Raw genomic sequence first — 72089 nt, 5'->3', positions numbered from 1 at the left:
TGCCTAGGATGGAGGTATCCACGTTCATCCATTTTCTGGCCAATGACATTAATGAATTCTTCATGGGTAAAAAACACCCCTGTGTATACTTCTCACATTTTATGTATTCATGCATCTGTTGCCCGGAGCCTGTATGATGTCTGAGAGCTACATGCATAAAATCTTGGCATCTGCTGGGCTTACGCAAGAGATAGTTCCAGCTCAGTGAGCAGCAGATCTGAGGCACTGCCAGGGGCAGGGAAATTTCCTTCGGCAGCCTCCGAGACACACAGATTTGTGATTATTCTACAGCTTCTGGAAAATTTCTGGCCATGTTTGGTGAAATTCGACTTCTGGAAACATTCCTTCAGAGTGTCTGGATTCACCTTCTCAGAGAATTTTTTGTGTGCGCGAGGAATCGAACTCAGGACCTTGCATTTGCTAGGCAGGCGCTTATACCATTGTGTTATATCCTTGGCCCTTTGATTTACGTGCATACCTGTCAGTAGCCAGATTCCCATTGCTGTAAAGACTCTCATGACATCGACGTAGGACTCCACAAGGTCATCTGAAGTCGATCGTCTACACTGACTCCAGCTCCTACATTATCAACATGATGCATAAGCCGGATGCAAGCGTGTCACTGTACATCAACACATAAAGAGTTTGATAAGGATAGATACCAGGAGGCAGGGCGGTAGCTCTTCACAAAGGAGGAGAAAATCAGGAGACAGAGAGAGATTGGGGAGAGAGGAAGGGAAGAGATGCAAAAGGATTCAGATGTGTACACGCGTGTACAAATCCCACCGGCATGAATGCATCAGTGTGTGTCTTAAACATGCAAGTATTATGCATTTTAAACATCAGTACACACGACTATGTTCTGAGCTCCTGGAATTAAAGCCTTTGACATGCGTGCAGAGAGAGAACAGTTCACTCCATCACATTTGACAAAGTCTCTCTGTAAAACAAATTTGACAAAACAGGCCTTTGTGTAGGAAACAGCATGGGGCGGGGGTCGCTGGTCTCGGGGAACAGCGTTGGATTTTTCTGTCAAGGCAGACTGGGGACGTGGTACCTGCCCTGCAAGCCCCACATTGGTTCAAAACTTTAATCCAAGCATTTCTACAAAAAAGTATTTTAAATATACCAAAGCATAGAAATAAAACCCCACTGTGGCCCATTCTCTGCAATCAGCTGGGCTCTTTGCAAGCTGAGTGTGCTTTAGAATGTCAAGCCCTGACGTTTCTCTCGTTGTGATACAAAACTGTCCCATAAATGTTCCTACCAGGACTGTGATACTTCATCTCTGAAGGGACGATGGTCTCTTCCCATCTTTTATTGAATTATAGATGCATGAAGGGGAACTTGAGGATTTTAGAGCAATGTTCACTAACTTATCACTCATATATTTATCAAGACATTACCGATCTGCAACAGTTCTGCTGGGGTTTAGGAAAGGAATTTGGAGAGGAAAAGACCCCAGCATTTCCACCTGTGTCCCACATCTTATAAAATCTCTATGAACTTACTACAATGGATATAGGAAATATTGCCAAGTTACAACATCTATTAGCAGCCACCTGTGTACTTGAAAGAAACATTTGCAATTCAAAGAAGATGCAAAATTACTTTGGGTTATGATATACAAAGTCAAACTTTCATAAAAATCATCATTACTTAATACTCAGCCAGCTACAGGTAATCATTCTTTAGGCACTTGAAAAGAAATTTACGGCAAACATATTTGTGAAAATCTGTCTAAATACTGACTCAACAGAGAAAACGTAAATTACAAGACTCAACTCCATTTTATTGTAAAAATCAATTATTATGCACTTATTGTTTTAAAAAGGAAAGGTTCATTTTATAGTTATGTAATTTCTCTTTTTAATTTTATATACATTAGTTTTTGCACTGACACATAAAATTCATAGATATTTATACGATGTATGGAATATCTCCATACATGAATACGTTGTAGAATTTTGAAATCAGAGTAATCTTAGTTACTTCTTCACAAACTGACAATTTTTGGTTGCAAAAAGCTCAAAATCCTTTTTTCACAATTTTTACTAAACTTGTCACATATTATCATTGTCTTTATTCATATTTACCATTTTGTGCAGGAGAAGGATTTATTTCTCTGGTTGTATGTGAATACTAACAGACAATCTCCTCAAAATAATGTCCTTCAATCCAGGGTAACCTTTGTACCTCCAAACTAATATTCCCTACAATTGATTTAACATGGTGCATGATATTTTATGGGTGATTTTATAGCTTTTTCTCCATTTTTGCTAGGTAGAATTTTTTTACTTATTATATTGTATATTTTTATCATTGTATTTGAAGTGATTTATATTCACATGGCATATAATTCTTACTTTTTATCTATTGTGTCATGTCTAATATCTTTTGCTTTAATTGGTGAATCGAGGCCATTTGTTAATGTAATTACTAACATGGTGAGATTTCGATCTGTAATTTTATTATTAGTTTTTAGTTCTATCTTCTGTTTTCATGTTTTGTTTCAGGTTATTAGAATGTTTCCACATTCCATCTTAATTTTTCTTTCAGCTTTTTAAATCTACCTTGCAATAATTCTGGGTTGATTCATTTAAGTCTCTCTCTCAATATTTTTTATTTTATATAAAACGTAGGCATGCTTAACTCAAGCAATAAACCTTTTATCATACTAAACCTTTTTGCTGTATTTTTGTTGACTTATAGTCAATTATAGTCACACAGGAATATTTTCATGTGAGCAGTCTTACTCACTTTTGAGAATCTGAGGAGAAATTTATTCATCATATTAACTGAGAAACTAATTATTCTTGTTTTTCTTTATCTCTCAGGTTGCAGATTTTGCACTGTGCTATTTGCATTCTCTCTGAAGAATTTCCTTCAGTTCACAGTTTTCAAAATATGACTTTTGGTGCTGAGTCATTTTATTACTTCTTGAACTGGAAACATTTTTTAATTTGAATGTACTCCTTGATTGTGCAGATTTGATGGTGCCCTCCTCCAAATCTGTGGTCTCTGGCTGTAATGCCACTTTCCCCGGTTAATTTTCGACCTGTCTTTTTTTTTCCTTAACTTTGCACTGATCATCAATATTGTTGACAGAAATGCTTGTCTTTGAGTTTGTCTTCTTGAGGGTTCACTGACATCTTTGATGCATCCTTCCTGGTCACGTTATCTGGACAGTTCACAGCTACCGTTTCATTCTGTTTTTGTGCACCAACCTCTGGATCGTTTCCTTCTCTTCATGTGGACTCATAAATAAGGACTCTGACCTTGTTGGTCTTCTTAAACATTTGCATTCTCTCTTCTTTTACACCTCAATTTCTGTGTCACTTTGTGCCCGATAAATTACACTGCTGCGTATCTGCATGCAATGCTAATTTGACTTTACCCACATCCTGAAACTTCTATTTTAATTCTCCTGTGTTTTCCACCAGAATATTTTTCAAGTTTCCTTCTATGCTGCCTATAATTTTGTCCATTTATTTTAGTTACATGACATGAGATATCATCCTTGAAATTCAAGCTTTTGCCTGGCAATTGCAGCATCTGGACCATTTTACAGATAGTACGTGCTGATGGTCTCTTCCGTGAGCAGGTGTGGATATTATTCTGATTTTTACTGCCACGTGGTTTGGGGATTGAATATTCAGCATTTTAGCTTTGTGCTCTAAGGTGAGTTTGCTTCTATGAAAATATATCAGAGTTTTCTTAGTATCAGTTTTAGCAGGAAATTAGGATGTCTGGTTTCTGTTCAAGGCAGTCTAATGTTCCTTTATGAAATATGATTTCAACATACATCTAGCTTTGAGTTTTATACAGTGCTGTTTGCTTATCTGTACTGTCTGAGGGTTGGTGTGGTCCTAAGTGGTACCATACATTTACATGTGTTTTCATCAAATTTATTATATAATGCTTTTAATTTCATGTATAGAGAGTTCTAGAAAATTCCAGGGCATCTTAAACAATTCTTTACTTGAATTTCTTTCTCTCCTTGATGGCAATCACACGTTTAAGTTTTGGGGAGCATCTTTGGTGGTTCAAGACTTCACGATGACTAGTGTCATACTTTTAAGGATTTGATCACATTTAGCAAATTTAAGCATGAAAAGGATGGTTTTGAGTACTTGTTATTGACACCACTAGTTCGGCTACAGCTTTCCTCTGACAGTAGGAGAATAAGAAGGTCAGTGTGTTGATCAGTTTTGTATCACTGGGTGAAAATATCTGACACCCACACCTCAAAGAGGAAAGACTTAATTTGGCTCACAGCTGCAGAGGGTGCAGTCCATGGCCGGCTGCTCCAAGGCGGGAGCATCATGGTGGACGGTGTGGGGAGGAGAGACGCTCCCATCATGGTGGCCGGGAAGCAGGGAGAGAAGGGAGGAGCCGGGGACCAGAACACAGCTTAAAGAGGGGGTTCAGTGTGGCTCAGGGGTGCAGAGGGTGCAGTCCATGGCCGGCTGCTCCAGGGTGGGAGCATCATGGTGGACGGTGTGGGGAGGAGACAGACTCCCATCATGGTGGCCGGGAAGCAGGGAGAGAAGGGAGGAGCCGGGGACCAGTGCACAGCTTAAAGAGGGAGCTCAGTGTGGCTCAGGGGTGCAGAGGGTGCAGTCCATGGCCGACTGCTCCAAGGCAGGAGCATCATGGTGGACGGTATGGGGAGGAGACAGACTCCCATCATGGTGGCCGGGAAGCAGGGAGAGAAGGGAGGAGCCGGGGACCAGAACACAGCTTAAAGGGGGAGCTCAGTGTGGCTCAGGGGTGCAGAGGGTGCAGTCCATGGCCGGCTGCTCCAGGGCGGGAGCATCATGGTGGACGGTGTAGGGAGGAGAGACGCTCCCATCATGGTGGCCGGGAAGCAGGGAGAGAAGGGAGGAGCCGGGGACCAGAGCACAGCTTAAAGAGGGAGCTCAGTGTGGCTCAGGGGTGCAGGGGGTGCAGTCCATGGCCGGCTGCTCCAAGGCAGGAGCATCATGGTGGACGGTGTGGGGAGGAGAGACGCTCTCATCATGGTGGCCGGGAAGCAGGGAGAGAAGCAGGAGCCGGGGACCAGAGCACAGCTTAAAGAAGGAGCTCAGTGTGGCTCAGGGGTGCAGAGGGTGCAGTCCATGGCTGGCTGCTCCAAGGCAGGAGCATCATGGTGGATGGGCATCATGGAGGAAAGTGGTTCAATTCATTTATAGCTAAGAAGCAGAGGAAAAACAAACAAATTAGGAACAACAATCTACTCTTCAAGTTTGCATAACAATGACTGCCTGCAATCAGCCTTCATCTCCAAGCAACCCACTCAACCAGGAACTCAAGAATGGATCAATCTGCTGGTGAAGAAATGGCCATCATGCTTCCATTATCGTCCCAAAGTCTAAGGTCTTGAAACACAAGGCTCTGGGAAAACATTCTAGAACTTCACCATGAGAAGTTAAAAATGGATAAAATTAGATTCCAAAAGGTCTTATTTTCTGTACTTGAGGAAGAAAGTCTCCCTGTACTCTCCTTCCAAAATACTTACCTTCATTTTGGTTATAACCAGATATATAACTGTAGGAAAAATACGTATTTTTTAGCTAGCTTTGTGAACTTAAAATAATAAAACTATTTTTCTGATGCGGTATTAAGTGAGAGTATTTTCCAAGCAGAAGTCATTGGATAATGACTATTTAACGAAAAGCTTTTTTGGTAACGAAAAGCACCATGTTGCTTCTGCTTTGGAGGAGGAAACCATGGACTGATCCCTCTGAACCGTGAGCCACTTTAAACCTCTCCTCGCTTAAGTGGTATATATCAGGTAGTTTTTTTTTTTTCCCCAGGAACAAAAGTTCTAATTCAAGCATCTTGAGATTTTCCATTTTGTTGTTCTTAGGTTTTAAAACTGAAGCAAGCTTTAAACCCCTGACATAGACTTTACAGAAATTCACTTTTTATGTTACATTATTTCTAGTCGATTTTTACGCTTTCTGTCTTCTATGTTTTTAGCTTAGCAATAAAGTTTGTGTTGAAATCAAGATGGTTGACAAATCTTAATCATTCTTAATATTAAAGGAACCTCAAGACACAATTTTTACTTAATGAATGTCTGCACCTCTGAAGAAGTAAACTATGTTAGCAAAAAAACCTTCCGTGCCATTAATTATTCTGCAAACAACTGTCCCATCTGGACACCACTCCAGAAATCTCCTGTAACAACATTTTCTTTAATAGCTGAAAACCGGCAGATATCACAAATTTTCCCCCAGTAGGGCTGAACATATGCTGCATTCTCTTCCCCCTGAGTGCCCTGACAGCTCAATAATTCTAAAGCTTCAAAATTCACAGCAGCATGCTGATTCTGATGAGTACATTTCATTTCCTAAGGCAGAAATTGTGTTTTTACTGTCTTACGTCTTTAATCACCTCTTTAGTTTTTACTTTGAGAAAATAATTTGATTTGTGCACACACAATCAGGTTTACAATTTTTTTTTCTCTATCTGGGATTAATGTCACAGTTCAGTCTAGTTTTAAGGTTTAGCTCTCTCTAGTCCAACACTTGGGAATCATTTGAGAGAATTTTACAAAATGGTGACGTCTCTGGGTGCATCTCTGAGGTTTGGTAGTTATTTTGGGCTATTTTATTTTTTCCTTTTTGGCAAAGAGAGTGTTATACAGTTCTGCTTATAGATAATGTACAAACAGAGACCAAAAAAGCCAGTTGTCTGGTGTGTACTGTGAACCAACAACATGCCATTATGTGTGTCCTTCATCCAACTAGAAAGTAACATAAACACACGGTGTGATTTCGAGTGAATATGGTACACATTGCTTAATAAACTGTTGTTGCTTTTCATTATGCAAAATGTACTAATATGAAATCCTCACATTTATGCATACTATAAAATGCATAAATCTACTTCCATTTTTGGTCACATATTAAGCCACGTACTCATTGGAATTCTTGGAATACTGGTGACTACAATGGCGTAAAGGAAACTCATGATATTGCTCCTATATAGATCTCATCAAAACCTGTCTTGTGATAACTGGATAGGAAACAGAATCACGCAACGCTGTACACCTCCCAGTCGAGACCGAATATTTTGCTCAGTCTTTGGCAATTTTCCCGTCCAACCTACCGTCCCAGACTGCCTGGTGATTAGTTGTTCAGTCTACAGCTGTCACTCTATCCTGGTGATGAAGTACTTCAGCTGTCCAAGCACCACTTAACTCTTGCCCAGTCCACCTCTGATGAACTCTCTCCGTTCACGTGGGCTTCAATGTGCCTTATTGATCCCTTTTGAAGTTGCAAAACCTAATTTTCACAAGCCGTGTGCCAGTGAAGCATAAGCATCAACTTGATTGGCTTGCAGACACACGGAAGATTGACAGAGTGCCATCCTGTGTGGGTCTGTGATGGTCATGGAGGAGTGAGCCTGTGGTCTGTAGCTGGTCTTTGGTCCCTTCCTCTCTCCCGCTGTGTGTCCTGGCCACCATGATTTGAGCAACTTTGCTTCATCAACCCCTTCTGCTTGGAGCAGCCAACCATGGACTGAACCCTCTGAAGTCCTGATCCAAATTAAACCTCCCTCCACTGAGCTGTTGGCATTCAATATCTTGTTGAGGAGAAGCTCATAAATACAAACCAGCTCAGTGTGTTTTCTAGAGTTTATCTGCAAGATGCAGGCCTGCTTAAGCCTTTCTGGGCTATGGAGAAGATATCCATTGTCAGTTTGCAAGCTAATGAGATTTTCCATCATAATTACACTGTCTACATTTTCCCCTAGGTATGGTCACAGATGACACAGGAGTAGAATTGGACAGACTGTCAGACATACCACCCGATTTCTGGGGAACAAGGCTGAGACCCAGAGAAGGGAATAAAAATAGAGTATGTGATGAATACCACAGCTGAGAACTTTTATGCTCGTGAGTCCTCAAAAGTCTGCAAAGTGGCTTTTATCACAGGACACGCTGGGCCACCCGTCCGTAACAATCCCGAGTGATGTGAAAAATATTCAGCAGCTGTGGCGGGGGAAATCAGAGGAGACAGACTGTGGGTTCTCCTCCTCCATCCGGGCTCCATGACTTTATATGCAATTTTTCAGTTAATTACACTCTACCCTCTGGGGAGCTATTGAAGAGTGCAAAAAGTATGCTGTCTCTCTCGGAGTAATAGATACGCCCAGACACACAGCATGGGGGACAACGGGAACTCCAGATATATTATAGTAACTTTTTGTTTTCCTATTAACCTGATTTGAACCCCAGCATTGCTCTCCCCATCTTGTTTTGGCTGATTTTACTATATATTGTTTTGTTTGATAGTATCAAGTTAGAGGGTATAGGCAACCACTTTGAAGGCAATAAGATTCGCTATGATGCCCATTATGGTGTGACTATTATCTTCTTTTGAAGTCCTGTAAGGTCTCCAATGTTTAGGTTTTATTGGTCTTTTCTGTACTGTTTTGTTCAATTCTATTATACCTGATGATATAGGAAACTCTTTTTAAGATAGCAAGAGGCATTATGGTAACAATTGTTGATCACCTGGTGTTCTGTTTTTGCATCATGTACTATGTCCATCCTTCTGTTCTGATTCTATTTTATTTTGTCACATTTGGTTTTATTCTCTTCAAAAAAAGTAATAAGTACTGTACGAATAATAAAACCCAAAAAGTGTAATTGTTATTGTAAAAAAGAGAGGAAAAGAAAGTGATCTAAAGGATAAAACTGCATGTATATTTAAGTGTGTAGGACAGAAAACCTTATTAGTGACTTTTGTTGGATCATTGAACAGAACTGTCTGCAATCTCACTGTATGAATGTCCACTTTGTATGGTTTAATTTTGTAATTTGGACAACTGTTTCTAAGATGACAATATGTAATCTATTAACTAGTGATTTCTTACTGTTTATTTTTTTCTTGAAATTCTGTATTACTTGTACCCTTTTACTGCTTTTGGTTTTTTTTTTTCTCTCTCTTTTTTCTCTTTAAATTAAAAAAAAAAAAAAGCTAAAAGCACCAGCTACTGTATGCAAGGGTATTCAGCAGTATTTTGGTGGATAACTTTGCGTCAATTTGGGCAGGTTAGGAGTTTAACTGAGAGCCTGAGCAGGGAGCCAGGGTCTTTACTCTGTAAACATCCTCATCCCGTGCAGAGGAGGCCAAGGAGATTTTGTGAGCGCTGCACCCGCCAGCGATGGGAACGGCCTGTGGACAATATAAGGGGGGGAAGAGGCTCGCTCTGCCCCCCGTTTTTCTGGGGCTGCTTTGCTGTGTCCTGTAGCCTTGAAATGTTGCTCCTGTGCACGCCACCCTGCCTTGCAGCCAGCTGATTCTGGACTGAAACCTCCACACACTGTGAGCTAAACAAACCTTTCCTACTTCATTTGGGGTGTCGGGTGTTTTGTCTCAGCCACCAGACAAAAGTAACCAAGACAAACAGACACAGTGTTTCTTACATGCTTGTTAATTAAAGTATGTCACTTAGAAAAAATGGCAAAAATCCAGAATTGAAATCTCCTAAGTAAGGTGAAATTATTCAACTCTTATCCCTGACCTTCTTGAATCAATAGGTAGCTCAGTTTAATCAAGACCTTCATGAAAGCAATCGGTCTTCGTAAACAAATTCCAGTTCGACGGTTCAGAAAAATTAAAGAAAGAGAGAACTCAGTGTATTACATCTGTTCATTCATGACTTCTAACAACAAAAAAGAAAAAAAAACAGTTTATTTACTGAAAAAAATCAAATGCTAATGTGACCCACATACTAGACACACCTACCTATTTATATATTTTTAAAAATGTATGCTATGATTGCACTGTGAATATTCGATGTGAGAGAGTACTCCGTGTGCCAAAGAGTCTCATCGGCAAATAAATCACAGGACATAAACATAGGAAAAAGAGTTCATGACTGAGAACTGAGACAGATTCTAGATAACTGGAATTAGCAGGAATTATTTTTATTTTGTATGAAACTAACAAACAATTAAAAAAAATAAGAGGAAATTACCTTTTTCCTTAGGAAGTCAGACTCTAGATTTTTTTCATTACAAACAGATCAATAATGATAAATGTAAATAAACATTAACCTACCAGTCTATGTATTCACATACACATTCATAGTTATGGAACCTGCATATCTGCATATAAAAATTGAAAATGTATTTCACACCATAGAATTTAAAACATAATACATTCATCCATGCAGAAAAGTTATTTCTACTCAAATGCATTAAGGTGAAAAATATGCACTCAACACTTATGCCAAGAAAAATAATGTATGCCTATAATAAAGCATAAGTGGGAACTAATCTTCGAAATCACCTGCCAGAGCTTAACATTATCTCTGGGGGAAAACACTGGGAGAAAAATACATCTATAAGCTGCTTTTTACAAAAGAAACTAGAGGCTAGAGAAGTTATCAGCATTTGAGGCAGATGATGATAACAGACATGCTAATGATAATATCTTTTGTTTGACTCAGTCAAACGTTTTTAAAAATATACTCTGTGAAAATGAGAGGGAAACAAAGTGCTCAAAACAAAGAAAATGTGCATGTCTATTAGTACAAGATAGATAGCTAGACCACTCATCTCTGTAAAATTCATCAAAAAGAACAGTTTATGCTTTCATTTTCTGATTGTTTGATCATTTTTTCATGCCTAAATCTTACAACCTGAACAACTACTTCTAAGATAACAATATGCAATCTATTAACCAGTGATAATTTCCTACATTTTTTTAAAAAATTCTGTATCGTTTCTGTTTTTTGGTGTTTTTAAAATCAAAAAAGAAATGGCTAGAAAGACGATGCATGCGATGCTAAACATGAGACCGAAATTAATTGTGCAAAGGCTCACCGACAACTATGATCCAAGCAATGTTCCCCTCAGTCGGAGGAGGAGAAAAAGGCTTTGCAGACACAGAACTGGGATTCTGTAGTGAGGTGAGGGAAAAAAGAGAGATTTCACACATCAGAAAAGTGGAAAAATCATCTAAATGGATCTCAAAATATTCTTTAAATACGTGATGGTTAAAATATCTTCTTCAGACCCTGATGGAAGGCCATGTGCTCTTCCTGTGTTCTAAGGGTGCAGAATCAGTGTGTTCATCCTGCCTTAGCCAGCGTGTACACTCAGCAAAGAAACCTGAGATCACAGGACAGGGGAGACTTACGTACACACGCTGTCCATGTGTGCTGTGGTTAGCCCTAATGCTTACTGCAACACAAAACGATTTAATCTTCCAACTCATTACAATGACATGAAATTTTCACACTCATCCTCTAATTGCAATATAAAGTCATAATGCCACTTGGACGCACCTCCAAGAAATCTTTAATAATCGACCCATTCATCAGAAAAATGAACTTACAGAGAAATGATGAAAAGAAAAACATGACATTTAAAATTGGATTTTCTAGAATGTTACACATAATACTGCCACCTCATTCTAACACTGAATTATGTTCTTTTCCCATTGAGTATCTGACTTCTTAATATCTCGGAGAGTGTGACCTTGAATTCCTTGAATGTTTTGCCCCTATGGCTGTGAGAAGATTTGTCATCTAGACCTCTGCTGTATTGATTTGCTAGGTCTCATTCTTAGAAGCATATCATATAGCTTTTAAGTAGCCTCCATGATCATTAACGGAGGACTAGAGGAGAAAAACGTACCAGACTCATACCGAAGAGTATTACTCAGTCATAAAAAAGGATATGAATCTGAGTTAGGTGTATGAAAATTGATGGCTCTCGAGATCACAATGCTTAAGAGACACACAAGATTAGACAACATGCATTTTTCTCTATATGAGCATGCCAAATAGATAAATAGATAAACAATAGATAAATAATGCCAATAGATCAATAATTCAAGAGTAATATAAAAAATATATATAGGACATGAGAAAACTGAGGTTCAAGGGGATATGGGATTGACAGGAATTCTGTGTTCTACCCGTGTGCACAAAATAAAAATGGTTCAGAGGTAACATTTATACATACATTCTTGCAGAGTTCACACAGCTGCCGTGTATTAAAAATGCGTGCTCGAGCCATTTTTAAAATGCAACTTTCAGTGTAAAGCACAAAGAGTCACACACCACCACCTTTGACGGTTGTGCGTTATCTCTGCCAAGTTTGGCAAATGCCCCTGGCCTTTAGGGTTTCACTCTGCCTTTGCTTGGAACTCTACACTTATAAATGTTCCTTGTCTTGCTGTTGGGTGGCGTGAAGCTCCTCCCGCTTAATCAATAAACTGTCCTTGCACCTTGCAAACACCTCTCCAAACTTCCTTACTATATGTGATAATATAAACAAAAACTTTTATAGACAAGCAGATTATACAGAAACCATTTGTTCATTTTATGTTAGTTGGTTCTAAATACCCTGCAATACTGTCATTCTCTTGAACAGTTTTACATTGTCTTGATATGTTTGATGCTACAGTATATGCAGTTATACCCAAAGATTTTAAGGGAAGAGACACTATGGTGACTACTATTATGTCGAGATTATCTTGTGGTAAAACACTATTTGCTTAAATGGCTATGTTTTGACCTGCACTGTTTTGTTGTTATGCCCTCTTTTTTATCTCAATCTCCTTTTTATTATCTAATTTTTCATTTTTATCCTTTTAATTAAGGGAAAAATAAATAAAAAATAGGATATATCATAGTAACCCACTTGATTTCCTATTAACTTGATTTGAAACTCTGTATTGCTCTCACCATCTTGTTTTGACTGATTTTCCTCTATTCTGTTTTGCTTGATAGTACCAAGTTCGAAAGTATAGGAAACAACTGTGAAGACAATAAGATTCATTATGACGCCCATTCTGGTTGACTATTATCTTATTTTGAAGTCCTCTAATGTCTCCAATGTTTTGGTTTTATTGGTCTTGTTCTTTACTGTTGTGTTCAATTTTATTATAACTGATGATATACGCAATTCTTTTTAAGATAGCAAGAGGCATTATGGTAACCATTGTGGATCACCTTGTATTTTGTTTTTACATCATGTATTATGTCCATCCTTTTGATTTGACCGACTCTGTCCTGGTACGTCACATTTGGCTTTACTTTCTTCAAAAAAAAAAGTAATAAGAACTGTGGGAGTAATAAAACCCAAAATGTGTAATTTTCATTGTGCAAAAGAGAGGAAAAGAAAGTGCTCTAAAGGATATAACTGCATGTATATTTAAGTGTATAAGATAGATAACCATATTACTGAGTTTTGTAGGATCACTGAACAGAAGTGTTTGCAGTCTGACTGTTTGAAAGTCCACTTTATATGCTTTAATTTTGTAACTTGAACAAGTATTTCTAAGATGACAATGTGTAATTAACTAGTGATTTCCTACTGTTTATTTTTTCTGAAATTCTGTATAACTTGTACCCTTTTTCTGTTTTTTTCTCCTTAAATAAAATTAAAACAAACAAACAAACTTACTGATCAAAGTCCCCACAGGCTGCTCCTGTCTCTGAGGCTCCCGGTCTTTCTCTGAACCGTGGACAACATCCCCAGTGCACCTTACTGTGCATTGAGAACTGCAATCCGGTTCCGCCAGCCCCCCGACACACACAGCATTCAGGGTCCAGCTCCTCACGGAGCCCAGTCCAAGCTCTCAGCAAACGGCACACGTTGGAATACCACAAGTGTCACCACGTTGCTGATCAATGCACTGCAGAGGCCTGAGCGAGGGGACAAGGCTCCCAGAACATCACTTGGGAAACCATCCGTCCCTTCCACGTGTCATGAAAATTAAGACACGGTCGTAAGTGTCTGCGTGCCAGGCCTGGCCGTGACAGCTGCCCTGTTTCTCTCCTGACACTGGGGATCCCAGCGACACTGAGCTGAGCATCACGGATGAAATCTGAAATTTGGAAGCAGCCTTGAGATTTTCTTCTGAGAGGATTCCTTGCATGGGAATGAACCGAGCCGAGCTGTCCGCTGCTGATTCCAAGTGCAAAATAAACGGATGGGAAGCTCATTAAAAGAACAAAAGTGTGACCAGGTGAAATCTGGGTCTGTCTCCTTATGTCACCAATTAACAACAGAGTGCTTTGGTGTCTCACTAAGTCATCAGGTGCTAAAGTGTTGGAAAAGCTTCCAACGTGTGTTGCAACCCTCTCCAAATTTGAGTTCATTGTTTTTCTTCTTTCTTGCTAGGAATTCCTTTGTAGATCTTGTCAAGATGATTTAGTGTCTGCTATGAATGAGAATGCTCCCGGGTTTTTTCCAGTCTGTTTCTTAATACTGCATTTTTAGCACTCGGTTCTGCATCTGTGATTAAAACTATAATTATCATACTTTGGGTTTAATCCAGTGCCCTTTAAATAAACTTCATTCAACAGCAATTATTTAGACATTCGTGCAAATTGGAAAAAATGAGTGTTCAGTGTCATTTACCCTGTACTCCATCGCAGACTCCTGAGTCTCCGTGATATTTTACGACATCAAAGCGTCTTTCTGTACCTACATCCTGCTACAGGAACAGATTTCTGTGTTTGATACTCACCTCTGTGTTTTTTAAATTCTATTTAAATTGTCAGCCTTCTTTCCAGATTGATGCTTTCAAATGCGATCGCCACGACCGCCCAGTGCAATATTTTTATATTACAGAGTTATAGTTGAATGACTTTTCGGTTCACAAAAATTGTTGAAAGGGCGGTATCAAAAATTTTCATGCTCTTTCCAACACAGAGAGAGACTGAGAAAAAGAGACAGACAGACAGACAGACAGACGACAGAGGGGGAAACAGTGAGAGACAGAGAGAAAGAGACAGACAGACAGGCAGAGCCTTCCCTCCCAATCACATCCAGTATGAGTATCTCTGTCTTTTCCAAATCCATGGGACAAGATGCACATACAATTAACACACAGACTCTTGGTGTTTTGGATTCATTGGCCATGAAAAAGACCGTCGGACATCTATGTTTACTTTTTGGTGTGTTTCCCCAGAGCGCTTGCTGGGACCTGAGGACACACTCTCTGCTCCTTGGCCCATTGGATTGCTGACTGACTCTCAGTTTGCTCAGGTCCAGGCACATGGTGGATTCCTGCTCTGTGCCCCTCCTTGCCTGACTGACCCAGAACGTCTGCTCCTCCTCTCTCATCCCTGCAATCCCCACGCATCCCCGGATCTGAATGGCTCTGAGTCCTTTGCTCAGTGGCTCACTCCTCAGAAGTTTGATGAGCCCGGACTGTTTCTGGTAGCAACGTGCAGAGAGCCTGTCTGTTGACAACTCACAACACAAGTGTGAGCTCAGGAACGATCTGTAGAGTTTTGTGCATTTTCTAAGACAGTCGTTTCTGGAGCACTTTGGCAATAACTGAGCTGGGCTTTCAGAATATTTTTTGTATGCTATGCATAGATAAACAGGCACGTACACCTGTATGTGGGGAGAGCCATCAGACCTGCAAATAGCACCAACGTCAAAGGATAATTCTGAGCTCGTGTTTGTGACAGTTTTAGCGTAACCCTAGCCACGGAAATAAAACTAGCCATTTGTGAGAACACAGCCACAAAATGTTCAGGTGAGCATAATTTCTGCTGAGATTCTGTTTCATTTTTATCTGTTTCTTTGGACTTTCTTTTCCTTTCTTTACTTTACTGATTGATTGACTGACTGATAGATTGATTGATTGATTGATTGATTTTGCATTTTGTCAGTCCCTTTATTTTCTTTTCCAAGTGACACTAACTTTTGATTCTAACTCTTTGGGGGAAAAATAATAACCTTGAGCCATTAGCAAAGATTCTACACTTATTCTGTATGTATAATGACCACTTACTTTTATTTTATTCTTCTTAGACAGAGGACAAGCATACATTTCTCGAAATAGAGATCCTGTTGATACTTGTAATGATCAGGGAAGCAGAAAAGCAGGAATCCACTTACTTTTATCTGAAACTATCATAGCAATTAACTTTAAGAACAAAAGGAAATTCTTATCCTAACACTTTCAATGAAACTGTATAATTTCTATTACAAGGTTGGGAAACCACTCTAACCAATTTTTACCAATGACATTCATATGTTATTGAATATATAGGTTAAATTGTTCACAAATTTATAAAATACATATGCAAATATGCATTTTAGTACATGTGTGTATAACATATATGAACAAGTATATTACATAGGTACAGTTATAGAGAATGCATAGGTAATTATTGCATATATTATAACTTATTTTCCATCTCTAAATTTGAATTATATGAATCTTACCTGATAATAGAAAACATAACATGCACAGATGCAAACTGTCTGAACAGCGTATACATATTAATAAACTAAAATAAAAATTTAAAAATATCTGCACATATGAATTGGGTGCCGTGTAATATTTTGAGGCATGTCCACTTTGTATATTTAAATCAGTTTAAATATAAATATATCCTCCAACTTTTTTCTTGATGTTGAAAACTCTCAAAAACCCTTGTGGTTTTGTGTTGACTATATGAAATAGAAGATTATGCCTTCCGTTAACATAGAATCCTGAATAGTAAGGGAGTGAGGTTAATCTATGAATTTCACGAAATATCTCGGCAATGTTCTGTACAAGGCTAATAACAATTATCTTTAAATAATTTTAATCTTCATGCCTAATGAGAAATGCACATGTTACAGTGAAATGAATTGTCCTAATGACGAGAGAGGTCATCGGGATGCCCATGCGTCGTACCCCGATGATATCATAACATGGCTTTTAACGCTCTAAGTAAGCCAACTCACAGTTCTAAGAAAGTGCCACAATAATTCCACTTAGTAAAATGCATTGTAAAATCCTGCGGTATTACTGAAAAAGCCTCACGTGTGTGTACGTACACCTGTAATCTCACCTACTGGAGAGGCTGAGTCAGGAGGATTCCCAGTGTAAAGTTAGCTTGGAAACTTACCGAGATTCTGTCTCAGATTCAAATGTTGGATTTCCAGCAAAATAATACGCACTCAAAAAGGATTTTCAAAATGGAAAGTTTAAATTGGTAGGAAGGACATATCATGACTTTTCAGCGAGACCTAAACCATTAAAGATGCGTTCATGGTGAGCATGTCTGTAGGTACGTAATCACACCATCAAAGCAATTAATGACATAAAAAAGCCAAGATGGGTCTTGGTTATAGAAACTACACAGATGGACCCGGCTCTGTATGCTTATTCATCTTATAGATTCTCCAAATCAGGTGTATTTCCTGGAAGTCTCAATTCTCTTTATATTAATCAAAATTTGATTTATTTTTAAACGATATATGTAACTACAAGATGTTGTAAATACTCTCATGTATAGCAATATTTATTGGTCCCTGAAAGACTGTATGAAATCACGAATTTTATTTTAGCCTCTGCAAATTCTGCAGTGTTCAACCACCGGAGGTAAACACAGACTACAGCCAAATCAGGAGCCACCTGGCTCGCCCCACTTACAACCGCCTTTAGTGATTATTTAGAACACGCACGTCAGTCTGTGACACTCATCATCTTGGCTACTGCAAGAAATCTGCGTGTGGCATCAGAAAAACTGTTTCCAAAATCCACGGTGGCAATGCAGGGGTCAGGACGATACCTCTGTTTTAAAACGGCTTTTAGAATATTTCATAAAACTACGCACGTGAGCAGCCTGTGGCTTCACACAAGGAGAATTGGAAGGCAAGACTGTGTGTGTCTGTTTCTTTTTTGCAGACTTAAAGTCTCTGATATGCTTTCCAAGCATGCAAGTTTGAGCAAATCTAGGAGAGGTACGGTTCCCTTCATTTGACAAACTGCCCAGCTAAGATCATTTGTCATAAGACTCAAAGTAATATTCTCACTATTCTTAATTTTTTTTAATGTTTCAAACTACGTTTTCAAAACGATGCCTACTTTTATAGGGAACCACGTGAGGCATTGATAAAGCACACAGTGTTAAATTCAGAGCAGTCAGCTCTGTCTCCTGCAAAATTTACGAGGTCCATTGTGCCAAAATTACTCAAAGTTCTGTCCTTTAGATTTTGCACACAAAGGGTGTTCTTTGTGCTCAGGCTGCTGATGACTGGCTGTAAATCAGTACACACGGATAACTCCCCAGCACTCCTCCCTCAGACTTCCAATTCTCCCTTTTAAGAATGTCAAAAGTGCATCTCTAAGACCTAATCACCCAATTTTTTGCAAGGCTTCCATACCTTACCATTGGAGTAGTGTTATATACTATTTTTGTTCAAACCTGCGATTGCATTTACATTTTTAACTGGAATTTGACAATATAATTCTTTTCATACAGATGCATTTGGTAAATATATATATATATATATTTAATATTATATAATATAATATATAATAATATATATTAATATATATAATACATATTAATATATAAATATATATATATTTAAGGTGTACAACTTGCTGACTAGATATATTTAGATATTCCTAAGGGATACTGTGGTTCTCTTTGTTTACTATTTCTGATTTAAAGCTTCTTTCTCTTCTTTCCAATACTTTCATCATTTATATTAGTGTCCCGATATCTACCTCCTTTAATATGTGCAATTTACACGGCTGTCAAGATGATACTGAATGTCATCAGTGATTTCAGTTTAAATTAAATGTTTAGATACGTTTGCACGCATTTAATTTTTAATTAGTGTTGTTACCACAGTAAATGCTTCTGTGCATTCATCAGAAATGATAAAGATATGTTTTGACTCAGTCCTGGAGTGTATAACAGCTTTTTCCTTTTTCAAAGACCAGGTTTATGAGTCTTAACTTCCCCACGGTGTTTTTTGCTTTTATTTTTTAATGAGCGGTTTAATACCACACTTGTCACTTTGAATAGACCTTTGATCCCGTTTGTAATGAGATGCCTGACCTCCTATACAACTGTTTTTCAGAAATATAAAATTGTTATGGTTTGGGTCCAGATATCCCCTCAAAGACGGATGCCAGTTTAGAGGTTTCCGTTGTATTTTTTTATTTTGATTTGGTTCGGTTTGGCTTGCCTTTGGGGAGGTGCCTAAATCTAAAATTTCTGATCGATTCACGGTCCAGTGCTCGGATTAAGCATGTGAGAGCTGTACCACCCTAAGGTGAGACTCTTGCTCAGACAGAAAGATGCTGGCCCCATCTCACCCTTTCCCGTGTTGCTTTTTGCTGTTTTCATGAACTGCGAACCTGTGTCATGTACTGCCCTGCCTTGGAGCCAGCCCACGGTGGACTGAAACGTCCACAAACTGTAATCTCAATAAACCTTTCTTCTTTGAACTTAGGGTGTTGGATATTTTGTCTCAGGAGTCAGAGAAAAATAAAGCAAAAACATAAGAATTCAGTGGAATGTCAGTAGCATCTTTATCTTTTTTTATTTTAAAAAGATTAGTACTTATTTATTATTGATTTATTTCGCTTATGAATATGGTCTCAAGCTGCGCCCATTTACTTATAAGTATATCAATGTGATCATTCTTTATAGCTGAGTAGTACTCCACTGTATAAAAATACCTCAACTTTTTAATCCATTCCTCAGTTGATGGACACTTGAGTTGTCTGCAAGATCTGGCTGTTACAAATTGTGCTGCTATAAACATGGGTGCACATATATCACTGTGGTATACTATTTACAGTTCTTCTGGGAATAACATCTTCATCTTTGGAAACATTTTTGATGCAGTAAAACACATTTGGGAACAATGATCTTCATAAGTAGATACCCAAGGGGGATAAATGTCTCGTGATTTGTTTTATACAAGAAACCCAAAATATAAATGAAAAGAAAATACAGATGGCAAGAAAGAGGGATTTGGGTATTGCAGAGATGGGGAAGTGATCCAGGGATGAAAAGAATTATTATGAGCAGAAACAAAGATAAAAATTGAAAAGCTGAGCATGATCAGTCCGAGTCAGTCAATTTCTGTGCAGTCTGAGTTACTTTAGTCTATATTCGTGGGGACCAGACTACTTGTCATGGGAAAGAAATCAGTTTACAGCGTATGTAGGCTTTTTTGTCTGATTCTCATCATCCTGAGCAAGAAATAGTTTTTGCTGATTAAAAGTGCAGAAATAGTGCATGATACATCTGCAATCCTTCCGTCTGTCCAGCAGTGACTGACCATTCAGCTGGCTTCTCATTGGACTCAATCATAAATAAACTTCTGTGTGTTTTTACACACGCTTTACATTCTATTGGTTGGATGTCAGTATTGATTTCTTTAGTATGAAGTTGCTACTTTTGATGCTGAGAATATGCTCAAGCTTATCCACAGTGTCTTGCCTGGTTGGTACCCATCGTTCCGGCCCGAGAGTTTACTGGGGTGCTCTGGGCCCCACCACGGGGCAGCGACAGATTGATGTGTGGTTGGTTGTCTTCTAATGTGTGTGTCATGGTACCTCATGTGCTGTCACCAGTGGAGGATTTCCAGGTGCTTATTTCTTGTTCAGTTTTTTTTTACATGACACGACTTGGTCCTTCATGGAGTTGCAGGATTTGTATTCATTTAAACTTCATGAGATGTAAAATCTGCAAAATTCCCATCAGAGTCTGTGGCTTCATTCTTCTCTCTCCCAAGGACATTTGTAAATTTAGGCTTCGTGTTGTGTTGATATATTTAGAAAGTATCTGTATAATAAATTCCTCCGCCAAAGATTTAACTTGATCAGTGTCTCATGGGGACGGCTTACAGGGTAAATGTCTTAAAAGATCCTTCCTTGCATATAAGATTAAGACAACCCTCCTGAAAACCACAGTCCCTTTGCTTGCTAGTGGGAACATCCCATGATTATTGGATAGTATGATCTAATTTTACGTCCTCTGTTTGAGAGTGCTTATCAGACATACCAAAATTAATACATTTATAGCATATAGATTTACAGAAAACATTATGTGACCAGGTGCCTGTCTTTAATGGTTTAATGTCCCCCAAACATCTTGACAGGTCAAAAAGACCTGGAAGTGTGTTCTTATCTGTTTTTCTGCCCTGACCTGTCTGATTTGCTGGTTGCCGTGACACAAGGTTTATGTTTGCTGGGTTACACACTTCTGCACTAATGTTTCTGCCTGGGAGTTTGTTGACTGAACACCCTCAAGCCAGGAGTCAAACTTTGAATTTCTTCCATTATGCTGTGAAAATCAGTTAGTATATCGACTAACAGGAAATCTAATATACTACTAATGTATAAGTGACGTGTGTTATAGAAGAAATATTCAATTGAATGAACAGATATAAATAAAACCTCCTAGGTAGATATAACAAACAATATAATTATTTTAATACATCACCAGCTCTGCCTCTTAAATATATGATAAATTTCAGCATATAACAATAAACAAAGTGCTTTAGGAGCAGCTATCTTCCCAGAGAATAAAAAAATGTTCTCATGGGTACTAAGCATAATCTCAATAAAGATTACGGGAGAAAGATCTGAGACTCAAAGGGTCTTGCTGACCACTTGAAATTTTTTGGCCTATTTTTTTGGCATTTCCCCCCAATTCTAGCTAATTTACAAAGTTAGCACCGATGCAGATGAGAAGCTTGTCTTCGACTACATTTTGATTTTTGACACTGTCTTGGGAGTTTAAGAATTTATCTAAATTATCCTGCAGCTGTTTTCCAAGCGGCAAAAATGGTTTACTTTACAGCCACATGAATGATTTCGGGCAAGGCACACTCATAGCCACACGCACATTAGCAAATGAGCTTACTGTAAGTGATGGCTCTGTGAGCTCATTTTTCCAAGAATTAATAACTATTCCTTACATGTGGATGTATCATGTCAGCGAACATGACTATATTTATTGATGGTGGAATTTTGAAACCATGTGGAAATGTATAATTTTATTATATACAATTCATAAGCAGAATTAGGCTTATGTGCATATAAATGAACATTAGACTACATGTATTTATATAAATTTAAATGTATCTGAAGTACATAAATAGAACCAAGTAACAGAATGATAATTTTGACTATCTTTTCTTCACATCAGATTTGCAGCACCATTAGTACTGAATTATTTACAGAACAACCTCAACTTAAAGTACTGAACAGGGTATTAAAACGTCAGATAGCAGCAGCAAAGATCAGAGAATAATAAACCACATATGTGAACATTAAATACCAAGAAACTATTTTTAGCAGAAAAATCTACGACAGAATCACATACATCAATAGAATTAGTTCTCTGTTAGGCATACGTCCTAACCCTAAGAAACAAAGAAGTGATTGATATTTAAGAATAAAATGCCTTTAAGAAATTATCCTCTCATTATTTATTGACTCCTTCAAAATACCAAAATCTCCAAGGTCAGGCCATCGCAATTATGGTCCACTTTCCCAACGAGAAATTTCTAAACAGAAAACAGTGCCTTAATTAAATACGAAAGAATCCATACCTTTGGGGGCGTTGTTTAATAAAACCACAGAAAAGCTAGCCATTTAATTAAAATAAAACTATCAACTCGACTTACGTCTTGTGCTTCACACTGATTGATAACACCAGAACACTCTAACTACATTTTCTTTTGTGTTTATCTGCAGTCCTTAGCAAGCAGACTTAACAGAGTTCTGTGAGGCAATCACATATTTTTTTTACCATTCTAGGAAAGTTTGAGAATGTGGGAATCAGCTTTCTGGGGGCTGGGATCACGTCCTAGCCACAACCAAAAAACGGCTCACGGTTTCTGTGGTTCCGGTGCACGGTTGTCTGAGCCCTAGAAGAAACATCCCAGCAGATTATTGCTATTTTGAGGCCGAGCCTCGCTGAGTTTCTGAATTACCCAGGCTGGGTTGGACTTTGGAAACCCTGCTGGCTGAGAATACAAACCCATCAGCCCCACTGGAAGGTTAGGTTTGCAATTCATTGACTCTAATTGTCTATTAGCATTTTGTTCCTGGATGAATATGGTTTTGGTCCTGTCTTATTTTTCCATGTCTCTGGCTCTGCCAAACGTTTTCTGCCCTCTGGGTGCAAACACCATGCCTCAGCCAAGATGTTGCAGTCCTGGAAACAACCGGCCGTTGACTGACACGTGTGAGGCCGTTAGCCAGAATGAAGCTGGCCAATTTCAGCTGTGTTTTACAGATTTCTCAGGCATGCTAAGTACGGCTCCCTCATTTATTAACCGTGAGAAGAGACCATGCAGGGCATGGCACTCTGCTGTATGCATACATCGTACAGCTCCTAATTGAAGCCAATTAAAATATCTCTTACAACACTGGTCTGTTTTCTTCGATAAGAACACCTACAATCTTCTACTTTAGCAACTCTAAAATATCAACGTTTTTAGTGTCTATATTTAGAATCTTGTCCAATGCAATCTCTTGAATTTAGCCTATTAATCTAAATTTTGTCTCCTTTGACTGGCACCTCCCAATTCCTGCTCCAACCCAGTCTCCTGCCTCTATGAGCTCATCTCCATTGTAACCTTTCATATCTGCCTTTGAGCACATTTCTGTTTCTTTCTAATCTAACGTACCATCCTCCAGATTCATCTATGACACAAAAAGTGACAATATTTCCTTCCTTTTAAGGGCTGAATTGTATTCCACGGTGAACATCTGCCACCGTTTCTTATGGAGCAATCCAGTTGCACTTGGACTGTGTCAGCTTTCTATCACTGTGACGAGATGCCCAAGATCAAGAGCTCACAGAAGGAAAGGCATATTCTTGTCCATGACATCTAGAGAGGTTATTCCATAGTCAGCTGACTTCATCGACTTTGGACCACTGGGGACGCAGAAGGATCATGAATTAAGGCTGTGGCAGAGGAAATCTTGCAATTTCCTGGCAGCTGGGAGTCAAGAGAGAAAAAAGAAATGGTCTGAAGTCCAAATATCCAATGCAACATTAACCTAACTCCCCCTCACACACTGATTCTTAATTCCTCAAGGTTGATTTATCATGCCATAATTCCACAGGCTGCAGACCACGTCTCCAAATTGAGGATATTTGGTGGCCCTCAAGACCAGAATCATCTCACATCGCTTTCCTTTTAAATAAGATGCTACAGTGAAGGACAGGGTAAAGATGTCTTTGCTTCTGCTATGGAAATCTTAGAGCTTCGGTCTGTGTTGAGTAAAATCAAAATGCATCTGTGTCAGAATAGATTTCTGTCATTTTTTTATTTAAAGAGAAAAAAAACAAAACAGTAAAAGGGTACAAGTAATACAGAATTCAAGAAAAAATATACAGTAGGAAATCACTACTTAATAGATTACATATTGTCATCTTAGAAACAGTTGTTCAAATTACAAAATACAAAGTGGACATTCATACAGTGAGATTGCAGACAGTTCTGTTCAATGATCCAACAAAAACTCAGTAATATGGTTCTCCATCCTCCACATTTAAACATACATGCAGTTATATCCTTTAGATCACCTTCCTTTCCTCTCTTTTTTATAATAACAATTACACTTTTTGGGTTTTATTACTCCCACAATTCTTATTACTTTTTTTGAAGAGAATAAAACCAAATGTGACAAAATAAAATAGAATCAGTTAGAACAGAAGGATGGACATAGTACATGATGCAAAAACAGAACACCAGGTGATCAACAATCATTACCATAATGCCTCTTGCTATCTTAAAAAGAGTTGCCTATATCATCAGGTATAGTAGAATTGAACAAAACAGTACAGAACAAGACCAATAAAATTGGAGACTTTACAGGACTTCAAAAGAAGATAATAGTCAAACCATAATGGGCATCACAGTAAATCTTATTGCCTTCAAAGTGGTTGCCTGTACCCTCAAACTTGATACTATCAAAACAGAGTAGAGTAAAATCATTTGCTGTCAAACTCTTCCCCATAAAGTGCACTTAAAGACTGAACGCATACGGTGTCATCACAGCCCTGCACGTGTGGTCAATTTCCAGCTTCAATGACCCCCAACACCTTCCTGTGTATGAAATTTAAATTCTTGCAAAAGAGCTCAGACATTAATTTGTAAAGAGGTTATGTTGCTTCGTGGAGCCTGAGCCTGAGTGTTTCTTGAATTCATTAGCAAGTCGTAAGCACTCTCAAGGAACCGCATCTCTAATTCTTTTTATCTGTTGTTTGTGTACAGAATATCAATAAATGACCAAGTTTGCCTCATTCTTGTGATTCTCACGTGGCTAGGATCACAGGCATGCACCACCACACCCAGCTAGAAATATCCCTTCAAAAATGAAGCTTGTACAGCTCCTAATTGAAGCCAATTAAAATATTGAAGTGACCTTCCAAAATGCATGGGTAAAAAAGTGTATTTTAAGTGGGCAACTTTTTCACTGTTGGATGGCGTCACTCAGGACCCCTCACAGAACTTACTTTGGACAAGTGTTAGGGAAAAGAGCACTTTGTAATTAGGAGCCAAGTTTTCTTTGTTCTAGTACTGTAGTACATATAAAATTAGATTATAAAAGGTCAAATCACAGAGCAGTCCTTTATATAGGTCAGAAGAGACAGTCTTATGTGGTTCTACAAGATAATTAAAGCTTATATGAATTCAGAGATTTGTTGAGCAGGGTAAGGTTTTCTTCACATTCTCTGGGAATTCACGATTGGTGCTGCAAAATTTTAACCAGGGTTGTAGGGCATCTTAGGCTAATGCGGTTTCTGTCTCTTAACAGAGAATCCGTGTTACAACACAGAAAGATCAGATTGAGTGCCTATTTGAAAAATCCAGCCATAACGTTACAATTAATGCGATCATTCATAAAAACCTTATTTTTTGAACAACAGTGAGGAAGATTAACATTCCAGTGTTCAAAATCAAGATGTGGAAAAAAAAATGCATACAAGAAAAACATATTAATCATTTAAGAAGTCAAAATAACAAAGAACATATGCTTCTGTAATGATGAATATTTATTGAATATTTGACAGCATATTACGTTTGAGAAATAAAGTCAGATTTGTAATACAGAATATCTGTAGGTTTTTTTGCATCTTCAATTGGAAGAATCATAGAGTAAATCTGTGGTCTGTGGTACAAGGCTTTAATATTTAAATACAACGTGTGCCAATTAATGAAGCAACTTAGTAGAAACAGATTCTAACTTGCCCAGTGTTTCATGATGCAAACCTTGGAGATTTTGAAACATATATTAGCAACAATCATTGTTAATAATGATTATTAATATAACAATAAAAACTTCTAAAACTAGTCAGCTTATGATGCAATAGTTAATTCCTTCTTCACGACACTTTGAAAGTCATCATCAAGGAGAAAAAATTATCATCTAAAGCATGGCTTGAAGCCAGGTGTGTTGGTGCATTCATGTAATCTCAGCACTCCCGAGGGCTGAGCAGAAAATATTAAAGTTTTGGTTCAGTCTTTGTAATTTGGTCAATTAGTAAGAACCTGTCTCGAAAGGAAACTTTTTAAAAATGGCTTTAGTTGTATTTCAGTGGGTCAACTCTGTTCCACCTATCACACCAAAAATGTTTTCAACACGCAGGCATATACAGGGTAAGTATTAATTATTGTCTTGGTAACGTGATGCTTGACTTTGGTTTATGGTTAATGTGCAGTTTTTCATGAAAAGAAGTATGGAACCCAGCACACTTCTTTAATTCTGGGAGTGCAACAATCTATATTATGATTCTTCATGTCAAAATTCTTTTTTAATATTAGCAAATCGCTATGTTTCGAATGCTATCGCTGTATAATATTCAATTGTTCTAGACAGAAGAATACAGACTTTGAAAATTTTCACATTAATGTTACTTGCATCTGCTTCAAGTCTGCAAGTATCTTAGTTTTTCCCATGCCCAGAGTGTGGTGACATCACACACACAATCTGGGTCACATCCTTTGGAAGATGGAACAGCTGGCCATGGACTGCACCCTCTGAAAACACTCCATCAAAATACTCGTCTGTTCCTTTGTATTAAGATTTGTGTCTTAAGAACAGGAAAGTGTCTTACTGACCATCTTCTACATCAGGAAAACAGGGTGTCTTTCACTATTCACGATATGAAGCTGGTTCTCACAGATGAAGCATCAGTTTAAAGAAGAAGCCAAATAACCACTTGTGAAAATTCATCTACAGTTACTGCTGGCTCAGAATGGAAGAGTCCATGATGCCACTTGAAAAGCAAACAAAAAACAGAAAAACACTGAATAGGTTCATGGTGCCATCATAAGCCCTTTAATCTCTGATCATGATGCACCCACCTGAATGGATTAAGAAAAATATATCAGATAAAGGAAGCATGCATTCTGAGCATGATTGACAGGCAGCCAAGCCAATCAAATGGAAAGGACCTGCCCGCCATGTAGGTGGCACCAACCAATGGCATTGCAGCCTGTCTGGGGGGTTCTGGTCTACCATGAATGTGCTTTGTTCATCACTGTTAGAATCAGTCTCCACTCTTCAGTGTCTTCAGCCTCCAGGGCAGAGACACATCAACAATTCTCCGGGAAGTTTTCATGATTTTAACCTTGGGCTGGGCCACATCCTTAAATCCTCTTGTCTGGCGGCTTCTGTCTTCTTGTGTTAAGAAGCTACTGAACCCCTAATCCCACAGGAAGCGACAGATATTTCAAAATAAGTACAAGACAGTATAAATAGAGAAATCATACGAGGTCCAGTTGGGCCCAGAAGGCACAGAAGGTGTTACATGCATGTGGAGAGATGAGATGAAAGTCAACTCTTGAATATAACAGAAAAACAAGCATCCCTGGATATCCATGATGGTTTGAGTCCAAGAAACTGTAGAAATAACAAAATATGCTGATACTACCACTTATTACAATGACACAGCACCGAATACAACTATATACATCCTGCCATACCTATTAAACTATCTCCACATGTTTTCCAATACAGAATACAGTGAAAATTCTAGATAAACAGCTGTTATGTTGTATTGATTAAGAAATGCCCACAATAGGACACATTTAATACTGTTGTCAATATTTTTGTATGTGGTTCCTTGAGAGCATGGATGCAGCAGATAACTTACTTTTTGTCACTGTGACATGAAACAGGAGGTTTCAGTCCGTGAGCAACTGGCTCCAAGGCAGAGCGGAATGGAACAGAGACAGGGCAGAAGAGAAACAGCCCACAGCATAGCAGGCAGGAGGCAGCTGGACCTCAAGGAAGCAGGATGGAGGGAGACCCTTCCCAGCCATGCTCCCCGTGACCTCCTCCTCCAACCAGGCTTTCCTCTCAGATCACGCTTTTAGTAGCAAATTCATCCATAAAGTACCCCACTCATTTCTATCGCACCTCAGCGAGCCAGTCACCCACCAAAAGCCTCCCCTGGTAGCACATGAGATTGTAGAACATCTAGAAAAAGACTCCAACGCTGAGCTATCTGAATTTCAAAGCAGACACGAGACGTACGAAGGCGGTGTGGAGAGCCTAGGCTGCTCAGGGTGTAAATCAAAATATAGAAAGACTCCTGACATTCAGATGAGTTAACAGGTAACTTAGGAGTTAAAATCATGAAGTCAATCACGTATGATCAAATAGTCATTGTTTAGGCTTTGGATCTGTTATAAGTCATGTAAAACATTGTTCTCCAAACATTCATGGTCTTTTTTACTCTAGCAAAGATGAAACACCTCACTTTTATGACGTAAAGGAAAGGAGGTTTAGTTAGTTAGTTAGTTAGTTAGTTAGTTAGTTAGTTTGAGCTCACCGTTTAAGTCCAAAGTTCACTGTCTCCAACATCAGAATGTCCTGGTGAAAGGATGCTTAATTCCTGGTACCCAGGATACAGAGAGAGAAAATGTTCAGACAGAATTAAACCCACATCCAAATAGTCACCAGCTGGTATAGGACTTTTCACACACAGGAGAATTCTGTGGCATGTTTCAGATCTAAGCATTGGCACTTGTGACCTGAGGACTTTTATCTTGAAGAGGTCCTGGGTTGTGCACAGAGAGGTGATTGGCTCCCAGCAGTGGTGACCTCATAATTCTCCAATGAGGATTTCACAGGTGAATGGGTTTATGGGAAATGGAGTCCTACCGGTGCAGAGCACCATAGGGGCTTGACCTTGGAGTCTGTATTTTGTCCTTGAGGTCTTTCTAACCTGTTTCCTTGTTCTCTGGTTCTGGGATGACATGAAGTGTTGCTGTTTTATTCCACCCAAACCTTTCCACAACCTTTTGCTATGACATTCCTACTCCCCAACCATGGACTGAACCCTCTAAAACCGTGAGCCAACTTAACATATTTCTCATTTGAGATTTGTTCCTGGATATTTTGTCACACTGATGGAACTTTAATGCGCCACTTTATCATAAAATAAATGAAAATGTTTTCTTATTTTTGAGTTTCAGATGAGAAAACAATGTTGTGAAACTTCTTAAGAAATGTCAGACTATGTATTTCTCAAACCAGTATGCTATGTCCAGCTTTACCTTTAGCATGTGTAAAATAGATTCCTCTCATATCACAATTAGATTTTCCTCTAGGTGGGAACTAAAGTTTGTTGTTTGAAATGCATTATGATCTTTTTTAGAGATACATAAGTTTCTTTATAAATAAATTAGTGTACAAAAGAATATTAAAAAGGGTTTCACACATCAGGCTTTTGCCATGAAATGACCTATATTTTGATTTCAGAACTGAAGGTCCACTGGGGTGTATACGGATATAAATTTTACATCTAGAATTGTCTCAGCCTTGCATGGAAGCACACGCCTATACGTCTAGTACTCATTTTTCTTCCTAGTAAATGCGTGCTGTACTTTCTAGTTTTATTTTGACACATGGAGCAGGCTCGCCTGATAACACATCTTCTCTACATTCCCTGTCTCTGCCCACTCCCTCCCTTTGATCCATCTCCAGGTCCCTTTCCCACTTGAGAATGAGCTCTCTCTTATAGTTTCCCTCTATATATCTTTAATTCTGCTATTTTTTATAACTGAGGATGATGACATAAAGAAAACCATGTGATTATCAAATTTTTGTCTCATTTGTTTGACTTAGTATAGTACTGGCATAGTTTATCTGTTTCCTGATAGACTACTCAGATTTATCATTTTTTATGCCTGTGTAGTACTCCATCACACATAAAGGAACACGTGTTCTGTGTCTGTTCATCTACAGATGGACTTGTAAGCCACTTCTGAGACTGAACCGTTGGGAGTGGTGTAGCTTAAAACATAACAAGGCATGTATCACTGCAGTAGGTACTCTTACATGGTTAAAAAAATTATTGATATTAAGCCATATGTGTTTCTTATAAAGGCAGGCAGTTCTCAGAAATTCTGATTGCACAGCAAATTGGCAAGGTAACAATGGTAGATGCTGCTCTGTACACCTGAAGGACGTGAACTGATTACAGAATCCAACACGACCCATGTCAAGATGACAAGAATACTCAAACGGAAGAGACCAAATAATTTCTTTAATTTAATTTAAGTTACGAGCATACTTAGAATTGAACTCAGGACCCTGTGTTTGCCAAGCAGCCACTAATGCTGCTGAGCTATACCCCCGGACCAAAGCATTTTAAAATAAACTATTTTTTTAATTCACTGAGCTCGGAAAACTTTTAAATTATTGTATAAATGTAAAGACCATTATTCTTGAAAGTGAAGTCAGATCCAGTAGAGAAGGTTATGATAGGTCTGTTAGATTTCCCAGGCGCAGGGACCAAACACCTCACACTTAAGAGGAGAGGAGGAAGGGTTCTTTCATCTCTCACCTTGGATCCAAGGTCCAGTGTTCTCCATTCAACGTGAATATTTCAGATTAGTAAATACCATTTTCTCCTTAAATACCAAAGACGTATATAACTACTTTGTTACGTCATCTGATAAATTTATTTGCAAACAGAACAAAATCTTCATCATGGTATTTTGGCTGTGTGTCATTACTGAAGGTGATACATATGTGGTTTGTTAAGGGTCTCTTTCCTCTCCACCAGGGAGGGATCTTTACACTAGAAACCTGCTATATTTCCTGGAGAGGCAAAAATATATTTTTTCAAGAAAAACTAAGAAATAAATCAGCTAAACAGATTTATGGAAATGATTATGTGGATTTTTGTTTACAATATAAACATCCTTTGTGGGTCTTTCCAACTAGTTGGATTTAAGACAGCAAACAGACCTTAACACTAATTTCCAGAGAAGGTTGAGTACAATTTGCAAAAAAAGAAAAAAAGACAAAAAATTCATGGCTGAAAATAAATCTGATGAGAAAATTCAAACTTTTATACCTAGTTCAGAAATTTTAGAAAGTTATTTCTTGCCCCAAGAGCTGATTAAAGCTATTTTTAAAAAGCAGAAAGACAGCACAATTTTTGAATGAATATTAAATAGTCTGTCTTTCTAAGGTAAGAAATAAGAAGCCCTTATTTAAACATAAAATTAACTTTAATCTTTTACCAACTCACACTCCTGAGATGTTTACAAATATGTTGTAAATGTGGAACCTATCCTACACTATTTTGAAAGTCAAAGTTTTAATTAAAACTTTTAGATATTCCTATCAAAAATTTTGGTCATAATAATGAAAAAAACTCCCCTCTAATTACAAATATATTTTGCAAATACTATTTTCTGGTGATGCAAGTGTACATTGAGTTCTATGAGGGATCTACAGTGAGAGATCTACCTTATTTATAGTCTATACTGTATGCAGTAATAAGCTAAAATTAGAGAAATAAACTTTGATATTCCTTCTTGTGGTAAAGCTTTTGAGACATTAAATTAGTAACACATACAGACTTTTGTATATTTCCATGCTCTTTATAAATGAAACTGTGAATACACTCATGGCCATAGAGTGTACTATTATTTTATATCCCTAATTTTAAAAAGAATCACCTTTTCTGAGTGGTATTCTTTTAATGTTCCCAATGGCTAACAATAGCAATCTTTCATTAAAATATATGTGATCAACTTATATTTTATACTTCAGGGGCAAAGGTGATTATTTCATTTCTTTATTATTTATTTGTGTATTCATTTATTATTTATTTATTAGTCCATTTTTTGCAGCGCATGAGATTATAATTATCCCGAGGAGTTGGTATATGTACAGAGATCTCTTGTTTTCTTCGAGATCGTTAAGCATATCTTCACACACAACAGCAGACATAACAAAATGGTATAAAATGACTCAAAAGAATGAAAGGATTGTAAGACTTCCAAACCAGATGACAGGAAATGAACAATAATAATATCTCATTTTTCTCAAAAAAGCAGTTCATAACATCACACATAATAAAATCAAATAGAACCAATCAATCCAACCTATCAATCTGTGTATCTATCTACTTATCTTTCTATGCACCTATTTTTGTATCTATGTATATTTCTTTCAATCTCATATTCAATTAATGTACACAGAGGATTCACTTCCAAACTAGAACGAAAGTTTGGAAGTCATTTTGTGAACGTTTTCTAGACGTTCCACAGACAGACGATTTCTAACTGGAATATATAAATTCTCAAAAACAAAAAAGCAGGCCCTTCCAAATAGAAGTGATGATGTTAAATCTTCAACTGTCAGATAATAGCTCAAAATATGATATTTGACTTCTTGGAAAATAAAGTGAATATTGCACACAAGAAAACCAAAGGAATGCACACAAAAATTTGCAATATTTCTGCAATGATTATCAATTTTTCAGTGGACTGTGTGCACATGAGGAAGAAATATGAAAATTCTTAGCCATGAAGAGAACTCAAAGCAAGATCAGATTTGAAATTGTAAATCTGGGTGCTCTTGGCCAGGTCGATCATAGTGTCTCTCCTCTCCTGCCTCCCAAGGGGCAGGACCATTTTTTTTTTGTTTCCTTTCTGTCCACTTAAGTTTTTCTCTTTCAATAAATGCAAACCCCTCTGCTTGTTTTTCTAGAACAAAGGTCACACTTGGACAATATGTTTCTAGAACCGCAATTTTCTATTTCTTGGAATAAAGTATGGGGAAGAAAGTCCATTACGATCTTTAAATCACTTGCAATTTTATCCCGTAAAACTTGGAATAACTTTACAGTCATTTTGAGGAACCTCACCCCAAGGGTAAGTATTGAAATACACAGTGACACATCAACATAAACAACCTGGTCTCAGGTAGTTAGTGCTGACGTTTCTGCTCGACAACTGACCTAGCCACTTCCCTAGCCAGGGATTTGTATGTTAGCAGTCAGAAGTGGTGTGTTTAATTTTTCAAATTTTAATTATCTCACTCAAGTCTTAACTTTTCAGGCAGATATCATGAAGTATGCTTCATAATAATTTGTGATATGCATATTTATCAAGATTAATTATACATTAATACAATGCCTACAGACAGAGATGTGTACCTGAACCATTTCATGTATGTATACCTGAAATTTATATATTTCCAATTGTATATATTTGGAAGTGTATATACATACAGTGTTTTATCTCTGTGTATGGAGTGATCTTTTTTGAATGCAACAGTCAGCCAAACTATTTGACAATATTAAATCCACAATAAACATGTCCTGGAGTTTTCCTCGCATTATTCTGTAAACAGCATAGTATAACAAATGTTTACATAGCACTTACAATCTATTAATCATTATAAATTATCCAAGGTTTTTTTTAATTATGCAGAAAGATGTGTGAGTTATATATGCAAACACTGTGCCCTTTTATAGAAGAGAGGTCTTGATCCAACCTGAGAGAAAGTTTGGAAGTGAATCCTCTGTGTACATTGATTGAACATGAGATTGAAAGAAATACAGAGATACATAGGTACAAGAGATACATAGGAACAAAAATAGGTGCATAGGAAGATAGGTAGATAGATACACAGATCCATAGATAGGTAGATACACAGATCAAAAGATAGATACACAGATTGATAGGTAGATAGATACATAGATAGATAGATAGATAGATAGATATACAGATCAATAGATACACAGATTGATAGGTAGATAAATACACAGATCAATAGATAGGTAGATACACAGATCAATAGATAGTTACACGGATCAATAGATAGGTAGATAGATACACAGATCGATAGGTAGATAGATACACAGATTGATAGATACACAGATCAATAGATACACAGTTCGATAGGTAGATAGATACACAGATCGATAGGTAGATAGATACACAGATCCATAGATAGGTAGATACACAGATCAATAGATACACAGATTGATAGGTAGATAGATACACAGATTGATAGATACACAGATCAATAGATACACAGTTCGATAGGTAGATAGATACACAGATCGATAGGTAGATAGATACACAGATCCATAGATAGGTAGATACACAGATCAATAGATACACAGATTGATAGGTAGATAGATACACAGATTGATAGATACACAGATCAATAGATACACAGTTCGATAGGTAGATAGATACACAGATCGATAGGTAGATAGATACACAGATCCATAGATAGGTAGATACACAGATCAATAGATACACAGATTGATAGGTAGATAGATACACAGATTGATAGATACACAGATCAATAGATACACAGATTGATAGGTAGATAGATACACAGATTGATAGATAGATACACATATTGATAGATACACAGATCCATAGATAGGTAGATACACAGATCGATAGGTAGATAGATACACAGATTGATAGATACACAGATCGATAGATAGGTAGATACACAGATCAATAGATAGATACACAGATCAACAGATAGGTAGGTAGATACACAGATCGATAGGTAGATACATAGATCAATAGATAGATACACAGATCAATAGATAGTTACACAGTTCAATAGGTAGGTAGATACACAGATCAATAGATAGATACATACACAGATAGATAGATGGATAGATACACAGATAGGTAGATGCACAAATCGATAAATAGATAATAGATACATAGATAAATACATAGATACATAGATACATAAATATACAGATCAATAAATTGGTAGATAGATACACAGGTTAGATAGATAGAAGATAGATAAAAGAAAGATAGATACACAGATCGATAGTAGACAGATACAAAGATAGATAGATAGATAGATAGATAGATACACAGATAGGTAGGTAGATGCACAGATTGATAAATAGATACACAGATAGATACGTAGATAGATGGATACATAGATACATAGATACACAGATCAAAAAATAGGTAGATAGTTACACCGGTGAGATAGATAGATGATAGATAGAATGGATAGATACACAGATGGATACATAGACAGTTTGTGTGTGTCTGTGTGTCTGTGTGTGTGTGTGTGTGTGTGTGTGTGTAGACAGATGAACTGGATGAGGAGGCCGCAGTTGAATGGATACATTAATAGCCGTGTAGATGCACAGATACATGGATGGATACACAGTTACATAGACGCAGGACTACATACATAGTTTCATAGATAGCTGTACAGTGTGAAGCTTCACAAGACCCTGAGGTGGACAGACAAATGGATACACTGATACCCAGCAGTCCTGTATCCACACAGACACACGGTTTTCCGTATCCCTTTTAGCACAATTCACACCAGCTAAATTACAGAAACGGGCCAGATATTCATCCACAAACGAACGGATAAGAAAACTTTTGCATAAACAGACAACGCGGATTATGAAGCTGTCATTTGTAGAAAAATAGTTACACCTGGAGACCATCAAGCTGTGCAAAATAAAAGAGACACAGACGGTCAAATGTCGCATGGTTTCTCTTCAAAGGGCAGGAAGGGGAGCCAACATACTCAGGATAAGAAACCGATCTGGGCCAGTTTTGCAAGAGGGTTGTAATTCCGTGTGTCATGAATGCACACTAGTAAAAAAAAGCACTATTTTCTGTCCAGCGATGAGTTGACACCGCCCTGATCCTCAGATCCAAAGCTTCTGTGCCAGCAGGCTGAGGGTTCTGCACCGGAGCCAGAAGTGATGCTCAGGGAAAAACTGAGCTTAATAATCACATTTTACGTGTATTACTGACTCCTCAATGCACCATTGTGGGGTAGTCACACAGAGCTCGATTTCACCGTACGGCCCCCCAAAATATAGCACCCAATAAAGTAGGAAGAACTTGCCCATGTTTGCATTGAGTCTTTAATTTTATGGAGTGTAAATTCCCTGAGTTTCTTCTATGTTGTCGGTGTGATTCCTTGGTCTGAGGTATAGCCCGTCCATGCATGACATTTTGCATTCTGTCCGTTGGATTTTTATCTCGTGGCTTCTTTTCCTGCTGTGAAGAAACTTGTTAATCTAATGTGATTATTGTAAGCCCAAATATTGAGTAAAGACACCAAGACACGTTCCAAGTTAAGGGCAGCCCAGGGGTCCTAAATCCAATCCTTGGTGAGGATGTGCACACCAAGGCCTGCATCTTAGGGCTCCCCCAGCATTTATCATCTTGTGAAGAAGTGGGGTGGCTCAGGGATGAGTGACAGAGAGGATGGCGGGGATTACTGAGTAACTTGAGCTGGCTGGCCTGCTGCAAGATTGGCATCTCAGTAACTTGCAAAGAAAAAGATATGCAGGAGGATCAGTCTACATAACTCAAGGTAGCGGGTGGAATTGTCCTGGGGGCTATTGCTTTGGTTTCTGATATGCAGACTCTTGCACACTGGGGAGACATAGCCTCTTATCTTGAGCCTGGCACCCAGTTGACATTCCTGGAGCTATTTGATCTAATATCTTGCCAGCTCAATCCTGTACTGTGGAGAGCACCATGCTAGGAAACAGGACGATCTGATGGCTGTAGACTTTGCACATTTGCACGTCAGCTAACCTTATTTGCAATGCTCAGAGCCAATTGAAGAGAAGGAAATATCCTAGCCAGCCTTTTACACAACAGTAAAGGAAATGAGTCTCCAAGTAATCAAAATCACAGCCATTGTTTTGGATCCAGAGGGCATCACTGGGGTTGTCTCCCACATCTGATTCCACAGGCAGATTCTGGACAGTATTTTCTGTGCATCCAGGCTTTCTTCAGAAAGTCTTTGCCTACAGCTATGGCTTGAAGAGTTAACCTATTTCATCTTCCAGCAGAATGCTTTGATTCTAAAATTTAGTTCTTTGATCCCGTTTGATTGTAGTTTATGTTGTTGATGGGGTTTTGAAAGGGAATAGATTTCATACAGGATGCATAATTTATTGCATTATTTTTTTAATATTCACCCAAAAAAGTAAAGAATGCAATAGATCCATCTGTGTGTTAGAGACCCAACGAACCCAGCTGAGAGCCTGGACCCCAGGGCAGCGTCCTGCATGAGTCCAGAGGGAGCCTTGAGCCCTGGACAATGTCTCCTGCAAGTCGGTACCCAGGATCTGAGCTGGAAGGCCCAGAGGTCAGCAGTGGAAGCTACAAAGTCTGTTCCAGCGGGGTGAAGGACTTGTGCCAGCAGGCTGAAGGTTCTGCAACGGAGCCAAGAACCAACACTCAACATCAGGACCAGGGCTCCCCTGAAGACACCCACAGCCATCCTCAGCTACAGGGAAGACCCAAGTGGCTCCGAGGATAACACCACAGTTCACATCAGGGAAACCAGCACCACAAACTTCTCCAAGAAAATCAGCAACTGACCCTCACCCCCTTTAGTTCTAGTTTATGCTATTGCAATGATCCTCAGGTGGGCTCTGCATACCCTGCACCAGGCTGAATCCGTGCGGCTGGGTGCTACACGTGGACCATTGCTGTCCTCCACCACAGTTTGGTAGACGTGAGATGCACGAGTCCAGAGTTGGGCTTCTATGCTGAAAGCCACCTTTCCCAACACCATTTATTAAAAGAAGCCTGTTTCCTCCTGTAAGAGACACTCTAGTGACGCCCTTTGAACCCAAACCAATTGCCGTGACTTTGATTACTTGGAGACTCACTTCCTTATACTGATGTGTAAAAGGCTGGGTAGGATATTTCCTTCTCTTCAATTGGCTCTGAGCATTGCAAATAAGGCCAGCCGAGGTGCTAATGTGCAAAATCTACAGCCATCAGACAGTCCCGTTTCCTGGCACGGTGCTCTCCAATACAGGATTGAGCATTGGAGATGTTAGAGCAAGCAGCTCAGGGGAGGTCAACTGGGTGCCAACCTCAAGATAAGAGGCCTTGACTCGCCAGGGCACCAGAGTTTGCATATCAGAAACTGAAGCAATCGCCCCCCAAGACAATCCCACTGCTACCCAAATTGGGTTATGTAAACTGAGGCTTCTGCAGATCTTTATCTCTGCAAATGATAAAGATGCCATTCTTGCACCTGGCCAGCCAGCTCAATTTACTCTCATCCCTGAGCCATCAGCTTCTTCACAAGATGATAAATGCTGGGAGACGCCTGGCATCCAGGCCTTTGTGTCACGTCCTCCCCGGGATTGGATCTAGGAGCCTTCGGGTGCCCTTAACTTGGAGCATGTCCTGGGTTGCATTGGAGGTGCTGGATTGCAAAATTAACTTGCAGGGATCCCAATGAGGTCTCGGTGGGATTACAAATACAACTTTTTGGATCGTGAGGGAAATTAGAGGATTGCAATATTCGGATAAGTGAACTCGATATTTGGGTTTACAATACCTCCAGCATATACTGTAGATCTTTTGACAAAGATCAAATAGTTTAAGGGGCTTGGGGTTGGGTTTCAGACTCTGTTTTGCTCACACCAGGAAGGTAAACATCACACACTGCACAAACACGCTAATAAAAACAAAGAATTCACAAGTGTCAAAAGACGGTGTGACACAAACATATTTCCTTACAGATTTAAAAAAAAAAATAAACCAAAACCACAGAATCAAACAGAACTATCTTGTCACTTTTTTTTTTTACAACGTACATCACTCTATTCTCCCAGAAAATTATTTTTTGTTTTTCTGGAAGGTTGGTTTCTCAGATTCTTGGATTTTTCCCTTGTTATATAAGTTCTCCCCCTCAGGGAGTACGTTCCACCCTCTAGCAATAGAATTATATGTTCCCCGCACAGCCGGGCAGCTTCCTGAGTCTCAAATGAAAGAGAAAACTTGCAATTATTTTTTTCCAAAATCTCCACCCACCAAATCATAAATTCAAATCCATGAAACCTTTTCAGGCAACAGTTTATTCTTGGCAAGCATAAAAAAATTAATTTGCAATCTGTTCTGTACCCGCTTGACTATAAATTGAACTTGGAGGTCAAGAGATGCTCTCTGGCAGGTGTGAAAAATCCAGATATAATAAAAGTTCAGTCGTTGGTATGAAGCATATTTACAACCACCGAACAGACACATTCTCTCTGATCTCTGGCTGTAGCTGAGTCTCTCTCTAAAAGCTCATGAAAAAAAGAAACACGGTGATGTGTCCTGGACTGTCCCCTGCCTGGTGCACGCCAGCCCTGTGGACACCAGCAAGGGCCAAAAAGTCCATCCTGCATCAGCCTCCTGGGGAATCCATCCTTACAACTGACACCTTCCCGCCTCAGCTTCCTGATTTCTGTATACTGTGGTCTCCCTTCATGCAGATCTCCTTGAATTTCTTTTGCAGCAATCTTAAAGTTCCATAGTCTGAATATCCTAATCAATGAGTAAAAGGAGATGGTCTTATTGATAACCTGGCTGAAGCAGGAGGATCTCTCTTTCCTGGCTGGGCAGGGTGGCAAATACACGAGACCCTGTAGCAGAACAATTTAAATTTGTTTTAAAAAAGAATTGGAAGTGAAGGTTAATGTGAAGCTTCTGAGAGAAAAAAGGTGGTTTTTTTTCTTTTGAGAATTATGTCAGGACTCAACAACAGGAAGGTTAATTTGCAGTGAGGTGTGGTTTTATAACTAGGAGAAAAAACACATTTTTTAAAAGATCCTTAAGTGTGTGGGTGAGGAACTGCCAAGCCCATAGCATTTCAGGCAAGCCACCTAGGGAAGTGGCCTTGGATAACGGAATAAGGGAAGTTGAGGTCTGAAACGATGCCAATGCTTTGCAATTTTCTTCAAAGCTCTGGAGAGAATCTCTGCAAGGTTAGTCACTTTGAGGCCAGTAATCAGATCAGCAGGTCCCGGTAGGTCCACCCAGAGAGGACTTCTCCATGACACCTATTTCTGTGATCTCTGATTCAACACGATTTAGACAGCAGGCACATTTGCTCTGTGTTGGGTGAACGCTCACCGAGCTGCGGTGGTGACTCAAGCCTGTAATCCTAGTACTTGGGAGGCTGAGGCAGGAGGGTGTCTGTGCTTTTCAAGGCAGCCTGAGGTCCGCGGTGCCGGAGGCTCTCTGCAGGGCGAGTCTGCGGGTGTGCTGGGCAGAGCTGCGTGCACCACCGCTGTCACCCGCTCCTGCCGCTGATCTACCCGACAGACGGGCACCCCGTGGCTACTGGGAACTCGTTCGTGCCAGATACCATCTGACAGTCGTCTGTTCCCATCCTGATCATCTATCATATTCCACCTATATATCTACAGAAAATCAATCCAGCAGCTAGCATGCTTATATTTTCTATGTATCCATTCTGTCTGTCTGTCCATCCTATCTAACCATCCATCTCGTGTATTTATCTATCTAGCTATCCATCCTATCTATTTGTCTTTCTGTCTGTCTATCCATCCACCTTATCTCTGTCTACGTATCTATCATCCGATCTGTCTGTCTGTCCATCCTATCTATCTGTCCATCCTGTCTATCCATCCATCCTATCTATCTACCCATCCTATCTGTCTTTCTGTCTATCCATCCACCTTATCTCTGTCTGTCTATCTATCTATCCACCCTATCTATCTATCTATCCATCTATCCATCCTATCTCCCCATCCTGTCTATCTATCTGTCTTCTGTCTGTCTATCCATCCACCTTATCTCTATCTATCCACCCTATCTATCTACCTATCTATCCATCCGATCTATCTGTCAGTCCATCCTATCTATCTGTCCCTCCTGTCTATCCATCCATCCTATCTATCTACCCATCCTATCTGTCTTTCTGTCTATCCATCTACCTTATCTCTGTCTATCTATCCACCCTATCTATCTATCCATCCTATCTGTCTGTCTGTCTGTCCATCCTGGTATCAATCTGTGCATCCTGTCTATCTATCCATCCATCCTATCTATCTATCCAATCTATCCATCTATCCATCCTATCTACCCATCCTGTCTGTCTATCTATCTGTCTTTCTGTCTATCCATCCACCTTATCTCTATCTATCCATCCTATCTGACTGTCTGTCCATCCTATCTCTCCATCCTATCTATCTACCCATCCATTGTGTCTATCTATCTATCCATGCTGTCTGACTACCTCTCTGTCCATCCTATCTGTCCATGTACTTCTCTGTCTTTCTGTCTGTCTATCCATCCACCTTATCTCTGTGTGTCTATCTATCCATCCTATCTATCTATCTTTCTATCTATCCACCTTATCTGTCTATCTATGTATCCACCCTATCTGTGCATCTATTTATCTGTCTTTCTGTCTATCCATCCACCTTATCTCTGTCTATCTATCTATCCATCAATCCATCCTATCTATCTATCTATCTATCTATCTATCTATGTATCCATCAATACATCCTATCTATCTATCTATCTATCTATCTATCCATCAATCCATCCTATCTGTCTATCTATCTATCCATCAATCCATCCTATCTATCTATCTATCCATCAATCCATCCTATCTATCTATCCATCAATCCATCCTATCTATCAATCCATCCTATTTATCTATCTATCTATCCATCAATCCATCCTATCTATCTATCTATCTATCCATCAATCCATCCTATCTATCTATCTATCCATCAATCCATCCTATCTATCTATCTATCTATCTATCCATCAATCCATCCTATCTATCTATCTATCTATCTATCTATGTATTCATCAATCCATCCTATCTATCTATTTATCTATCTATCTATCCATCAATCCATCCTATCTATCTATCTATCCATCAATCCATCCTATCTATCTATCTATTTATCTATCTATCTATCCATCAATCCATCCTATCTATCTATCTATCCATCAATCCATCCTATCTATCTATCTATCTATCCATCAATCCATCCTATCTATCTATCTATCTATTTATCTATCCATCAATCCATCCTATCTATCTATCTATCCATCAATCCATCCTATCTATCTGTCTATCTATCCATCAATCCATCCTATCTATCTATCTATCTATCTATCCATCAATCCATCCTATCTATCTATCTATCCATCCTATCTATCTATCTATCAATCAATCCTATCTATCTATCTATCTATCCATCAATCCATCCTATCTATCTATCTATCCATCAATCCATCCTATCTATCTATCCATCAATCCATCCTATCTATCTATCCATCAATCCATCCTATCTATCTATCCATCAATCCATCCTATCTATCTATCCATCAATCCATCCTATCTATCTATCCATCAATCCATCCTATCTATCTATCCATCAATCCATCCTATCTATCTATCTATCTATCTATCTATCCATCAATCCATCCTGTCTATCTATCTATCTATCTATCTATCCATCAATCCATCCTGTCTATCTATCTATCCATCAATCCATCCTATCTATCTGTCTATCTATCCATCAATCCATCCTATCTATCTGTCTATCTATCCATCAATCCATCCTATCTATCTATCTATCTATCTATCTATCTATCCATCAATCCATCCTATCTATCTATCCATCCTATCTATCTATCTATCTATCCATCAATCCATCCTATCTATCTATCCATCCTATTTATCTATCTATCTATCCATCAATCCATCCTATCTATCTATCTATCCATCAATCCATCCTATCTATCTATCTATCCATCAATCCATCCTATCTATCTATCTATCTATCCATCAATCCATCCTATCTACCTATCTATCTATCTATCTATCTATCTATCTATCTATGTATCCATCAATCCATCCTATCTATCTATCTATTTATCTATCTATCTATCCATCAATCCATCCTATCTATCTATCTATTTATCTATCTATCTATCTATCCATCAATCCATCCTATCTATCTATCTATCCATCAATCCATCCTATCTATCTATCTATCTATCCATCAATCCATCCTATCTATCTATCTATCTATTTATCTATCCATCAATCCATCCTATCTATCTATCTATCCATCAATCCATCCTATCTATCTGTCTATCTATCCATCAATCCATCCTATCTATCTATCTATCTATCTATCCATCAATCCATCCTATCTATCTATCTATCCATCCTATCTATCTATCTATCAATCAATCCTATCTATCTATCTATCTATCCATCAATCCATCCTATCTATCTATCTATCCATCAATCCATCCTATCTATCTATCTATTTATCTATCTATCTATCCATCAATCCATCCTATCTATCTATCTATCCATCAATCCATCCTATCTATCTATCTATCTATCCATCAATCCATCCTATCTATCTATCTATCTATTTATCTATCCATCAATCCATCCTATCTATCTATCTATCCATCAATCCATCCTATCTATCTGTCTATCTATCCATCAATCCATCCTATCTATCTATCTATCTATCTATCCATCAATCCATCCTATCTATCTATCTATCCATCCTATCTATCTATCTATCTATCAATCAATCCTATCTATCTATCTATCTATCCATCAATCCATCCTATCTATCTATCTATCCATCAATCCATCCTATCTATCTATCCATCAATCCATCCTATCTATCTATCCATCAATCCATCCTATCTATCTATCCATCAATCCATCCTATCTATCTATCCATCAATCCATCCTATCTATCTATCCATCAATCCATCCTATCTATCTATCCATCAATCCATCCTATCTATCTATCTATCTATCTATCTATCTATCCATCAATCCATCCTGTCTATCTATCTATCTATCTATCTATCTATCCATCAATCCATCCTGTCTATCTATCTATCCATCAATCCATCCTATCTATCTGTCTATCTATCCATCAATCCATCCTATCTATCTGTCTATCTATCCATCAATCCATCCTATCTATCTATCTATCTATCTATCCATCAATCCATCCTATCTATCTATCCATCCTATCTATCTATCTATCTATCCATCAATCCATCCTATCTATCTATCCATCCTATTTATCTATCTATCTATCCATCAATCCATCCTATCTATCTATCTATCCATCAATCCATCCTATCTATCTATCTATCCATCAATCCATCCTATCTATCTATCTATCTATCCATCAATCCATCCTATCTACCTATCTATCTATCTATCTATCTATCTATCTATCTATGTATCCATCAATCCATCCTATCTATCTATCTATTTATCTATCTATCTATCCATCAATCCATCCTATCTATCTATCTATTTATCTATCTATCTATCCATCAATCCATCCTATCTATCTATCTATCCATCAATCCATCCTATCTATCTATCTATTTATCTATCTATCCATCAATCCATCCTATCTATCTATCTATCCATCAATCCATCCTATCTATCTATCTATCTATCTATCCATCAATCCATCCTATGTATCTATCTATTTATCTATCCATCAATCCATCCTATCTATCTATCTATCCATCAATCCATCCTATCTATCTGTCTATCTATCCATCAATCCATCCTATCTATCTATCTATCTATCTATCCATCAATCCATCCTATCTATCTATCTATCCATCAATCCATCCTATCTATCTATCCATCAATCCATCCTATCTATCTATCCATCAATCCATCCTATCTATCTATCCATCAATCCATCCTATCTATCTATCCATCAATCCATCCTGTCTATCTATCTATCCATCAATCCATCCTATCTGTCTATCTATCTATCCGTCCATCCTATCTATCTATCTATCCATCAATGCATCCTATCTATCTATCTATCCATCAATGCATCCTATCTATCTATCTATCTATCTATCCATCAGTCCATCCTATCTATCTATCTATCCATCAATCCATCCTATCTATCTATCTATCTATCTATCCATCAATCCATCCTGTCTATCTATCTATCCATCAATCCATCCTATCTGTCTATCTATCTATCCATCCATCCTATCTATCTATCTATCTATCCATCAATGCATCCTATCTATCTATCTATCCATCAATGCATCCTATCTATCTATCTATCTATCTATCTATCCATCAGTCCATCCTATCTATCTATCTATCTATCCATCAATCCATCCTATCTATCTATCCATCTATCCATCAATCCATCCATCCTATCTATCTATCTATCCATCAATCCATCCTATCTATCTGTCTATCCATCAATCCATCCTATCTATCTATCTATCTATCTATCTATCCATCAATCCATCCTGTCTATCTATCCATCAATCCATCCTATCTATCTATCTATCTATCCATCAATCCATCCTATCTATCTATCTATCTATCCATCAATCCATCCTATCTATCTGTCTATCCATCAATCCATCCTATCTATCTATCCATCTATCCATCAATCCATCCATCCTATCTATCTATCTATCCATCAATCCATCCTATCTATCTATCTATCTATCCATCAATCCATCCTATCTATCTATCTATCTATCCATCAATCCATCCTATCTATCTGTCTATCCATCAATCCATCCTATCTATCTATCCATCTATCCATCAATCCATCCATCCTATCTATCTATCTATCCAACAATCTATCTATCTATCTATCTATCTATCTGGAAATCATCCTGGTTGCCTCACTGGGGACTTTGCCTACAACTCACCCCATCATAGATCTCTACTGTGCCAGTAGAATCTACCACCTTACTAATTTAGTGGAAATACACACACGGAAGCCTGAATTGATTAATTTTTCTGGGTGGACAGAACCTCAGTGCACAGCAACACCAGCAAGAGGGTGCTGGCTCTCTCTCGTCTCTGGAGGCCAGATCACATCATTTCTGTCATTGTCTTCATGACCTTGCACCCCTCCTTGCTTTATCTTTGATCCCAAATGTAGGCATGCAACGTTTTCTGACTGCGTGTATGGAAGTATCATTACAATGCAGTTGTGGAGCATTCAGTAATTATAGCTAGCTAAGGTGCATTAACATCTTCATATGCAAGTCAGCGCTCATGCTATTGAAAATACCCTGGAATTAAAGTAACTCCGTGTAAATTGTGGGTGATGCTCCCCAGCCCAGGGTGCTCCATCCAGTGGTGATTACAAGGCGACTCTGATTCAGTTCTGCAGGGCTGACTTGGCTGAGGACTAATGAATACTCCTCTGCAGATCTTTCTTGCATCTGATCAATAAATAATCTCCCCCGGGCAGCTCCCTTCACCAAACAAACCTGGATTTGATTAATTAATTGCTTAGAAATCAACGTTGAAACAGGCCTGAGCACTGCACGGGATGGAATTTAAATCAGCCCATTGACCGCCCCGTCAGGGTCTCCACAAGAGTCGCCTCTGTAAGCCTGAGAGCTTTAAATTTGTCTTTGCAGTTGATCGGACCCGGTTTATCACAGAATGCTCATTAGCCAGGAAAACACTTCTTATCAATAAAGGGGTACAGTCTTTAAAATAAGCAGTAACTCTTGATGCATTATTTCTGCAGAAAAAAAAACACAAGTATTCAAATATCAAGTAAGATCTTTTATTTAAGAAATAAGAAATTTGGGTGGTAGGCTTGGACACGTACCTTCTTACTAAGGTTTATGGCAAAATGACAGATCCCAGCAGAACCTGCACCTGAAAATCTCTAACTCTATGACTGTTACGACAATGAGGATGATAAATAAATTGTAGTGTGTGCTGATTCACACCCGCTTCCAGGGGCAAAGCACAAAACTCCGCTCCCTACGTGCATGTATCTGTCGCTAATGTTTATTTAGGATGCTAACTTTACAGCCAATACGAATACAGAATCTCAGTTATCAATGACTTTGCAAAATTTTGCAAAATTCTGTGATAATCTATCCCTTTGTACATCCCTGTTTTCCTGAATAATCCTGAAAAGGATTATTTCAAGAATCTTCCCCACTGAATGAAGTGCCTGTAAATAAATATTTAACTCCCTGAATGTGAACTCTTGGTTATGCAAATAAACAAACTTTTGTGTTTAATTCGTAGAAGCAGCCAGTGGAAAGGAGTTGTATTTCCTGAATTCTGCTCGGTGGGGTGATTTTTCTTTCTCCCTTTGCTTATTAGAAAGCTGGAAACCTAGCAAGCCGTGATTCTTAAGCTAGAAAAGAATAATATTACAACCTGCTTTTTCCCTACAATATGCTAATTCGTAGTTCTCGGAATTTCTGTTGCTTTGGGGGGCTAGGTGAAGGAATTTGAAAACCAGCAAAACAGGATGGTAGCAGCATTTTAATCAATGCTAAAAATGCATATTTTTGCAAGGCATTGGGCTGGGCGGTAACATAGTTTAGAGACTACAAGTTCCCCGTGTCCCTGACACGGAAACCCACAGCCAGTGCCAAACCAAAGACTCGCGCAGGAGTTTGCAAATCACACGGCTTGTGTGTGTATAAGAGGTTTCTGAGGGAAATTCCCAACATGCTGCTGTACAAAGAAGCAAAAATATAACTAATAAATAGCACTTTGAAGGTCAACCACAACAGCAAAATGCGTAATGATACTTGCATATCACGAAAATCAGGAGACGTCTGCCCTGAAGACAAGATGCATCATTTCAGTGATTAGGAGAGCACAGTGAAGCACCACATTAGAACATACACACACGTATATCCGCATATATTCATATCAGAACCAACACACGCCCCACCAGCAAATTTAAAACAGTGCAAGCAGATAGCTTGATATATTCTGAGGTTTGCAAACTGAATAAAAGATGTATGACTAATTTCTTCTCTGCCTGGCTCGTTCCAAGAAATTTACGCGGTCTGTATCCTCTAAGTGCTTTACTGATCTCAAAAGTCACTCTGTTCATTTATTAAAGCTGGTTCCCAGGCACTTGCAATGAGTCTGGCACCAGGCTCATATTTGGAGGTGCAAATGTAAGAAATTTGCACCAGCGCTTATGCCGCTGAGCTAAATCCCCAGCCCCCAAGAATTTTATTCTTTCGAGAATGCAAATTGTTGAACAATTATATATAGCCGTGGGCAGTGGGAGATGTCACAGAGGGAAAGTGAGCTCGTGGAGAAAATGCAATCGTTTTTTAAGGGCCAAGAATGGGATTCTACACCCTAGAAATGAACCTTTTTCTTTTCCTCCAGTGGAGGAAATTAGGCGTCCCTGTGCCTCCTTTTAAGATATGCCATGGGAGACTATGTGAGAATATCGTAGTAGGGTGAACATAGGCAGACTCATACTAAACAGGAAGTCAGAAGAGCACACAAAAGCCAGAAATGCCATCATTCCAGGAGGCTGAGGCAGGAGCATCTCAATTTTGAGCTCAGCATGGGCCGCTTAGCAATTAAGCAAGTTTGTGTCTTGCAACAAAAACCCAAACAGAAAAAAAAAAAAATGCTTAATTATGTAGCTTAGTTCAATTCACACTACAAGAAACATTTGCTTAAAAAAACAAAGCAAAACACCAGGATAACACCACCGCACAACCTCTTCCTGGATTCTGGTGACCTGTCATTTAATTTCGACGCCTGTCCGTGTATGTCACATTCATTGTTGTTAAGACACGGAATGCACTTGGGTCTTTGAAGTCAGTGTTAAAATATCCCGTGATGGTTGCCACAGCTGATGGGGCATCCCACAGCAGCAAAATAGAAGCTTCTTTGTTTTTACCACCATAAGTGATGAGTGTTTGGTAAGATGCGTGTGCAGACCGCATGCATGGGGTCGTCAGACACTGTGTGCAGGGGACTGATTAGCACGCTGCCCCATCATCTCATTAAATGATTGCATGTCAATCAAGGGGGACCTGGGGATGGAGCTGGTGCTGTCTGTAAACACCCAGGCATGGCTGGAGGCTGAGACAGGAATCTCAGGAGAATGAATCTGACCCAAGGCTGTTTATCAACTGACTCTATGTTTTCCTTGTAAGTGTGGCCTCCGAACCCTTGCTGTCTCCTACAAAAGGGAGGGTTGATTGTGGAGAATCATTGGAAAAGGATTGGAAAAGGCAAATAACACGAGGAAAGAAAGCAAATCTCCTTTGGTCCACATGCTGAACAACTCTTCCTGTACCTCAGGATGGATGCTGGATACTGCACCTGTGTTTTTAATCAATCCTGGCTCTGTTAATGCATCAAGAACAAACACACTTCACTAGTGTTTAAACGCCAAGACCGTGGTGCAAAGGTTTCTGCATCCACCAAAGCCTCTTAAAACAGCTCCAAACTTACCGTGTCCCATCCGGCAGCCAGCTCACCTGGTCAACATCAGCTTTCTCAAGCTACCTCTGCGCTTCTTGTTCCATTCGCCTCATGACAGGTATTAGCTGAAGATAGCACCCTCCACGTACTGATTATGGCCTAATCTTGCCAAATCGTAAGAGCTGAGCCTTGGAAGAAGTGACTATCCATCAGCAGATGAATACTTCAAGAAAAGGTGGTATTTACAAACAATGGAACACTACTCAGCCCTGAAAAAGCATAAGCTTAAGTCACTTGTAGAAAAGCGGGCACAATCCTCAGGGAAATAACCCACACACACAAACTTAAATCTTGTGTAGTTTTTTCTTATATGAGACACCCAAAGCGTAAAGAAAGGGAAAAGATAAAGATAGATGTGTACCAATAGAAATGAAATAAATGGTTCTGTTTGATTTTGTTGTACCTGAGGGCACGGCAGCTACTTCAAAGATGCCGAGATCCATTATGGTCACCATTTTTCATTGTTTTGTTTTTATGGATTCTGTCCTGTCCTGTTTGATGTTTACAGCGCTTGATGACGTGGACGGCTGTTTTGAAACGCATCCTGGTAACTGTTGTTGATTTCCAATTGTTTTTGATTCGTCTTGTCCCTTCCCCTGGCTTGTTTTGTTTGGCTTTATCCTGTTTTAATTCCCTTGGCTTTATTCTCTTGAAATAAACGGTTAAAAAATAAAGACAACGAACAGTTCATTCCCATAGTCATTCCTCAGTCTTGATGAACAACTGGACTGGGCTGAGCTTCCTGAGTCCCCCAGGCTCACCTGCCTCCTGTCGTGTTTGTCTCTGAGCTGATGCGTTCTCCCCTTGCATCAGGATAACCAAGAGTGTCTATTTTCTCTGGACGTATTTCCGCACTTGAATTAGTCGGTTTAATGTTGCAGATCCAACCACAGCTCGCAGGTTTGCATTCTGTGTGTGGAGTTAGATACTTTGGATATTGGCCCCCGAGGGGAGCTCACAGGCGACCTAGGTGGAGCGCTCAACTTTGGTGGCGGGCTTTGCTTGCAAATTCAGAGCATCACAAAATACTTGGAGAAGACAAAGTGACCTTCAGTAAGATCGTGGCCACCGATTTTATTACGTACTACAGCTAAGAGGATCATAAAACACTTAGAAATGTCCGGCTATGCACGGATGTGAGAAGCATTTCATGCACAACCAGCATGTATTGGCTTTGTACTAATATATCAACACAGACTCAGAATTTAGGGACAATCAGAACAAGAACAGTGGGAGATTCAAATAATTGAGACCATTGTCAGGTGATTATGTGAGCTGAATTGAGCCCAGACGTCTGATAGCATTTTGTCCCCCTGAGCAACTCGCAAAATAAGAATTTAATTCTGTATCTATGTCTATCCAGCAGCCAAAGTGGAAAATCAGCTGATTGCATTAAAAAGAGAATTTTGCATCAAAGCTCTTGGATGTCCTGTTTTGATCTGCACGTAGATGAGCGTAGAAATATTGTGTCTATCGGAAGAAAGACGGCATTGGATTAGGAAATCAACAGCAAACAAATTTCAGACAATGCTGTCATCAGTAAGATACTGGTAAGTGTCTAAGAAGTGAACCCCAATTGTCTCATGCACCAGCTTTTCAGCCTCACAATGTCTCAGACACATGGCATCACTGGTCCTGTCGCCCGTGCTCGCACTAATGTTTCTATGTAGATCTCTTTCCCGTTCTCTGGGTACCACATTCCTTTCCAAACGTCACTGTTTGTCTGTCTGTGAGCACACACAGCATTTTATAAAAGCATCTTATAATGCCACAATAAATTTTGCATTTACATCATCTTCATTTGCAAAGTGACCCACTTATATGCAACTTTTATTTATCTATTTTGCCTTTTATTTATCTACTTTTTTGACTGCTAAAATGCAAACTTGAATCTCAGCCTCTGAGTTTCTCTCCACCCGTGACGTATCCACACTACTCACATTGAGAGGTTTTCTTTGGCCTTCTGGCTTACACAGGGTGGTGTTTCTGGACGATTTCTCCTCACCTGAGTAGCTGGAGTGCTGTTATGGATTCAGAACTGGTGGTCAACATATCGCCAGCTGGATTACAGCAGCATGCATTGAGCGAAGATGCTCCACCTGAGGAAAGCTGCCAGCATAAATAGTGGAGAAGGAGAAGGAGGCTTCCCAGCACGGATCCGTAAAAGATGCTGGTGTGAGTCCTTCTTGTGGGCTCTGGACCTCCAGTTGGACTCGTGGAGGCGTTGTCCTGAGCTCTGGGTTTTTATCTGGACTCGTGTGGGACATTGCCGAGGGGTTTAGGCTGTTGACTGAATATTCTATGTCTTTGGTGTTGTGGATACATTTCCTGCATTTTCCTGTGTTAACTCCCGGTGACCGTCATAAAAATATTATAAACTCCATGTCCTGATCCTAGTTGTTCTCTGTGTACAACCCTGACCACAACAAACGCTCTGGGTGATACTGTGCATACTCGGGACACCTTGATTTTGGCTGTAGGACGCCTTAAGAATTTTCTTACCTTGAGCCTAGATCCGGGAGTCCTCTAAAGGCGATGCAAACAACGTCTTCGAGCACATGGAAGGTGCCTAGAGACCCAGTGTGAGGAACCAGTGTCCCAGCAGCTGCCTGTACACACGGCTTGCTTGGTCAAGCAGTAGATAAATCCAGTGCAGGGCACACACCTGCCATCTCAGACTTCAGGGAGGCCACAACGTTGAAAGTTTAGCTTTGACCAGAGCACATTAGCAAATGAATGAGACTGTATAACAAAAGAAAGAAAAAAAAAAACAATAAGAGAAGGATTTGCAATTATAACCAAGAGGGAAGGCTCAGGGTTCAGTTGCTAGTACCACAAACATAAGAAAATTAGGTAAATACATAGATAGGATGGACAGAAAGAATGGAAACACAGATATCCTTCTTTATGGCAGAGTAGTACTCCACTGTGTGTGAATATATTTTATCCATTCATCCTTGGATGGCTGTATAGGCTGTTTATGGAATTTGCCTGCTATGAATTATGCATCTATAAAAAATAGATGTGCATGGATCACTGCAAAGTGATGTCTTTAACTGTTTGAGGAACACACCTAGAGGGAATAGCTACGTCAAAAGGAATTTCTAGTTCCAGGATTCTGTGGCGATCCACACTAGATTCCACAAGTTCTGTCCAAGTTTGCATTCCCAGCAACAGTGTGAGAATATTGTTTTCTCTTCCAGCATCCCCTGTCCGTTCTGGAATTCTCAGTTGTTGATATTGGCCATTCGTTCTGAAGCAAGATGCACTCTCAGCAAATTTTGGATTTGCATTTCTTTCGTGCCCTAAGACGTTGAAATTTTGCTTGTTTTCAGGTACTTATGGAGGAGCCCCGTTCCCGGGAGCTCATCTGCAAAGCTGATGCAACCTGGGCTGTGAACTGGCCTCCCTGAAGGAGGAGGAGTCAGCTGTGGTACCCAGAAGTGGCTTCCTATAAAAAGACCTCCCCACCTCCCTCCCCTGAGAGTCTGTCCTGGTCTTTGCAGCCACCAGGCCCCTAAGATGCTCCTGTGCCTCTTGTCAGGGTGCGTGAGGGTCAGAGCTGAACAGCAGAGCCCCACTGCGTCCACGGGCAGGCTTCCTGACCACAGTCAGCTTCCTCTGGAGCCTTCTCCTCTGACCCCATCCCCAGCTCAGCCTGTCACCCACCTTCGGGCACGCAGGACACCTCAGCCCGTCATAGACAAGGTCCCAAGGCGAGCAGGAAGCAGACTGATTAACAGACAGGCAGACGGTGCAGTGTCATCACACCCAGTCCCAGAAATCTCAGCGCAGCTGGGATATTTTTCTGCAGAGGACACAGGAAATTTCCTTAACGAATACCACCAAGGCGTGTTTGTTCGTGGGTTGGTTGGTTGATGCTTTCTAGATATGAAAACTAGGGTCCTCACTCTGAGCCATAGCCCAGCTCTTTTATAAAAGCCTTTTGGCTTTTGCATTTTTTTTTGAGATGCAATGTAAGTTACTAGGTTACCTGGACTTTGCTTGAGCTTAGCATCCTCCTGCCTCAGCCTCCTAGGGTGCTGGGATTGCAGATGCGCATCACCGCCCCTGGTCCACAGATGCCCCTAGATGAAGGCTCAGGTCTCTAGATTCAAGGCTCAGGTCTCAATTCTAACCGCGATTGAAAGAATCTCAGTTTCCATTAGCAATACCCTCACTGAAATCCATGCACAGCCAGGACAAACCTCTCATCTTTTACAACAGCAGACCCCGGGGTTGGAGGGCTCCAGAAACCAATATAATTTCTGGTTTGCTTTGGTTCTGTGTATTAAAAAAATTCTCATTGAAGAGGAAATTTTGATTAATTAATAAAGCATGAAGATACTAACTTTGGTATGCTATAGAGGAAATGAATCACTCTCGTTCTGTCTGTCTCTGTGTCTGTCTGTCTGTCTGTGTCTCTCTCTCATCCACGTGCACACTTACATACCCAAAGGCACTTAAAATGTTTAAAAAGATTATTTCTAAGCTGCTTTATTTTGGAGGCATGCGGGCAGATGTTGTAAGAAGATGCCTAATATCTGAATTCATAATTCTAAAGATAACAAAGCAACTTCAAAATGTGGCAATGCGTTTCCCTCTCCCATTAAAGAAAGAAATGAATTTCGAAACGAGGTGATGGATTTCCATCTGCGTCTGCAGGCAGGGTGTTTTGACTCCTGTTAATAACCCTCTGGCTGAACAAAAGACAGCACGATACTCATCCGGAAAGACTGACAGCCGTGAGGATGCAGGCTATCGCTCCAAAATTGAAGTTTGATGAGGGCTTTCACAGTCTGTCTTTAAATTCAGGAAACACGACATTTGTTTTCACCTGAAATCTGGCTTCCAAGAAATGGAGAAGTGACGGGCTCCGTGTTTGTAAATGCTTCCGGCACAAAAACCAAAGGGGGGATGCAAAACACAGCTTTGTTGGAGACAGCAAAATTGCATTTGGTTGGAACTCAGAAATGTTTTAAGCCGTGATAATTCTGAGTCACCGGAGTGTGATGCTCACCTGTTCATGATTATTTTCTCATTGGTTCTTCTCATTAAACATGCATCTTTCCTAAACCATCAAAACACGGTCACTGCTGTTTGTAAGGAAACCACACTTCAGCCAGATGAAGGAGAAATCAGATACAAATACTCGCATACCATCGGCCGGAGGCCTGGGGTTTTGCAGAATCTTAGGAGTCCTAACAGTATGTGTCACTCATCCCAGGCGTTTGCGAGTGACTCTTTGTTAGGAGCCCCATTAAAACTGAAAATTGAACACACACGTGCAGGGCTGCTGCATGGCCAGAGCAAGATAGGATCACAGCTCAGGACAGCTCCAGATAACTAGATAAAGACTGTAGCTTCAGGCAATTCACCCCTGTGGTGAAATCCAACATGGAGATCTTCTCCTAAGATAGTTCTCCTAAATTACCATAATTTGTTATTTAGAAAAGCCTTGGAACCACTCCCAAAGTCTGCTCAATTTCCTGTGTTTTCGAGGCTAACTAGAAATGGGCTATCAAGAGACACGCCTGTCTCAGCCACCAGAGTCCCCAAACTCCACAGAGGGCTTTGATCCTCCTGAGCCCTACGACTTTGAGTACATCGATTTTATCCACATGAATCTGGCTATCAGGCAGCTCCTCCAAGAGCCACAAAACGTCAAAAATTCTCCAAGCTCCTGGAGGGACCCAGTCAAGCCCCTCGGTGGGAAGAGCAAAGTTTAAACCAACTTTTCAGTCCCACCCAAAATGCCAAGATCTCAAACCATCCGCACCAGGACCTTCCCCAGCTCTGAGCTCTTGAAGCACAGGAAAGAATCTCAGTTGGAAACGTTAACACGGCCTGTTTTAGACAACTATCTTGAGATATTAATAAAAACGACTTAGAAGTATCTTTTTAAAAGTTTTAGCATGCAAAGAGTTGACATTTTTTGTAAAAGGAGACCATTTTCTTTTCCATAATGAACAAGTTGTGTGTGATGAAATCTTGCAATAGAAGCAGATAATTGCTGTATCTCCCAGAGCTCCGTGATGTGGGCTTTAATCCACATGCATGATACAAAGAAAGATTATCTGATCACTTTTTGCCATCCGTAGGGACATGTGTTACCTGTAGACCGTGAGGTCAAGGAAGGTAAGTTACACACAGGCGCTTAACTGTTATGGGGGCTTTTTAAACGCTGAGAATCGTCCCCAAAATTGGTCATGCTGGGGCTGGGAGGAGCCCACCAAGAAGCCAAATAGCCAACCTTTCTGGTGAGCCATGCAAGCCACGCTGGACCCAGGGAGAGAGAGGTCAGCCAGCACCTCCTGTGAACCACCAGTGTATCAGATGAGCATCAACAACCCTTCACCCCCAAGCAACCCCAAGCAATTTTATCTTTAAAATAAAAAAGTAAATGAATATGAGAAACATAAACTACGAATAAAGAGCAAAATAGAGACAGATAACCTGAAAAAGTAGGCAGGTGTTTGCATTAGGTAAGTCCAGTTTTTGTATTTTAATGAGAATATCGCATAACCCTTTTGTGAACAAAATGACCAGGGTACAAACCATCTTTGCAGGATGTACACAATATGCTTGTCTCATTTAAATAAATCCTGCAGTAGGACCTGGAGAATTCAGCACCTTTCCTCTGAAGGCTTGGTAGTTACCTGTCCAGCTTCCCTGTGCAGCTCACCAACATCCCCTTCTTGGACACATCTTCCATAAAATACTTATAAATTACAAATGGAAAGAAACTTATACATTACAAAGGGAACATAGCAGTTTGGGGACAAAATCTAACAAACCATAATTCAATTAAATAACCAACATTCACATCATTGATTGCATGCACGAAAAGATAAACCACCAACCCTGTGACATTATTAATAAGTATCTTTCTGTCTTCTCTCTGTTTTAATGGTATTTGGAATTTGAAACCAGCATCTGGGCACTGACCTACATCCCTAGTATTTTTTTCTTTTTCTTTTTCCAATTTTGATAGAGCATCTCCAAGTAACTGAGTACCTGGGCTGGGATTGAACTGTGGATACTCCTGCCTCAGCCTCCCGTGGTTCTGGGATTACGGGTGTGCATCGCCATTGCCAGCATGGTTAGCAACCTTTTTTTAATAAACTTGGCAATATTTTTAACTTGCTAAAGGAAGTTTAAATTAATTAATTAAGCCACACACACCTCCACTGAGAATAACCCTGGATAATGGCACCCCTAACGCCCCACCACTGCATCTCAGGGACTGTGCTAAGAAAATCCACATCAGAAGCACCGTGTATAAATACAGCGGACGGCATGCATGAACTTGCAATGCTATAACCATGAAAAAAGACAAGAAGAAATTCATACGGGGTAGGAACACACTGCCATAGAACTAGATGCAGCAGAAAAAATAACAGGTCTTACCTGTGATGCAAACACTGATATTTAATCACACTGATGCAAAGGACACCTGCAGAGCTGTGTCCCTGGGATACAATCTGTATGACATCTGCCTAAGTGCATCACTTAAAGATGTGCAAATTTGACTCAAATATAAAATATATAAATAACAGGAATGCATAACAAACCCGTGCCGTTCTTTGCTCTTGGAGAGGGGAAGACTTGAAGCAATTGAGGAGTTTGCAAACAATATATTCTCTGTGTTCTGTTATGTGCATTATTTTAATGTTTATTTTTCTTTCTGTTTTTCTGTTTTTCTCTCTATTTACAGAGCGATAGATATACAAACATCTTCACTAAGTTACGTCACATGGTTATCACCTGAGAATACATTGAACAGATGTAGGCGAGAAATCTACAGTGTTTTGTTCATGTGAAGATTAATTTTCAACTTGACTGGCTTGGAAGCCATCTAGCAGACGAACACAGTGCACTCCTGGATCTCTCTGGATGGGTCACGGGTTGTGCTCTTGGAATGCACAGCTGGTTCCTGCCAACCTGTTCTCTGGCTGTGTGTCCTGCCATCTGCTCCCCGTCCACCACGAGGTAAGCAGCTTTGTGCCCCGCACCCGTCCGCCATGATGTTTCTGTTTTGCAGGCGCTTACCATGGACTGAACCCCGTGAACCATGAGCCAAAATAAATGCTACCACCTTTCAGTTGTTTCTGCTGGATTCGCCCTTCATGCAAAGATCTTTGCATAAATTTCCCGTTTCTTATCATTGCATTTGGGAAGTAGGTGCTTTTTAACCTGAATGTTACAGGTTTCAAATAACCGGGTAATATTTATGTGATTATTTGTGTCAAACCAACACTTAGAAACCAGTACGCGTGTTCTAGCAGATGAATTTTATTGCATTGAGGAAAAAGTTCACTGAATTCAACGGGAAGATCTCTCACATAAAAGCAATAGGAAAGAGATAGATATAACCACTGATTAAAAGGACGCCGTGAGTTAAAGAGGAGATGAGCTAGGGAACCCATGGCTTCTCGATGCATGAATCATCTTTGCTAAGTGTTGCCATCAAATCATAAATAGAAGCTTGCTATTTCTGCAATCAAATTCCCAGAAGAATGTTAGTGTTTCTCTTTCTCTGTGTCTCTGTCTCTGTCTCTGTCTCTGTCTCTCTCTCTCTGTCTCTGTGGGTAAATAGAACATTTTCTCATGCAAAACAAAACAAAAAAATTGCAATGTGCATGATATGGGTGTTTCAGGTCATGGCTGAGACACCTGACTTTTTCCCAGCTGCTGTCAAGAAAGTGCTAATAATAATATCCATCAAATTTATGTCCATTTTTCCGAGGATGAGAAACCTATTTGGCACTGGGAGAAGGACAAAGCATTCCAGAATGTTGCAGAATAACTCACGTCCTGTGTGCTTGGTTGGTTATTTTTCCTGCCAAGTTATAAAGATTTCTGCCCTACAGCATTGCTAATTCAAGCCATTCCGAGCAGCTGGATGAGCTCGAACCCCAGGGGGACAGATATCGTCACGGATGCAAAGGCTTTCATCTAAATTTGGCTTTCGTTCACCTTTTCATCAAATATTCATCGAGTTTCTACTGTGTTCTTGCTTCCAGACACAAAGAGAAGGGTGAGGTACACTCAGCACCGTGAATGCTTTCCAAAATTTGAAATTCTCGCCTCATGGAAGCCATTGTTGATTTTCTATTGTCTGGTCTTGAAGATCTGTAATGCCTTCATCACTGTGCGCTGATCAGTTTTATACTACTTTGTGTTGCATGAATTCACTGTGTGTGAAGATATGGACAGATATTTGGAAGAAAACAAGAGACACTGTGGTGGCCGCTGTGGATTTCCTGTTGTCTTGCGCTGAAATCTATGTCACTTGAACTACAGAAATAAATTTTAAAAAGAAAATAAGTAATTGTTAGAAAGAATGAGACAGAAAATAAAAGAAAGAAAAAATTAAAAAGTGGGACAGAAAATATCTCCATCCCCCAGGCAGGGCTTGAACTTGGCACCTTCCTGTCTCAGCCTACAAAGTGTTGGCTTCAAAGCCCGTGTCACGGATGCCAGCTGACTTTAAGGATCAGTTTTAACACGTATCGCCGTATTTCTTTCCGAGCTATCTGAAGATACGTGTATTTTGCAACTGCTTTAACACTTGTCACCCTATTTCTTTCCAAAATCCTTGAAAATTCACATATTTTGCAAGGCTCCTTTTATGAGAACCCCGAAAGGCCCACGTGTGTCCCGGGAGCAGACTATGAGTTTTCCAGCCTGCACAGAACTCAGCGGCTTGTCGTAGAAACTTCATCGGCGCTGCCAGGTTTAACCCACTTCTCCCTTTTTAAAATCTCAGCTGCATCCATTTCCAGTGCTTCCCGCAACAAAATTAATGCAACTTTAACTATAAAAACCAGAGAACTAATTTTCACTCCAAGAAGGCAAAGTCCCAAGTGCTTCTCGTTGGGTTCAAATCGAACCTGCTGCAGAGCTGACCCCAGCAGAAGCCTCTAAGCGAAAACCTGGATTCTGACCTTTGGAGTTTTTAGGGTGCAGAGGTCAGCTCTTCCCTGGCCTCGGACCCCGTGTTTGCACCATCAATGGGTCGCCCCATCCCAATCACATTTGCACCATAATCTTGTTTTGAAGTCAGGCCGGTGAAACGTGACAGAGTGATCACAACCTTCCTGCTCCTCTCATTTATAAGAACAGTAAGATTCATTCTGTTGGCTTAAACTCATCCACGATTTAAGCATTTCTTTAGCACTGAGCAACGATGTTCAGGTCTTTGCAACGCACTACTTGGTGCGAAAATTTTATGCTCAAAGAAAATGATGTCCCTCTGTGTCTCCTGGAGCTCAGAGTCTTTGATACTTAGAAAATTCCAGGATTGTGGTAGATGCTACGGGTGTAACCAAGCCTCTGCCTTCCACACACAAGCCAGTCCTAGGATGGATGATAACTCAGATATCTACCGAATTATCACATCATCTAGTAACCACAGATCCTGCATGCGTTAACACAGCACGTGAGCATAAATATCCCAAAAAATTTGGCATTGCACTGAACATATACAGACATTCCACCCTGTTCACAGTAAAGTGCATCCGCTCATAATGAAATACTTAGCTTTCAATTCAAGTCCCTTGGAGATGATTGAATGACACAGAGAATTATTTCTGGGATACGTGCAAACTTTTCACGACTATATGCAAGAGTGTTGTCAATGAGCAGATATTGATATTTATGGGTTTTCCAGGGCCGGTCCCACACACATATTGTTGACTGAATATTCTTCAAAAGAAAAACCTTTATTCTGTGCATTGCTTTGGGTTAATTTACTATCCCAGCTTTTAAAACTAACCCTTGCAGAACAGAGCCAAGACTACTAATGTAAAAGCATTTTTATAACCCTGAGCTTTGAAAATCATGATAAAACTCAGTTTGACACGAATTATACGTTATACTCCTTTACCAAGCATGCCTAGTGCATATTCAGAGGATAATTGGAAGATGAAGTGAATTTGCTCGTGTTGCATTTGACTTAGGCAGGAGGGAGTCAGGGATGCTCTGAGCTCTGTGAAGCTTCTCAGCAGTGCAGAGACGCGATCATTTTGTCAGGAGGATATTTCTCAGAGAGAATGTCTGCTCCTGGCATTCAGAACGTCACTTTGAAAACAAACTGTTTTGCCATGGGAAACGGGAGGTGTTTAGTGTCAGTCTATTAGCTGTTGAGAGACTAAGGAATTGATATAAAAATGGAGGTTCATTCTTTATTCTTGGGGTTCACCTTTCCATCACATCCTGAAATCATGTAAACCAACTAAGGCTAAATTTATACATTTTGTCCAAAAAACGTTTTTTCGCTGAAGATGTTCAGCAACATCATGATGGTGAATTTTCCTAACGTACGGAATTTGGCACACCTTACTTTTAAAAAATCGCAGATTATAATACACACTTTAGATACTGAACTGCATTTAATTATATCAGGCTCTATTGAATAATTCACAAGTGCTTTCAAAAAGGATCTTTTGTGCAGGATTGCCCCTTAAAAGCAATTCTTCTTTACTGATGGTTTATTTTTTGTGTCCCAGAGTTTCAACATGTAAACTAAAGCTAAATGGAGTGGATCATGTCTGCCTATTTCTGGCACTTTTGAGTTTCATTGATTTAATTGGGCTCTCCAATATATATTGATCAAATATTTGTCTCCTGGCAGACTGTTTTATTTCCAACCTTTAATCTGCAAGAAATAGTTTATGCAAATGAAGGTTATTTACACCCCAGGAATCCTTAAAGCACAGCTCTGATAATATTTCAGTGCAGAGAGGTGAGCTGCAGGCCCCATGGAGAGGGACTGACATATTCACCACACAGTGTGGCAGAAAATTCTCCAAGTTACACGCTCCACAAGGCGAGGCCTGGGGGCTACCAGTGGGCCTGCATAAATGACAGCCTTGGGAACACCTGACTGCGTTTCTTTTTATAAATAAAATTTTATTTGCAAAGCACCACTGCAGATATTCTGGGCTGTACGTCCACGAGACCAAGTCCAGGTCCCGTAAACCAGCCCAGCTGCCCCTCGGTCTGTAAGTCATCCTCTATCGGGAGCTTTGATAGAGTTTACCAACCTTGCGGTGAGGTTGCATATATTTTAAATTTGGCTGCATATATTTTAAATTTGATGGAGCAGGGAGATGTGAGAATTCAGTAGTAGTGTTTGCCACAGAAGGCCACAAAAAATCTGTGGACGTGGTCAGGGGATGGCATGTTCCTGCTCACAAAAAGTGTCAATAGGATAATTTGCTCTGAAACCCCAACAATAAAAATAAGACTTGGGGCCTTTAAATGACATCAGAGTGTGCATTTTCTGAAATTCTAACCTTTTTTTAAAACAAACTAACCATAAGATATTCATTTTTGTGTGAATCCGGGTAATTTCATTCAAAGTCAAGAGTCACAGAACCACTGAGAAGCGTTCTTTACTACAGACACAAAAAAATAAACTTTCCTCAATTTGGAATTTTTTGATTGATCCATCTGCAGCTGTCCTGTCTCTTTTTTAAATAATTAAAAGTTTAATAAAGAAAATTCAAAATGGTTCCATCAAAAAGTCAGTCAACTTCTTGTAACACTGGCCATTACCCAGCACCCACTAATGGGCACCCTCACTACGAAATTTTGTAGTCGTGAGGGTGTTTTCTCCATCAAATTTAGGAACGCAAGAGTTCATTTTGAATTTTCTTAAGTCTTTTGGTCTCTTGAAGCCATTTTCTCTACCTGACAGCTCCTGTCTACCATTTCTGATCTCTGTTCCGTAGCACAAATGTACCAGAGTTTCTCAAGACTGTCTTTTTCCGTCACGAACAAGCCTGCTCCTAAATTCAGCGCATAGATTTCCGTGTGGACCTGGTTCGCACAGCCTCAATCTCGGGCTGCGAGCTTGCACGCAGCCCTGAACATCGCTAGCCATTTATTTCTTACCGTGATGATTAATTTGTTGGGCATCGCATGAGCACACTGAACCTGAAGCCTTCGGTTGTTGGGAAACGCAGGTTGACTGTGTTAGAAAAAACAATGTGTGTCGATACATTTTAAGACATTTTTTTTAAAAAAATTTATTTGAAAAAGTTGTAAATCCTGGGTGTTTGTTTTCTAAAGCTTTCTGAGTGTCAGTATCTATAGTTTCTTTTTTGTGCATCTGGTATAAAAAATCATAACTCATTGGGTTGAGTTCTTAAGTGTTTATATTTATCTACATATTCTATTACATTTATATATAATATAATAATATAATTATATTATATTTATATATCATATAGTAATATAATTATATTATATTTATATATAATATAATAATATAATTACATTATATTTATATATAATATAATAATATAATTATATTATATTTATATATATTATAATTACATTATATTTATTTATAATATAATTATATTATGTTCAATTATATTTATATATAATATAATTATATTCTTTTATATTTATATATAATGCAATTAAAATATAATACATAATTTATATATATTTACAACATATAAATATATAATATATATAAATGTATATAATATATTTATAATATAATATATAATTTATATATAATATAATTATATATAATTCTATATATTATATGTTATATAATATTTATATTCATGTGTAATATATAATATGTAATATATATAATAGAATTATATTAATTATATTAGATTAGATATTATATTCTATGATATTAATATTATATTATATATAATATTATATTAATGATTTTAAAATTATAGATTATATTATTTTCTCTAAGATTTTAAAACGTTTCCTTACTGTATGTTTGGAATACAGAATGAATCCATTCTTTATGGGGACCTAGTAATATAAATATTGCATCTTGGTCTCTTTTCTTTCCTCTTCCTGTCTTTTTCCTTACGTATCACTCCAAGATTTCTCCCATTTCTGCAGCCTCACTCCTGTTCCCTATCATCCGTCTTTTATTTTGCTTATTGTATTATTTATACTTTGTGTTTCTCACATAAGAGAAACCTTAGCAATATGACCTCATTGTACGTCCATTTGCCTAAAAATGATTTGAGTTTATTCTTCAAGGCTGCATAGTACTCCACTGTGTAGAAACATCACCTTTGTTTAACCTATTTAACCACTGATGAGCATAAAAACTACTTCCAAGATTTGGGCTGCATTGCTATGAGCATGAATGCACCTGAATCACCGAAAATGGATGTCACTAACTTTTCTGAGAAAATGAAATATAAGTTGAATAGCTGTGCCCAGCGGAATTTCTAGTTTGAGTCTTTTTGAAAAATTTCCACGCTGGTTTGCATCCTGCTTGAACTCGGTTACATTCTCACTCCCGCCAGTGTAGAAGAAATCTTTCCTCCAACCCCTGACCCACAACCCGCTTGGCAGATGTTGATTTTAGAATGTCACAAATTCTTTTGGAGAAGTTCAGTCACCTTTTTGTCCACTTAAAAGAGTTTTGGTTTTCACGTCATGAACATGTGTGGATTGTCACTTGTGAACATCCACCTGGGCTGTGGATGTTTCGGTATTTGTTATTGGTATCTGTCAGTAGAGAGTATTTCCACGTCTCCGTGCAAGGAAAATTGAGTTAAAATACAGGATACATATATTCAGTGTGTCACACGACTCTCCAACTTTATAACTTTAAAAAAGACACAGTCAGGAGACAGCACACACATACACCAGTCAGGAATCTTTATTACACCAGCTCCAAACTCTGCAGAAGGTCATGACCGTACCCAAGCCCACAGGGTTCAAAGCCACAAAATTACAATCAAGGAAACTGAGTCACGGCCAACGGGACAATCCCACACTTACTCCATTGAATGTGCCTTCGGGATAACTTCTGTGACACACAAGCAGACCCCACATAAGCCAGAGAGTCAGGAAATCGCTCTGTTAGTCATCAAAGTTCAAATGTCCACGTAGAACTTCGGTGCACTTTAGATGATGCTAAAATGAAGTTAAGATGTGAACTGGACTGCAAGAATCAGCTTCGTGAAGACAAGGAGGATCCCAGACAAGCCTGACACCCTCATCAGAGAGTTAATTCTGACCCAGCTTCACCTCAGAAGCACAGAACAGGCTGAGCTCAGTATTGCAAAGAGCAAACATCTCGCCTAAAGCCGACCCACAGACACATCGTGACCACACGGCTCCCTGATAAATCCTCCACAGCCACACATCCAACGGGCATTTTTTAAGATAGCAAGAACAAAGAGCTGATGCCCAGAGCGTCTGGGAAGCAACCGAGCATGCGATGCTCCTGGCATTTCTGCAGACACCCCTGGAGCTGGGGATCCCCGACCAACGACCTGGCTCAGTAGGAGGAATATCATGCAGCAGAGATCCCGAATGACACCCTAAAATCAGCTCAACAAGGCTTCCCGATCCTGAGGGTGTGCAGACCCCAGGGGGGCCCTGAATTCTCCCCAACCCAGGAACCCAAAAACTGGGTCCGTCAATAGAAGCGTGATTGAATCCATGGCGGTCCCGTGGAAAGTTAACTTACAACAGTTCACTTATATGATAGGCAATTTATACAATTATGTGTACACAATTATGTTTTATACATATATATGTGCATATATATATATATATAATTGTTTCTTTTTTTCTTTTCTTTATTTTTTCCCTTCTTTGTCTGCTCCCTTCCCCTATGGAAAAGAATATTAAATACCTAAAACTAGAAATACTCTGAGTCTCAGAGGAGGTCAGCGCCCTACCACAGTGGTGTCATTAACCGTAAAACAGTACTCTCAATTATTCAGAAAATATTCAGGTGCAAAGGCTCGCCCCTGTAGTGACGCCTCTCAGGAGGCCGAGGCAGGAGGATTGCTGAATCCAGCCCTGCCTGGGCAACCTTGCAAGATCCTTTCTTTTTGTGTGTGTGTGTGCCAAGATTCCTCCTTAACTGAAAAATAAAATAAAACTAAAATAAGTTCAAAAAGGGTTGGGTTTGTAGCTCATTCCCAGCACTGCAAAACTCACTAAATCCATAAATGCAGAAAATAGGAAAATAGTAAAAATATTAATATTGGCATAAAAATCGATAAAAGGTTTTCATTAATCCTGGCTGGATAAAGCCTTCTTACAGTGACGCTCCCAAAGATTCTTCTGAAATCATTCATAATCCACCTTTAGTATAAGAATTCGCCAGGACGGTACACGCTGTCATTTAAAAAATATTATTTATGCATGTAAAGTTCACAGGAAAATATTTAGAATTCGCTGAGCTTTAAGTAAGAGGTCTTCGGTCAGACTTTTCTTCTGCTGGTGCTTGGAGTTTTTAAAGAGCAGAGGTCAAGGTTTCTGGGTGAACTTACTGTGATTCTGTCTTCCGTGTCTCCATGAACGTTGTGTCTCTAACTAGATCAGCTTGTCTGTCTGCAAAGGAAGAAATCACAGTCAGGCCAACATTGGAGAAAAGTGTCCTGACTGGTACCATTGCTAACCAATTCTCTTGCACACATCTGAATGCATCTGTTATTCTTCTGTATTAATTTTACTCCGTCTTGGTGAGTTTACATGTTTTACGTGTGAACCTCTGCAAACACCATAACTCTCGGGGCATATTTTGAGCTTATATCTGCTCATGCAATCTTAAAAATGATCCTTTCTACTAGGTCGGTCATCTCTTAATGTATAAAGTTTTCTCGTTTTTGAAGAAAACTGCATCATTTTGTGATTTTTTTTTTTTTTTTTTTTTTGTTTGCTCTGAGACAGGGTCTCGCTATGCAGCCCAGGCTGGTCTCGAACTCACAGCGATCGTCCTGCCTCAGCCTCCCGAGTGCTGGGATGCAAGGTATGCACCACCATGCCTGGATAATTTTGTGGGTTTTTTCCAATTCATTTTCATAGTTTAGTGTATTTTTACCACCTTGAACAATAGCTATTAGTTTCGTTTCATTTTGTATATTCAACACGGAATGCATTTTACTAATCTGTATCCTTAAAGTTTAATCATTGATTCATGACAAAGACAGAAAGAAAAACACAGTGAATTTTTACATTGATGCCAATTAAATCTTAATAAATCCTCCCCAGTTGCAAGAGTCACTTTACCTTTGGACAGGAAAAAGCCCCAACAATCACTGTTTAAAGCAGGAAAGATTTATTTTGGCTCACGGTATCAGAGAGTCAGTCTGCAGGCATCCGCTGACCGTAACCCGTTTCTGACGAGCTTTCTCCTGTCTGAGCGGGGCTGGAGCATCACGCTCGTGGGGTGCTTCGTGTGTGCAAGCCTGTAGTTAAACCAGGGTGGATGCAAATTTAGGCCAAGAACTAGAGCTGATTCCCTGTGCAAGATTCTTCAGGAAGCACTTGACCACACGGTGCCAACTGGGATTCCAGAGAGAGCAGACGTGATGTTCCATGACGCCCCTCTTTTTTCGGGGTGTAAACCTGGTTCCTCTCTCAGACCTCCTACAAGCTCTTCCCGAAAGCCTGTCTGCTCTTTGCAGAAGCTGGATTGCTGGACAATCTAACATTTCTCTGATGTTTTGCTCTTGTGTTTAATCATGTTTTTCTTTGCTCGTAAAAGAGAAACCACGCGGTCTTTCTATATCTGATTTCTATATCTTTCTATATCTGATTTACTTTCGACAAGATGATGGTCTGAAGGTCCGTCTGTTTTCATGCACATGGTCTGACTTCCATCCTTTTGATGCCTGAATTATATATTTATGACATCGTCCTCATCCACTCATCCGTTGGCAAGGCTCTCGATCCGTGATGGCAAAGCCACGTGTCTGGCTTATTTTCTCTCATTGCTGGGACAAAGTGCCCGACACTCAAAATTAAAGAGGGAAAGGTTTATTTTTTTTATTTAGAGGGAAAAATGCAAAACACAAAAACTGGCAGAAATAATATAGAATTTCAAGAAAACAGCAAGAAATCACTAGTCGATCAATTACATTTTGTTATCTTAGAAGTAGTTGTTCAAGTTACAAAATCAAAGACAATGACAGCACAAACTATTCTGTTGATGGACTAACAAAAATTCAGTAGTGTGGTTATCTATCTTGCATGCTTAAACATGCATACAGTTATATCTTTTAGAACATTTCCCTTTCATTATAACAATATCTATTATACATTTTGGATCTTATTACTCTGTAAGATTTATTATTATTATACTAGAGAGACAATATGATATTTACAAATATGCATCTGATTTATTTCACTTATAAACTTGAGGATAGTCACAAGTCGCCTGCATTTACTTATAAAAGCCTCAAGATCATCATTTTTATAGCCAAGTAATATTCCATTCTATAAAAATACCACAAATTTTTCATCCACTCTTCAGTTGATTGGCACTTTGGTTGTTTGTAAGATTTAGCTTTTACAAATTGTGCTGCTATACACATGGGTGCACATATATCAATGAGGCATGACCATTTCAATTTTTCTGGGAAAACACCCAGGAGGGGAAAAGCCGGATTGAATAGAACTATTAAAACAGAAACACTAACTCTACTGGAAGACAAGGTAGGAAGAAATCTTGGAGACACAGAGGTAGGCAGAGAATTCATAAACAAAACACTAAGCACATGGGAAGTACTTCAAAGAGTCTACAGCTGGGATCTCATATTACTAAAACATTTTTGCACCTCAAAAGAAATCACCAACAAAATGAAAAGAAAACCACAGAACCAGAAAGGATTTTAGGCAGCAACCTCTCAGACAAAAGGACTTATATCCAGAACATAGAAAGAACTAAAAAACATGAAGGCATCCAAATTCAAAGACCCTCTCCAAAAATGGGCATCTGACATGAACACACACTTCTCAGATGAAGAAATTCAAATTGCAAATAAATACATGCAGAAATGCTCACCGTCACTGGTCATGTGAGAAATGCAAATGAAAACTGCATTGAGACCTCAGCTCACTCTGGAAAGAAAAGCTGCCATCAAGAAGTCAATCTATAACAAATGCTGGAGAGGCTGCGGGGGAAAAGGAGCCTCCTCCACTGTGGTGGGAGTGCAGACTGCTGCAGCCACTGTGGAGATCAGTGTGGAGGTTCCTCAAAAAGCCAAGGAAAGCTTTATTTAGCTCACTGTTCACGGAGGTTTCAGCCCATAGTCAGCGGGCCCCGAGGCAGGGTGGCACGGCACCGGGCAATACTTCAAAGCAGCAGCCAGAGCTCACAGCTGCAGAGACCAAGCCTGCTCTCCTCCCTTGTATGCAGGCTGGCCGCTCTCCAGCCCTCACAAAATCTCCGTGCCCTCCTCCCGCACAGGCTGAGGATGTTTGCAAAGTGACCCGGATCCCTGCAGAAACTCTTACTTAAACCTCTAAACCCAAGCATGAACCCTTACACCAAGGTGGCTGGGTGTGACCCTAAAAGCTCTGTAAGGTTGTCCAGCCCCGCTAAGCAGACTCCAGAGTCTATATTTTTGTGTTGTTTGGAAGCAGAACACGAATATCTATCAGCAGGCTTGATACATTGAGGGCAGCCGGGAAACCAAAATCAATATTAAGGAGAAAATTCCTGGTCATCTGCGAACCAGGAAGGTAGAGGCTTTGGCCGCCTCTTGCCGTGAATTTCTGTCACTTGCACCAAATGCATGACAGAGACTCTGCTCTCAATGCCTTCTAGCTCATGCAGAAGGGCAGTTTGTGTTCTCATTATTTAATACTTTGATCACTTTTATGCCTAAATCTTATAACCTAAACCTCCGCTTCTAAGACGCAATATGCAATATATTCACTAGTGTTAATTTCCTATTGTATTCATTGAAATTCCATACCATTTCTTTTTTTATAACTTTTATTTGATGAGGCGTAGGTACCAAATTCTCATGTGATAATTTTTTTATGCTTTTTGTGTTTGTTTTTGAGGCAGGCTCTCCCTATGCAGTTCAGGCTGGCCTTGAGCTCACTTTGCAGCCCAGGCTGGTCTCGAACTCACAAGGATCCTCCTGCCTCAGCCTCCGGAGTGCTGGGATGACAGGCGTGTGCTATCATGCCCAGCTTAATCTGTTGAAGCAGATATGTGCTTTAAAAATACACAGTAGGGACCCTGCAATAGGACATGTCCTATTTATTAGAAATATTTCCACCTGACTTTGATCACAGCAATGGTGTGCATGCATTAGAAACTCCTAAGTGCCCTGGCTTTGGAAGATATAGAGATAAAACACATTTATTGTGCCAGACAAAAAAAATGAAGTATGCAATTTATGCCTTTCTCCCTCTAATTATAGGAAGCTAAATAATGCATTGCATGAAAATATTTCTAATAAATCTTTTTTGTTATTTTTCTAAAATAAAAATAAAGACTAAAAAGCTCCAGGAAACAGAGCCACATCTTCCATTCACGGGTCCATAATGATGTCTCTATTGGATCCCGAAAATGTGCAGATTTCACTGGAGAATTTCCCCAGCAGACAGTGTTTCAGGGCAGTGGCTGGTTTTCCAACTTTAAAAATCAATGAACTTCCCTCCTGCACATTAAGAAAGGGAAATATTTCCATTTTTTGGTCACCGAACATCCTGTTTCAGGCCACACGTGTATCTCCTATGTGCGTACAATTATTCCGGATAAATTTCCAGGTCGTAGACGCTCAGCCTCATCGTGGCTGTAACCGCAGGAGCAGTAAGTGCATCTCAGCAGCCAAGATAAACCGAGGCTTGCAGGCTTGCAGGTATCAAATCCTGCTTTCAGTCACCACGAGACACGGCAGAAGGCAAACCATCTTTATCCTCCAATCGGTGGTATCTGAGGGCTACAATGGATTTATTTTTCTTACCCGTATTATTAACTAATTACGGAGTGGCTGGTCTCTTGGATAATGTCCTTGGCATATAGTTACTGTCATTAATCAAATTGTAGTGATCACGAGGGTGTATAAAAAAGCGTCAGAAACAGCATCCTGCCAACTATGCTAATGAAATGAAATAAAATAAAATAAAATAAAATAAAATAAAATAAAATAAAAAACAGCTCTGGGGTTTATGATACAAAGTTTGAATCAAATAAGCAAATCTAGAAAGCACATATTCCGTATAGCTGTTTAGTGTGCCAGAGAGCTGGACAGGAAGGAAATCACTCAGATCTGTCCTGAGATGTTTCCTGTCACCCCACACGAAGGATGATGGTAATAAACGTCAAACAGGCGAGTGTTCCTGCGTTGCATGGCCCAGGTCCAGGCATCACCTCCCAGGGAATCGTTCCCAACTCAAAATGACACACGCCAGGTTTGCCGAGGCTGACAAAATTCGAGATTGCACACTCACGCTTGCAAATGTTTATGGTTTTATTGCATCAGTGCAGGCGGCAAGATTTGTCCTCTAAAAAGGATGAGCAATTTCAGGGTGTCTCAGGAATGTGTTACATTTTAGGGGGAAACCGATTTAATCCATCACCCCCAGGTTCTCTACGGGAAAAACAAAGCAAAATATTTCACGCAGCTCTCGTGGAGTTTATAATAAAATTTTCTAGGAAATGGAACGTGTTCCATCAAATAACATCAGCTCAGAGGGGATATTTTAGGAATCTCCTCACAGGCACACGATAGTTAATAATTATAAAAATCACTATAAAAGCTTCAGAGAGCTACCATTACAAGGACTATAAACTGTCTCATTAAAAAAGTCAATCCGTGTTCCCGAACACCAACTTCTATAAGGAATTCTCTTAAAGGACTAGTTTGTTGAATACATGTTTATAAAATTCGATCTCTGATAATTCACTCCATGCAGAGAAAATCAAGCCATTATATTTTGCTTTAATTGGATACCCAGTACATACTATCAACATGAATTTATTTTTAAGTTATTGATGATCCTCAATGATATTTTCAATCAGATACCATGAGAAAAATTTCCATTTAATAAAATTGAATGACGCACTTTCTGGTACAAATTCCACAGTAGGTTCTTGTGGGCCTGTTTGTTTTATCTCAATTGAAAAATCATGTAAACTTTAAATCTCAAGTATTCTCTATTTTTAAAAAGAATGGGGATCAGGGGGTCGAAATGGCTGAGGGTCCACCTCAACAGACGTCAAGCTACACATTGGGAAGGATCAAAAGGGACACATTTTCACATGCTTCCTTTCAAAGCAAAATCGCATTGCTTCAGAATATTTGGGAAGAAAAAGTCTCCACTGAGATCCGGCTGTTAAGGACCAGGCAGCCCGCGTCTATCTCTGTAATATGCATTTTGTGTGTATTTAATTTCCAAGCCACTCTGTGCACACGGCGCAGAATTTATTGCTTTGATGATTAAAAAGATAATAATATACTCCTCAATAATAAATGCTCCTTCTGGTATATTTCAGTGTGATCCATTCTGGGCCAATTTTAATATAATTGCTCCTAGCATAATGTCATGAAAAATATAGATACATAGAGAAGTGGATGGATAGAGAGATAGATAGATAGATACATAGATACATAGATACATAGATACATAGATACATAGATACATAGATAGATAGGATGGTTAGATAGTTGGATAGACAGATAGGTAATAGACAGATAAAAGATGTTAGATAGATAGATTAGATAATTGACAGTAGATGATAGATTGACTGATGGATAGATAAGTAGAATGGGTACATAGACAGGTAATAAATAAAAGCTGATAGATACAAAAGATAGATAGCATAGATAGATAGATAGGATGGATGATTAGATAGGGAGATAGATGTAACAGATGTTAGGTAGATAGATAGATACATGATAGACATAGATAAATGATAGATCACAGATATATTATAGATGATAGATTGATGCATATGATAGATAGATCATAGATAAATCATAAATACATAGACAGATAATGAATGTGTCATCTGTATTTGCCTGGTATACAAAACACTTATTTTCTCCTGCATCACTAAACGATCCTCTAAGAACCACAGACGTTTAACAAGATGAACCAACACATATATCTAATAATCAATACAAGATTTGTGTGATCCGGGATCCTGCAGATTCG

Source organism: Cavia porcellus, unplaced genomic scaffold (genome assembly GCF_034190915.1).
Source record: "Cavia porcellus strain 051 isolate PalLab524CR breed Dunkin Hartley unplaced genomic scaffold, mCavPor4.1 scaffold_33, whole genome shotgun sequence".
Lineage (NCBI taxonomy): Eukaryota > Metazoa > Chordata > Mammalia > Rodentia > Caviidae > Cavia > Cavia porcellus.
Note: the sequence above shows the minus strand (reverse complement) of the source record.